Source organism: Camellia sinensis, chromosome 10, assembly GCF_055761805.1.
Source record: "Camellia sinensis isolate YWXY chromosome 10, ASM5576180v1, whole genome shotgun sequence".
NCBI lineage: Eukaryota > Viridiplantae > Streptophyta > Magnoliopsida > Ericales > Theaceae > Camellia > Camellia sinensis.
In genome coordinates, this window is record NC_138970.1 from 9,180,911 (window position 1) to 9,252,999 (window position 72,089).

A 72,089-nucleotide genomic window follows, 5' to 3' on the forward strand; every position below is an offset into this window, starting at 1 on the left:
TTAAGTCAATAATCTAGCTTAAGAGTACCAAAGGAAGAAGGGTGAATGGGACCAGCAAACAAAAAATCACATTTTAGTTCGAATATTTTTTCTTTAGTCATTTTGTCTTAAATTTGTGTCAATTTTTTTTTTTTTTTTTTTTTAAGTCCAATGTTGAAGCATTCAAAAAAGTAATTTAAAAAAAAAAAATCATTACAGACAACAACAACAACAAAAAAACTGATTTTTTTGGTTTTTTTTTCTTGGGTGAAATTATTTTCTTTCTTTTTAAAAACTTTTTTGATCCGTGTAGTCGAAATAGAACGTAAAATTTGAAAGGTTATAGAAAAAAATTAAATTAAAAACAATACACTAAAATAAAAATTTATTAAAAAAATCAATTCCAGACACAACCTACATAGTGGAGTCCGTCTGGGCGATTATATATAAACACCATTGTCCTAAGTAAAGAACTTAGAAGACACAGATATTGGCTAACTTTGTTTGGAAACCCACAATGGAGTGTCCATCACAGTTACACTAGTAATTTCAGCACACAATTCTGTATACAAATGGCAAACCAAGTTCTACTTAGACAAATGGACAAGGGTTCAAATTTTGTGTTATCTCCTTTGTCTTTCCATTTTATGCTGAGCTTGATCGCCTCAGGATCAACAGGACGTACTTTGAAACAACTTCTTTCGTATTTGGGATCAAAAAGTATTGGCGATCTCAATTTTATGTCTTCACAGTTTATCCCTCTTACATCGATGATGTCCAATGTAAAAGGTGGCAAGAACAAGAACAACCAAATTTTAAGTCCATCTATATCGTTTGCCAATGGTTTGTGGATTGATCGACGTTTCAGTTTGAGTCCTTCTTATGAAAGGATTTTGAAAGCTTCTTATGATGCCAAAGCCAACGAGGTTGACTTTGCAAACAAGGTACTCTATTCTTTTTTTTTTTTTTTTTGTCCTAGCGGAAACTAAATATATTGTTAGGATTTAAAACAAATTGAAACCGAGTAGTAAGTTGTTCATATTTGATTTAATAATTTAACCAGTCTAAAATTTTATTTAAATAACGAGTCGATCTGTAACGAGTTTTTAATAAATCGAATACAAGTCAAGTTTGAGTAACTTAATTTTTCTTAGTGCAAATAAGCTTATAGAGCTAAATACTATTTGTTCAAACTTGTCTTGAAAACTTAATGAGTTGAAAATTATGTAATAATGTTAGGGGTCATGAAAGATTTATCAGGAAAGGTTTCATGAATGAGTTGACATTAACCAACTCATCTTGGTGGAGCCCCCAACATATTATTAAAAAAAAAAATAAACAAAGAAGAGAAGTTAAAAAGACCATAGAGAGCAAGGTTTTAAAAAGCGGCCGCAATCGTTACGTAACGTTGTTACGTAACGGTTGTGGTGATTACCGTCACCTGTTATAGCCGCTTTTGTAGTGTGATTGAGATTCACAGGTGTGTTGGTCATAGTGATTGCCATAGCGGTCGTAACGGTGCCGTAACAGCCGTAACGGCCTGTTACGCACCGTTACGTAACGGTTTCGAATACTTCTTTCGAAAAAACACACCAAAAAAAAAAGAGGCTAAAAATAGGGGAAGAGGGATAGAGAGAAGAGGGAAGATAAAGAATGAAGATGAAGGAGCAAGAGATAGAGAAAGAGAGAAGAGGGAAGATGAAGAACATGTTATTGATTTGTTGAAGGTGTAAGACCTATACTATTCTATTCAACTGCTATCACTCAACCATTTTATTTGTGTGTATCTATCTATAATAATAATAACAATCAGTGTGATCTTTATCTATTTGGCTTGATTAAAATATGTATATAAATATATATTTACACTTTTATTTATTTTCTTACTTTTGTTATTGTTATTTTATATATAATAGTTAGTGATTGATTTTTTGTATAATATAAAGTCATTAATTATTAAAATAAAATGTAAAAAATTCAGTTTATAGTGATTTAAAAATATGAAATATATTGGATCATACTTAAAAATTTATAAAAATTGATCAATATTTATTTTAAAACCCAATAAATATGATCATGGAAAAAAAATATGTGTATTGGTAAATTGTTTTTTAAATTGTGCAAAAAATAAAAAAATTTATGGTTCCGGTTACCGCAACCGTTACGCTACGACCTTTACACCCCGCAACCACAATCGCACCACTGCCACCGTTACGGCAACCGCAATCGCTTTTCAGAACCTTGATAGAGAGAGAAAGTTGAATACCTTCTTCTTAGAACGAATTGGGGAGAGAGAGAAAGATAAGCATCGTCCGAAGAGCGACCTACCTTCTTCGTCTTTGCTGTCATTGACTGGTACTCCTCTCTTTCACTTAAACATATTGCTGAATTTTTTATTACTGAAAATCTTTGTTACATACAGTCTTGCTGAATTTTTTATCTTTGTTACTCTTCTTGAATTTTTTATTACTGAATATTTTGCTTGAATTTTTACAAATTTTCAACAGAAAAGTTAATAAAATAATTTAATTTTCTACTTACTTAAGGTTTTTGTGGCCTTTGTTATGAATAATTTTTTTTTTAATTTGTTATTTACATTGTAGAGGTATGGATAAAGAAATATCGAGTGGATCAAATGAGGACTGTGACGAAATTGATATTGAGACTGAAATAGAAGACACAAAAAATGTAGAAGTTGAAAGTTGAATTTATAAAACTACGAATCAGAAAAGATTGATTCTTATAAATTTATAAAAGTTGAAAAATACTAGACGAATGATTCTCATGGAGCATGACCTCATAATGTTCATAATTGTTATGAGATAACAATATGGTTTAATTTGATTATGAATTTTCTGCTTGAATTTTTTTTTTCTTCAGATGTTCAACATCAACATCTATTGGTACTGGTGGAGATAGGGGATGAAACCATTGAGATTAGATTTAGAAGCAAAAAATGTAATTGTGGTGTTATTGCAGTACTTTGTATGACAGAGTCCGAGACGTCAAACAAATGAAGACCTTATTAGGCATGGTGTAATTCCATAACAATCAAACATAGAGATTTATGGCTACCAACACTCATGAAGTAAAGAACAATCCATTGAGTTTGAATATTGAAGGAATTAAATGTAATATTAATATCGTAAAAATGTTGATTTAGCACACTCTTGTATTTTGTGTAGCAATGCCAATAAAATGAGTATTGGAGAATATGACTAATGCCATTTCATATTTGCGTTTGTATTGTAATAAAATGTCATGTATTTTGAATTGTAATGATCATTGAAGAATATGAAATTCTTTATTTTTGTCATGCTCTTATTGATATTGTTACTAACAACTCTTTATTGACTTTTTATTTATTTTTAATGACAAACATAACCTGTTAATGGGCTTGGTTGAGATCACAAATTAAAGAACAAATGAAATTTATTCATAATAAAGAAAAAAATTCCTAATGGTAATTTACTCATAATGTGAAAAAAATTTCATATTTCATGATGAAAAAAAACCTCAACGTTTCATAATAAACTCTAATAATTGATAATGCTTCAATGTAATAGTTCAATTGTATAATCCAACACAAAAATCATTCTTTAGCTACTCATTCTATGTCATTAATCTTTTGTTGTCCTTCATGGCTGATAAAGTGATTGATGAAGTAAATTCATGGGTTGAAAATGAAACCAAGGGACTCATCAAGGACCTCTTTCGTCCTGGATCTACAAATGGTGACACTGCACTCCTCTTTGCAAATGCCCTCTACTTCAAAGGAAAATGGGATCGAAAATTCGATAAAAAACTAACAAGAAACATGAAATTTCATCTTCTCAATGGAAAGACTGTTCGCGTTCCCTTAATGACAAGAGAAAAATTTAAACACCATCATCTATATGGATCATTCGATGGATACAAAATCCTCAGTATTCCTTACCAAAGTGGTCAATTCTATATGTACTTTTTTCTTCCAGATGATACAAATGGCTTGCCTACACTAGTAAAGAGACTCAATTCCAACCCTGGATTCATGAATCAAGAATTTAAGTTGTGGGAAGAGGAAGTTCTTGAATTATGGATCCCAAGATTCAAATTCTCATTCGAGTTTGAAGCTTCAGAGACAATTAAGGAAATGGGGTTGGAACTACCTTTCATGGATGTTGGTAAATTGACTGAGATGGTGGTAGACGGGGGCGAAGGCGATGAACTTGGTGGTGGTCTTTATCTATCCAAAGTTTTTCATAAGTCATGTATTGAAGTGAATGAGGAAGGCACAGAAGCAGGGCCAGCCTAACTTATTAGGGGCTTAAGGCGAATTTTTTAAATTGGACCCTTTATATATCATTATAAAAAAAAAAAAAAAAAATTTGTTTGGATAAAACAAAAACGATAAAAATTTATTTCTATTACATTACAATTTAACAAAATTTAGATAACAAATATATATATATATATATATAATAGTTAAACTTCAATTAGTTGAATTGAATCTTTATTTTTTAGCTTACCAATGTTATAAGAACTAAAATTAATTGGGCATAAGGATGACAATTTTTGACACAGCTCAAGCAATATATAAAATTAGCAAGTTAAGGTTGACTATTTTTCAACATGAATCTAAGTATGACACGACTCAATAACATGAATTATTAGTTATATATTTGAATATTCACTAAGGGATGCCATGACATTTTTTAATCTTTTATTTAATTCCATCTAACTGAATAAAAAAATATGTAAAATAATAATTAAGGCTAATATCTTTTTTTCATTTAAGATATATATTTTTTTGTTACCTATTTTAGAGTCAATCTAATAAAAAATATACAGTAAGAAGGTAAAATTTTTTTAATTAGAAAAATGCAATTGAATTAAAATCAAACATTCTATGAATAATTTCATTTAGTTGAAATAAATTTTATAAAATTCAACTTATGAGAAAAAATTTAATCTCTCGATACACTTGCTAAGTTATTTTTAACTATAAGTAAAAATTTTCACATTAAATATCAATCGAACACGAATCAAACTAACACCACACGACAATATAAAAATAAATAAATTGAGCTAATATTGAAATGATTATGAAACACTACAACAAAATGCGTCTTTGGCGACCAAAATTGGCGACCAAAAAAAACTTAGTCGCCAAAAGTTGTAGAAATGGCGACTAAAAATTTTTTTAGTTGGCAAAAGTAAAATATTTAGTTACTAATTTTTTTAGTCGGGGTACATTGTTTATTGGCGACTAAAAAAAAATTTAGTTGCCAAAAATGCCAGAAATTGGCGACAAAAAAAATTTTTAGTCGCCGTAGGTAGAGATTTGGCTACTAAAACGCTTTAGTCGCCGATTGGAAAATAAAAAATTATTTTTTACCTTTGAAAAGTTGATTTTCAGCGACGAAAAATAATTTTAGTCGCCGTAGGTAGAGATTTGGCTACTAAAAAGCTTTAGTTGCCAAATGTAAAATAAAAAATTATTTTTTATCTTTGGCGACCAAAAGTTTGGTTCCCAAAAACATATTTTTAGCGACAAAAAGAAATTTTAGTCGCCAAAAAACTAAAATATTTGGAGGGAAACATTTTAAATTTTGGAGGGATTTATAAAATTAATTGTCGACTAAAATATTTAGTTTCCAAATACTACTTTTCGCGACTAAACAAATATTTGGTCGCTGGTTGGTAAGGTTTTGGCTACTAAAAAACATTTAGTCGCCGTTTGTTATTTTCTTTTATTTATTTTCTCCTTTTCCTTATATTTGCCCTAGCCCTTTACAGATGTTCTCTCTCTCTCTCTCTTTCTCGCGGTCTGAATCTCTCAATCTCGTTTTTTTTTCTCCCTCATGTTCTTCTCAATCCCAATCTGGTGATTCCGGCGGACTTTGCAAATGGAGTCTCACGGCGCCGGACTACGGCATGTTCTGGTGCTCGCCTTTTGCGTCGCCGGCATTTGGTCTGCTTGTATTTACCAAGGGGTCCTTCAAGAGACCGTGTAAGTCCTCTCTCTCTCTCTCTCTCTCTCTCTCTCTCTCAGCTCTAATTTGATCTCTGGTCTCGCAGATCAAAGTGTAGTTTTCGAATTGTTCTAATTTCGATTCCCTAGATATCAATTTCAATTGAGGGGCCATTGCTTGCTCTGCAATGGTGAAAGTTTAGGTTGTCAAGTGTGAGGACATGGGCTGAATTTCAGTTTGGTTGCTTTGTATCTCAGATTTTAGGCGACTAAGAATTTAGTAGCTAAAAAAAAATAAAATAAAAAAAATAAAAAGATAAAAAAACTCGTTGGCGACTAAAACTTTGGTCGCCATAGATACTTCAAGTTTTGGCGACCAAAGTTTTAGTAGCAGAAAATAAGATTTTTGGCGACTAAAAAATTAGTAGCTATTTATAGGACTTTTGGCGACTAAAAAATATTTAGTCGCCAATACCTTCCCCGACAAGCTTCCCGCGACCAATCCAGCGACCAAAATATTTAGTTGGGCAAAATATTTGAAGACTAAAAATTGTACTTTTGGCGACTAAAAATTTAGTCGCCAAAGGTGCATTTTGTTGTAGTGAAATAACACGACATGATACACTCCCCTAATTGGGAGCCCTAAATTTTGTTCAAAATTGGGGGCCTGAGGCGACCACCTTGGTCGCCTCACCCCAGGGCCGGCCCTGCACAGAAGCTGCAGCTAGTACTGCAGACATAATCTGGTTTTTCAGTAAAAGGATTCCAACTCCAAGGTTTGTAGCAGATCACCCTTTCATGTTCATGATAAGGGAGGAGACTTTTGGAACTGTGTTGTTCACTGGTGCAGTGCTCAATCCACTCTTGGTTGCTTGATCTCTTCTCAAGCTAGGTTATATTATTATAACTTATATTATACAAAGATTTTGCATTAAAATTACTACACTGCTGTGTTGATAATTTCATTTGGGACTCCCTTGGGTACAACTTATGTGCTTGGTAAAGCTGAGACTAGCTATGATTGGGGGGCACAGTCACATTAGTCGTTAAAAAATATCCATGTGGGACCTTTTCTTGTGTCTAATTTGTTTACGATTTACTAGCTTGTTGTACTCGTATCCTGTCCTTGTCTTGTGATAGGCTTTATGCCACTTTATATAATGCACAATTTGACGCAAGCCCATGACTAAAGCCTTTTCAATGTACATGTCCATGAGGTGAGCTTATCCAAGAATTAGGGACCAATCTAAGAGCTCAATTGTTTTAAAATATATCTAACAAAACCACTACCACATGTACGAAGTTTCACTGAATTAGGTATTTAACCTAATGGTTATATAACATTTTTTGTGGTGTGAGATTTCAAATTTTACTCCTATGAAGAGGAGTTTGATACGTTTTATGGGATGGTCTTTATTTCTCCCTCATTATGGGAGTTGTTAGTTTGACTTGGTGGGCTTAGTAATTGGTTCTTAAGTGACTTTCTAATTATTGTGTTTAGTAGTCTGTTTCATATTGTATTAATTTTCATATTTATAATCACTTTCTTATCGATTGACAAAAAAAAAAAAAAAAATTATGAACTTTCATTGGTGCAACAAACTTTGTATGCATAGTTCATTTAGATGAAATCAATGCGCATATCCTAATTTTGTATCTTAATGACCAATAAAATTAAATTAATAAACTCCTTTTTAAATTTTTTTTTTTTATATTCTTAATGCCCTTTGAGCTTAAAAGCCAAAGTTGATTTGGCAAACTCTAGTTCCAGTCAAAAAATTAACTTTTTTTAAGTAAAAAAATCATTACAAAAATTAAAATTATGTTAAATAAATTTTTTTTAAGTACTAGTTTATTTGTGATCACTAAATACAAAAATTCGGAATATATAGTCAAGTAGAATATAATTTTTTTAATCTTTTAATTCTTTTAAAATAATTCACTAAATATGATAAAAGAGTTCTTAAAAGCCAACGCTAGACACCCTTATATAGGGGTAGCCATCGGCTCAATGGCCCACTTACTGCAGCCCAACCTAATATTTTTAAGGTTTGAGAAAATTATCTTACCCATATAGGGCCGGGTTGGGTTGAAATTTTGTGCCCATTTAATATTTGGGCTGAGCTTGGGATAAAGAGTTCTAGCCGAGCTCAGCCTAACTCACCCAATTTTAATATATTAATTATAATTTTATATTATTTCAATTATAAAACAATAATATAAAAAATATAGAAGAAAAAAAAAGTATATGTACTTCTTTCTAGAATTTAAATTAAAATATTTATTAAAAATCATATTTATTTTATCATTGAATTTTGTTAGTGTTTCAAATTCAAATAATAAATAAAAGGATCCAAATAATTTAATATTATTCAAGACAAAAATAACAAATAAAAAAATTTATAACTTATAATAAATGGGTTAAGTTGGCAGATTTAAGATTTAAAATTTTTTAAGACTAGAGTTGGGATAATTAGATTAAACCCAATATTGATCCGGACCGACTTAAACTGACACATATTTTTACTATATAGTAAGCTCATCCCAGCCAAAGGTTGTCCAACCCTACCCTCTTCTAGTGGAGTCGATCTACACAACTGTATATATACTAGTGGAAGGCTAAGATTGTTGCAACTTTGTTTGGAAAACTATAATGGAGTCTTGTGGTGGCCGAATAAATGAAACTGAGTCCTGGGCTGACATAGTACGAGTTAGCGGAACACGCCGAATCCATGGTCACAGAAAAGTCGGCCATATCAGGTCCAGTAGAGGGCCAAAGCCGAGTAAAACCAGGCTTAAAGGGCTATCGGAGCCGATTATCCCATCGGCTATATAGAGGGTCCATGAATAAGGTCAAAGCCCAAAAGGAAGCAGTGGGCCCTTGGAGGGTCGCTAGGGAAACAATATAAAAGAAAGGAGAGGAGGACAGAGAAGGGGATTTTGCTCTTGGACAATAGAGTATTCCTAAACCCATTACACCACAAGTCTCAATCACAAATACACACCAGCCAATTCTATATTCAAATGGCAAACAAAGTTCTACTCAAAGAAATCAAAAAGGGTTCAAATTTTGTGTTGTCTCCTTTATCTCCATTTTATGCTAAGCTTGATTGCCGCGTGATCAAAAGGACGTACTTTGAAACAACTTCTTTCTTATTTGGGATCGAAAAGTATTGATGATCTGAATATTCTATTTTCACATGTTTTCACTACGACTCCCAATGAAGAAAGCAAGAAAAAGAAAAACCAAAGTCCTTGTTTATCATGTGCAAACAGTGTGCGGATTGATCGATGTTTTAGTTTGAATCCTTCTTATGAAAAGATTTCGAAAGCTTCTTATAAAGCCAAAGCTAAATAGATTTTAAACACAAGGTACTTTTTTTTTTTTCTTTTTTCTTTTTATCTTAGAGAAGAAACTAAATATATTGTTAGGGTTGAAAACGAACCGAGTAATAGGTTGTTCAGTCCCAATAATATATTTAGTTTCTTCGAAAGAGGTTGATTTTCAAAACAAGGTATTTTTTTTTTTAATTTTTATTTGTCTTATAGAAGAAACTAAATCTATAGTTAGAGCTCAAAGCGAGCCAATTAGTAGTTTGTTTAGGTTTAGTTTAACAACTTAATGAGTTTAAAATTATATTTAAATATTTTTTTTTCCACATAACGAGTCAATCTTGAATGGCTTTTTAATAATTTGAGTCGTATATAAATTTATCGAATTGAGTAATAGGTTGTTAATTTTGAATTGAAAACTTAATGAAGAATTTAAAATTATGTTCATACCTGGTTTGAGTCAATCTTGAATAAGTTTTGGGTAAAGGAAAATGAGTGAGAACACTAATTAGTGCTATCACTAATGATGTGGCAGTGGGTCCCACCCACTGCCACAGTATGTGCTGTGTCTTGTTTTTTTTTTTTCACCTCACTAGTGGTGGATTTAGAGCACAATATTTAGAGCTCTAAATCATTACTGTTGGGTAAATTATGCAAATGGTCCCGGTAGTTTACACGATGTGTTAATTTGGTTATTGTTGTTTCAATTTTCTCGATTTTGTCGCTTAATTTAATGAATTGTATCCTTTTAGTTCAATAAATAATGGTTGTTAAGTTTGGTGGATGGAAAGTCTACAGAATCTGTCAATTTGATTTATGTAGTTTACACAATGTGTCCATTTGGTCACTATTGTTTTAATTTGCTCGATTTTGATAAGGACCAAATTGACACATAGTTTGACTTTCCGTCTTCTAAATTTAACCACCGTTATTTATTGAACTAAAATGACACAATCTATTAAATTAAGAGGCAAAATTGAGCAAATTGAAACAATAGAAACCAAATTGACATATCAAATAAACTATAAGAACTATTTGTATAATTCACCCTAGTGAGCCAAATATGAGTGGGGCTTAAATAATTTAGTTCATTTAATAGTCCTATATATTGTGCATTAATGAAGAAATTAATTGAAGTAGTAGACGAATATGGAAAATGGTATGGATCCCAAATGATTTATCAAAATTTCTACTAAATCTCTTACATGGGTGTGAGACCCATACAAACTCACAAGTGTGTGAGTCCCATAGCCATGTGAGAGATTTGGTAGAAATTTTGATAAATCATTTGGGTTCCCTAGTATAACCCGACAAAAAATCCTAAATATATTGAAAAGAAAAACTTTAAATTTAAAAAAAAAAAAACTTTGGAAGGTAAATTAACTATATTGATCAAAAGTCCTCTTGCCCTAAAGGGTACATGATTATGTATAATATAAGAAACCCTAATCCTACAAGGAAACAATAAATAACATAGTGTTAGTAAAAATTTGGTTTGGATCAAATTGATAGGGAAAAGTCAACAGAGAAATCAATTTTCACAAACAAATAAACTGATTAAGTAATGTGGTTGGTGTCATATGCCTTAATAGATTTAAAGACTTCTTTAAAAGTTGTAATGTGAAGAAATAAATACAACATATTAAAATTGGTAATAAAAATGAAACTTGTTACTCAATTAAGGTAATCTACTCCTATGTTAAGATATACTACTTCTAGATAAAGAACTCTCATGAGTTTAATGTTTTGTTGATGCCACGCTTATTCCTCCTTCAGCCTATTTATAAGCTTAACATTGCCACAAACTGCTCCACCATGATAGCATGTTGCTGCCACATAACCATGTTGCCCCACTTTCTTGGTAAGTTGGTACCATAATCTTGCACCAAACGAATAATAATAATATATGTGGTCATAATTTTATGTTAAAAATAATTTATGGTTGATAGATCAAAATTGATTAGTCACAACTAATGGAATTAAATTTGGCCATAGTCGACAAGTCACAATCAATTAAACGAGACTTGATTATAATCAACAAGCCATAATCGATAGAAAATTATTTTTTGGTGTCAACAATACCCCCCTCATTGAAGGTAAAAATAAAATTTTCCTTAAATGATATAAAGGACAAAATCTGGACCAATCCATAATTACTAAAATTCATATACTATTTTGGTCATAATCGACATGCCACAATCGATAGAAACTAATTTATAATGCAAACAATACCCTTCAACTATTTAAGAATGAGATCACTTGAATTGTTAAAGAGTTATATTAAAATAAGTGTGCTAATCACTCATCTTAGTCTAAAATGCAATATTAGTGAAAATTGCTTTTACAGTTAAATAGCATCTTTGAAGCCATTGACTCTTCGACTAATCTTTAGCATCCTCTCATTTCTAGACTTTTGAACACGTGTACCTTTAAACCAACGAATAGAACACAACCTTTCTTTTTCGTTTCAACCGTGCTAGGGAGCTCGAAAACGATCTCCCTCGAATCCCCCTAATTTCTCCTTCTTCTTCTTTTTTTTATATTTTTATTTTTATTTTTTAGCAGAAAGAAGAAGAAGACGGAGGGGGAGGGGAAGGGAGAGGGGGAGGAGGAGGAGGAGGGGGGGAGGGGGAGGAAGGAGGGAACTGGAGGGGGCCTTTCAGAAGCAGAGAAGGAGAAGAGGAGGAGGAAGGAGGGAGGAGGAGGAGGAGGAAGGAGGCGACTACGACGGCGGGGCTGGGCTGCGACGACGACCGGCGGCTGGGCATCGGCGATCGATGATCGTCTTCTCTCTCTCTCTCTCTTTCTCTCTTCCCCTCTGCCTCTGCTTCTCTCACTCTCCCTCTCCCCTGTTTCAGATCGAAAATGGAGAAAAAAAAAAAAAAAAATCCCCAAAACGACGTCGTTTTGGGGATTAGGGGGATTAGGGGGGGCCAAATTCGAGCTCTCAAACATTATTCTTTTCGTTTTTCCTTTTTTATTTCAAATTTAGCATGACAATCGACAGAATGCATATGGTGAGGCCAATTTTTGGCCAATTTTCTTTCGCTCAAACCAATGAATAATTCAAAAGAGAACACAATTAATTATTTTTCCAAAGCCACTTATTGTCTTGGCATGATATTTGATAGGATGCAAACAAAGAGAGCCAATTTTTAGCTAATTTTCTTTCACTCAAAAATATGTGTAAAACAATCGATATACTATCTAAATTTTGTTTTTTTGATTGCCACTCCATCAAATTTATATTTTGGTGTGACCCACAAATCCGAAATAAATTTTGAATAACAAAAACCATAGTATAAATTGGTTTTAAAAACTCGTATATTTTATTATTTTGAATGATAACAAAAATGTTGAATTCCCAAATAATTTTTATCATCTTTTGTCAAAAGGGGTTGTTGTTCATCATTTTTTTGTCTTTTTTTTTTTCTGATAATTTTCAGCCATATTTGGCTTAAAATTATGCCCCCAACGCTCATAATTTTTAGCCATCTTTGACTTAAAATTATGCCCCCCAAGTAAATCTTCACAATCATTTTGTGATGGATTTTTAACATCTTTCGGGAGAATGTGTTGTTTTTTTAATTTTAGCCATTGACGGCTTATGAAAACTCTCCAAAATCATGTTATCTTCATGACTTAGTGTGTTGATCCCTTGAGCCATATTAGTTTCATACCTTGGCTCTTTATGAATAACAGTTTGCATTTTATGAGCCAACTTAAAATTAAATATGTCATTCAGTTCTTCAAACAATTCTTGCTTTTCATGTGGAAACATGATTTCCAATAATTGCTCTATTTGAATAAGACGGGCATTTTTGATTTTTATGAATGAGCCACTAGTTTGGCCCAAGTCTGAATCTTCATATATATCTGTTTGCTCCTTCTTTGCTATCACTACAAATTAGACAAGCCCCATGGGGCGTGCTAAAATATGTTAGTAAAAATCTAGTTTGGATCAAATTGACAGGGAAAAGTCAACAGAGAAACCAATTTTCGCAGATAAACTAACTGATCAAGCAATGTGGTTAGTGTCCTGTGCCTTGACAGATTCAAGAATTTCTTTGGAGATTGTAATGTGAAGAAATAAGTACAAACATACCAAAGTTGGTAATAAAATTAAAACTTGCTACTCAATTGTATTAATCAAATAACAAGCACAATCTTTGTTACACAATCAACAAGAGTAAGAAAGGTTACAAGAACCGAAACTAACCGCTAAAAGCTACTCCTAAATTAAGGTAATCTATTCCTAAATTAAGATAAAATGCTTTTGAAAAAAGAACTCTCATGAATTTGATATGCCACGCTTATTCATCCTTCAGCCTATTTATAGGCTTAACATTGCTACAAACTGCTGCTAAATCACGTTGCCACAAACTGCTCCACCATGATAGCACTTTCCTGCCACATAACCATGTTGCCCCACTTGGTAAGTTGGTACCATGGTCTTACACCAAACGAATAATAATAATAATAATAATAATAATAATAATAATAATAATATATGTGTTCGTAACTTTATACTAAAAATAATTTATGGTAGATAGATCAAAATTGACTAGTCACAACCAATAGAATTAAATTTGGCCATAGTCGACAAGTCTCAATCAATTAAATAAGACTTGGTCATAATTAATAAGCCATAATTGATAATAAAAAAAAATATTTTTTTACATAGCAAATTATCAAATTTGGCAATATTTGAGTTGAATAATGCTTAATGTCCCAAATATTCTACACACACTTTATTCTTAGTGTCTACAAATATTTAGGATCCTTAGTATTGTTGATTTGAGTTATGCCTAAATTTAGATACTAGAGAATATTAGAAATATGCCAAAACGACATCTCTAAAAACAGACATTTCAAAATAAAAATATTATTAAAATGAGTCAAACACCAGTTGAGTTCTAGCAGCTTCATTTATTTAACAACTCTATATATCGTGCATAATAAAGAAATAAATTGATGTAGGAGACTAAAAATTTCTGAATATATGGAAAAAAAAAATACTAAATATATTGTTCAAAAGTCCTCGTCCTAAAGGGTGTATGATTATGTATAATATACTAATCCCAATCTCAAAAGGAAACACTAATTAGGCAAGAAAATAAATAAAATAGAAAATTGAAAAAAATGGCAATATGTGAGTTTAATGGTGCTTAGTGTATAATATTTAATATCCATAGCATTGGTGATTTGAGTTATTTCTAAATTTAGATATTAGAAAATATTAGAAACATATCATAACAATATTGCTAAAAAGGGACATCCAAATAAAATTATTGCTAAATGATAGAATCATTGATTCGAGAGCCTAAATAAAGAAATCGGGTCAAAATTTACTGTTCATCATCACCATTTTAATACTAAGAACACTAACTAGTGTATCGATACCAACTAAGTTGTGGTTTGGCAATTGACTTTTTTAGTTAATTTTTTGACTATTTTAGTTTGAGATTAAAATTTTGTTTGGTTTGGCTTTTTTTGTGAGAGAAAAAAAAAATAATTCTAATTTAGATGTGACATTTTGTCTTATTAACTTATTTTCTATTTTATCTTTTGTGTTTTTTCTAGTCAAAAAGCTCTAACGAAACAAAGCCTAAGTAGAATGTTAAGTGAAACCTATGTTAAGTGGTACACTAGCTAGTATTATTAACATTCACTGCAAGAAAAGTGGGTATAAAACACGGAATTTTTTGCGACGGCATGTATACCGTCGCAAAAAGTGGTCTTTTGCGACGACATGTGAAGCCATCTCAAATAATGTTTTCTGCGACGACAGTTTTCCCGTCGCTAATAAGCACACAACAAAAAGTCACTTAAATACGGAAGTATTAGCGACGACACTGTTTACCATCGCAAAAACTTTTTTTTTGAGATGGGTGAAATTTACCATCGCAAATAGTGGACATTTGTGATGGGATATCTTTGTCGCAAAAAAAACCCTTATTAAAACGGCGTCATTTTATAAATGGATTTGATCATTTGTGACGGTTTTTCCATGTCGTCGCAAATAGTACTGAAAAATTTCATCTCCCTTCTTCAGCCGAAATGGCACTCGATCAAATTCCCTAAAATCCCCAAAATCCCTAACACCATTCTCCCTCAAAACCCCCCAAATTTTTAAATCGAGTTCATGTATCACAATCACAGAGACGAGTTCAACGACGATCTCTCTCCGTCTCTCGACGAGCGACGACGGTGACGGCTGGCGGTGTTCGAGTTCACCGATGATCACAGTGACGAAGGCGAGTGTTCACCGACGATCTTTCTCTCGACGAGTGATGACGGCTAGCGGTGGTGCGGTGATGGCGTATTACGATCTCTCTCTCTCTCGCGCGAGCTCAGTCAGTATGCTCTCTCTCTCTCTCTCTCTCTCTTCCTCGCTCGCGCGCGCGAGCTTGGTCAGGTAGATGATGGATCTGTGTTTTGTTGAATTCAATCTCTAGTTAAGATCGGAGCATTATATGAATTTTGAGCAATTTCAAAATTCCTTCTATAGCTTTTAACTACTTTTCTGGACTTCTGTGGGTGATCTTCACAGTAAGAATTAATATTAGCATTTCATGCAATGCATTTTTTTTATTTATTTCTAATTAAACTTCATTTTTTTTAATCTTTTTAATTTATAAATATGTAGAAACTGTTTCCAATAAATGACTTAAAATTATCAGTATCGTAGGGAAAACAGATGAGAAATATTTTTTTTCCCCCTAAATTATGTAATGCATTGTAAAGCGAAGTTCATCTTATATTTTTGAACTATAGAATATGTATATGTTTCGTCACCATCAGGTTTGGACATCTATTCCGTTGATATTTGTTGTCTTGATTTGCCAATGAATTCAATTCGTTAGTATTTTCCATTTTTCAGTAAACATGGAAGTCAAGTAGTCAAAAATTTTTCAAGAAATTGATAACTCTTGTCTTTAACTGATTAGCACAGATTAAAACAAAAAAAATGTAAATAAAAAATAAAGATCAATTTGGGATATTTATATTCACTTATTTCAAATTGTTCTGGACTTGACTGCTGTGGTTTGATATGTAAGGCTGCAGAGGGACTCACAGTTGAGGGAATATTGGAGAACTGGTCAAAGATAAAACCTGTTATTCTGGAAGCATGGGCTGAGAATAGGGATGCTTTAATAGAACTTATTGGAAGGGTGAGGGATGAATGGATGGACAACGACTTAGCTACTTGGATTGGTGCAAATAGGTAACTTTCCTTAATTATTTGCATTGACATTGAGATGCTATCAAAATTTACAATAGTTCTAAGAAATCCGTTTGAAACTTTTTTTTCTTGAATGTTAATTTCTGAAACTCTTGCAAATGAATGATTTTTGTAGATAAAATGAAAGGGATAATAGAACTAGCAAGTCTTGGACCGAAGAGTCCTAAGTACCATAGGATTTGGCGATTTATTGCTTTCCCTTCTAACATGCTAAATATGAATCATAAGAGACAAACAATTCTTCAAGGGATATTCTATAAGGCCAAGCTTTATCTAGAAATATTCTTAACCCAGTTTCAACAAAGATTGGTGCCACATATAATGGCTAATAATTTAGATTTAAACAATTTAGCTGGGAGCTAATGCATCAATATATTCCTTAATATAGATTTTTGTACCAGAATTGAAGTAAACATGTGATTTGGCTTTTAGCAGTAATTATTTCGGGCTAAAGAGACCAAAATGATAATGATAGTTTGTGAATCTGCAAAATTGTCTCGTCTTTTTACTTTATGCTATATACCAAACCTGAAATATGTGTGTCACACATGGTAGTGAAGAAAGAAATGATGTGCACATTGCATGCTTGTTGCTATGAAGTAACAAACAGCTGAATTAGCATACTTGAAAATTCATCTTTGAGTCAAGCAAGAGTGTTGAATGGAGAAGTATATTATCATGTGCAATAGCATATTAGCTCAAAATAAGTGAGGACTTCAAAGATTCTGACAGACTAATGTACCCTTAACTTATTACTGTGACCTGTCCAACATTGGTTAGTTTCAAATTGATGAACATATTGTAAACCAACTACGAACTATTTGAGAATAGCATTTGGCCCAATAGCTCAGGTCCTTGGTTGTTTCCTCACTAATTGGGATTCGAAGCCCACCAATCCCCTCTTCCCTTAGGATAATTAATATGTGATACTATGTCTTGTAATTATATTTTGACCTTTACATCTCATTATGACCCTTACATTTGTTGTAATTATATTTTTTTTCTAGGGCATATTTGTTTTACATGTGAGCTATATATCTCCCAGTAAGTTTGCCTGAAGCAAATTAATAGTGGGAAACACATATGCATGTGGAAAATGACTAGCATTTAAATATATTTATATATATTGTTGAGAAGATTACAAAAGAAGTGAAGTGTGCATTTGAGGGAAGTACAGATAATGGATAAGAGTTGGATTGATTTTCCAAATAGGATGTCGAGGGAATATATTAATGGGATTGATCAATTCCTTGTGTTTGCCTACACCAATAGGGTTGAAGGTTCGATGATTAGTTGTCCGTGTAGAAAATGTGAGAATCGATACCATCTTGTATGAGAGGGTGTATGGGAGCATCTGATTTTGAATGGTTTTTTAAAAAAGTACAAACATTGGATTAATCATGGAGAATCTTACGTATCTCTGCATGGTAATCGAGAGAATGAAACATTGGCTAATTTAGACATTGGGGACGATATGGTTAGAATGATACAAGGGGCTATGGGAAATCCACATGCCGGTACAAATGTTGAGGGTAATGAACCACAGGGGCCTGATCCCCATGCATCTGAACCCCAGCTCGGTCCAAATGCAGAGACTGTAAAGTATTTCAAACTTCTTCAAGATGCACAAAGTGAATTGTATCCGGGTTGTCAGAAGTTCACATCTTTGTCATTCATTGTTTAACTTTTACATCTGAATGTGCTTAATCAGAGGATAGACAAGTCTGTTGACATGTTGCTTGAGTTATTGAATGAGGCGTTCCCATTGGGTGTGAAACTCCCGGACTCATATTATAAAGTTCAAAAGGTCACAATAGATTTGGGCTTCACGTATGAGACGTGGGATGCATGTCCCAACAGTTGCATGTTGTTTCAAAATGAGGACGCCAATCTTGATAAATGTGTCATACGCAACAGTTCAAGATAGAAATCAAATGGTGATGGTGGTTCAAATGGTCCTAACAACGGTGGCAAACGAATAGTTGCAAAACAAATGAGGTATTTTCCTTTAAAGCCAAGGCTGTAGAGGTTGTTTATGTCATCCAGGACAGCTAAGTTAATGAGATGGCATGTAGAGAAACGAACTGATGACGGTGTCTTTAGGCATCCTATAGACTCCCTTGCATAGAAAGATTTTGACCGTCGGAATATTGACTTTAGTAATGATTGCCGGAAGTGTAAGGCTTGGCTTAGCATCTGATGGTTTAGCATCTGATGGTTTTAACCTATTCAGGACGATGAACATAGTTCATAGCACTTGGCCTGCTATACTCATTCCATACAACTTGCCGCCATGGATGTGCATGAAGCAACCATTTCTAATTTTATCTGTGCTTATCGACGGCTCGAAAGGACCCGGTGACAAGATTGATGAGTATATGCAACCGTTGATTGAGGAGTTGAAAGAACTATGGAATGGCGGTGTCTCCACATTTGATGCATCAACAAATCAAATGTTTCAAATACATGCAGCTTTACTATGGACAATTAGTGATTTTCCTGCATATGCAAACTTGTCAGGATGGAGCACTAAAGGTGAATATGCATGTCCTTGTTGCAATAGGGAAATTACATCGTGTTGGTGGAAGCATAGTAGGAAACAATAATACTTGGGTTATCGCAGATTTTTACCTAGTGGCCATAAATTCCAAAAGGATAAAGTATCGTTTGATGGTAGTCGGGAAGTCAGATTCAAACCAAAATTGTTGTCTGGAACTAAGATGCTGCTACAATTAGAATCTGAGGGTATTTTAACCCAATACAGGAGGGATGACCTTAAGGAGAGGCATAGGAGACAAGTAGAGAAGGAGAAAGCTAGACATCGCACCCATAACTGGAAGAAAAAGAGTATCTTTTATGAACTGCCATATTGGGAGCACAATCTAATAAGACACAACCTCGATGTGATGCATATAGAGAAGAATGTTTGTGACAATGTGTTGTGGACAATATTAGGGGTTGCAGGAAAATCGAAGGATGGTGTTAATGCTCAGTGTGATTTACAAGAAATGAATATTAGAAAGCCCCTACATTTGCAGTTAAGAGGGTCAAATAAAGCTTATTTACCACCGGCACAATTCACGATGACCAAGGATGAGAAAGATTTGTTCTTCAAAGTATTGAAGGAAGTTAGAGTTCCCGACGGGTATTCATCCAATATATCGCGTCGCGTGCGCTTACATCATAGAAGTATTGGGGGTCTTAAAAGCCACGATAGTCATATTTTGATGCAACAACTACTTCCATTGGCTATTCGAAGATCGTTACCGAAGAATGTAATTGAACCTTTGATTGAATTGAGCAATTTCTTAGACAATTGTGTTCCAAAGTGAATCGTGCGATGGATTTGCAATTATTCAAGATCGTATCGCCATAACACTTTGTCATCTAGAGAAAATATTTCCTCCTACTTTTTTTGATATAATGGAGCACTTGCCTGTACATCTAGCTGACGAAGCATTATTGGGTGGAGCGATTCAGTTTCGATGGATGTATCCAATTGAGAGGTATCTTCTTACTTTGAAGCAATATGTGCGTAATAAAGCTCATCCAAAAGGTTCAATTGCTAAAGGATATCTTATGGAAGAATGCATGAATTTTTGTGCACAATATCTCAATGATGTGGAAACCAAATCTAATCGACCCATGAGGAACTACAGTGGTGATGATAATCTGGGTCGTGCTGTTGGTGAAAGCACAAGCTTTTATCTTGATAATATTTCTTGGGTACAAATTCATCGGTATGTCTTATTCAATACAAGCGCGGTTCAACCATTCATAAAGTAAGTTTCACTAACTCAATATTTTATTATGTTTCATTGAATTTTGAACCATTTTTTTTGGGATAAAATTTCAATCTACACAGCAAACACCTTGAAGAACTTAAGGTTAAAATGCCTCGTGTTGACGATCATCAGTTTCGGCGTGAACATTTTGAAACTTTTCACATTTGGTTCAAGGAACATGTATGTATTTAAATCTATAGATTCTATTTACCTAAGTTGAACTACATTTTAAATTTTACAATTTTTTTTTTTTTAAATAGGTTCAAACTTTGCGAAGGACTAGTGATGTCACATTTTCTGAAGAGATTATTGTATTGGCAAATGGTCCTCATAACCTGGCAAGGAGGTTCAACGGGTATATAATGAATGGGTTTCGGTATTGAGTAAAGGCCATGGATGACCGTCGAGCCACACAAAATTGTGGTGTAGCTTTGAAGGCAGATACCATAAGTTACGCTAGTCAGAAAGACAAGAATCCTCGTGTGGGGTCTGTGTACTATTATGGACAATTGACAGATATTGTTGAGATTCGATATTCCAATGAGAAGAAGAATGTGTTGTTTAAGTGTGATTGGATTGACAACATTCACGGGAAGATACAAGATGTCTTCAATTTCACGTTGGTCAACTTCAATCATTTGTCGTACCGAGATGATCGAATTACCAATGAACCTTTCATCCTGGCATCCCAAGTAGAGCAAGTTTGGTATGTCACAGACCCGTTAGAACCAGACTGGCAAGTAGTGGTGAAGATGTCTCAAAGAGGTTTATTTGATATGAATTCGACTGATCCAGAAATCGAGCCATATATGAGCCAACAATTAGAAGAAAACATAATGCTCCGTGATGAAAAAGTTGGTTGGGTGAAGGAGAAACACTTGATGTGGAAATAGATTGATATTTAATAAACATCAGTAATTGAATTCAGGCCAAGGTTGTAGTTAATGTTCAGTTTCTTAATTTACTTTGTCTTTGTAATTGTATTAGTTCAATTAATGTCATATTATAGTTGATTCAAAACCATTCTCTACGTTTCTAATGTCAATTAATGTCACGACACTTGTAGATTATTATGGCAAGGAAGAGGAAGCCTGATCATCCCCTACGCATGATGTCCGATGTGGTACGTAAGAGGACATCAGCGGCACCGCCATCAGAGGAGGCATCACATCGACCACCATCAGAGGGGTTATTAGTGCCACCATTATCTGACCAGCCATCGTAGCGACCACTATTAGTGGCACCACCATTAGAGGAGGCATCATAGCAAGCGCCATTAGTGCCACCGCATCGACCACCATCAGTGGCACCACAGCAGCTATCATTTACTCAGCCTCCACGCCTACCATTGGTGCGTCCACCATCAGTGGCACCACCATTAGAGGAGGCATCACAGCGAGCACCATCAGAGGGGCCATTAGTGTCACCGCATCGACCACCATCATTGGCACCACAGCAGCTATCATCTACTCAGCCTCCACGCCTACCATCGGTGCGTCCACCATCAGTGGCACCGTAGCAGCTATCATCCCGACTAGAGTCATCGGCTTATGTGCCATCCACAGGTATATAAATTTGCTTTGATTTGTATGAAAATTATTTAAATATATATTTATTTGTTCTCATTACATATAACTTGTTTATTCTCATTGTATTTTTCAGACCCTTCGACTTCTTCACAGCCCACCTCAGGTATAAGAAATTGATTTGTGCTGACATTATTTAAATTGATTTGTGTTGACATTATTTAACTTTGCATTTGTTTATTATCATTGCATATTGTTTATTGTTATTGTATCTCGCAGGTCATGTTGGTTCTTCATCAAACTCGAGTAGGTGTGGTAGAGGATGTGCCAAGGGCATTAGGGAGTGGGGTACTGGTACAAAGTTGGATATACAATTTGATGAAAATTACTGTCCAATAGGGGATAACGTGTCTATGTTAACTACTCAACTTGGTATTATTGTGCGGAATGGTAACATTGTTCCTCTTACTTTTCTTGACTGGAACACTGTGCCTGATGATATTCTTGATGCTATCTGGAAGCATGTGAAGGTAAAAGTATATTTTTGTCCAAAAATTTAAATTCCAAAATTGTGTTATTATTATTTAAACTTTGAAATTGTGTTTTATAGGACAATTTGAATATATGTCTAGAGGAGTACAAGCCAATCTGCATGAAAAACTGTAACAACATATGGAAGGATCACAAGAATAAGATTAAGTCTAAGTATTTCAAGCCTAGAAGTTCTGAGCCTAATCTGAAGGATGATGTTCTTTTGCACATTGTGCCAAGCCAGTGGGAAGAACTTGTGGAGTATTGGCATACTTCCAATGCTGAGGTATACAAATAAGTTATATGTATGATATGTAAACATACAAATCATATTTATATACTTACATTTGTTGAACCTGTTATAGAAAATTGTAACTAGGAACACTAAAAATCGGCGAGCTCACGGCATAGCTCATACCACAAGGCGTATTACTTTTGCTCATATACAGCATGATGTTTATATTTTATTGTTTTATTTTTGTATATAAATAAACATTGTATATTTGCAAATTATATGGATTCTAATTTTCATATTTCTAAAATAATATAGATGACCAATAAGGGGGAGTTTACTGATAAGATGAATGTTTGGCTTGTGACATGTAGAGCAGATGACCCAGAGGTTATCCAGACCTTGGTAGTTTCCAAACACCTTTGATTGTATTTAAAGTTTATTTTTTATTTTTCGTGTGTCAACCATCTTAATTTGGCATATACTTGTATGTCTTATTCAATACAGGATGAGTTTAATGGTTAACTCTCTATGCTACTTGAGGATTGTCGGACTTTGGAGGCTAGGAATGCCATTTTCCATGAGTTGATAGGTCATGACAGACATGGATATTGTTGCACATACGGGAGAACTGTGCCTCGGAGAGCAGTGTATAAAGATGGTGCTGGGCCATCACAGTCAACACCCCAGTCATCGACTATTGTTTAGATCACCCAACAGGTTCGTGCGGAGCTAAGGGATTAGTTGAGGGAGGAGCTGAGGGAGGAGATGTGAGCAGAGTTCTCTACACATTTACAGTAGATGAGAGCTAAGATGATGGCCTTTGTGTCACATGGGGCGAGTGTGGATCCCAACAGACAGGTTCGATATAAATTAAATTGTTTGATAGTTAAATTTTCACATAACATTATGTATAAAATTCGAATATGATTAACACATTATGCATTGACTATCATAGGTTCCTGATGCATCGAGTGGCCACCGGGCATATAGGAAATCTGCAGAAGACCAGAATCCATATACACTACCACCAGAAGATCGGGTATAAAATATATCTTTACATTCTAAGCTAAAGTGTATCTTTGCATTCTTTGCATTCTAAGCTAAGAGACTTGTGGGAGAAGACGGGACTCAAATCAGGTTCCCAGATTGGGAGTTAGAGCCCGACTTCACTTTAGGCAAACTAGTTCCTTAAGAAACTTGAATTCGAGGTGTTGACGCCTCAAAATCACCAAACGGGGTTAGATTGGCACGAAACTTGGTACAAACGACCGCCTAGGCACAAGAGACTTGTGGGAGAAGATGGGAATCGAATCGGGTTCCCGGTTTTGGAGTTAGAGCCGGATATCACTTTAGGCAAACTAGTTCTTTAAGAAACTTGAATTCGAGGTGTTGACGCCCCCAAATCACCAAACGGGGTTGGATTGGCACGAAACTTGGCACACACGACCGCCTGGGCACGAGAGACTTGTGGGAGAATACGGGGCTCAAATTGGGTTCACGGTTTGGGAGTTAGAGTCGGATATCACTCTAGGCAAACTAGTTCCTTAAGAAACTCGAATTCAAGGTGTTGACGCCCCAAAATCACCAAACGAGGTCGGATTGGCACGAAACTTGGCACACACGACCGCCTAGGCACGAGAGACTTGTGGAAGAAGACGGGACTCCAATTGGGTTCTCGGTTTGGGAGTTAGAGCCGTATTTCGGTCTAGGCAAACTAGTTCCTTAAGAAACTTGAATTCGAGGTGTTGACGCCCTAAAATCACCAAACGGGGTCGGATTGGCACGAAACTTGGCACACACGACCGCCTAGGCACGAGAGACTTGTGGGAGAAGACAGGGCTCGAATCGGGTTCCCAGTTTGGGAGTTAGAGTCGGATATCACTCTAGGTAAACTAGTTCCTTAAGAAACTTGAATTCGAGGTGTTGACGTCCCAAAATACCAAACGACATTGATTTAGCACGAAACTTGGCACACACGACCGCCTAGGCACGAGAGACTTGTGGGAGAAGATGGGACTCCAATCCGGTTCCCGGTTTGAGAGTTAGAGCCGTATTTCGGTCTAGGCAAACTAGTTCCTTGAGAAATTTGAATTCGAGATGTTGACGCCCTAAAATCTCCAAACGATGTCGGTTTAGCACGAAACTTGGCACACATGATCGCCTAGGCACGAGAGACTTGTGGGAGAAGACGGGACTGCAATTGGGTTTCCAATTTGTGAGTTAGAGCCGTATTTCGGTCTAGGCAAACTAGTTTCTTAAGAAACTTGAATTCGAGGTGTTGATACCCCAAAATCACCAAACGACGTCGGTTTAGCACGAAAGTAGGCACACACGACTGTCTGGACACGAGAGACTTGTGGGAGAAGACAGGGCTTGAATCGGGTTCTCGGTATGGGAGTTAGGGCCGGATTTCTGTCTAGCCAAAATTATTTACTTAACTATCTTTGTAATTATATAGTAGTTAATTTTTTATTTTTCTGTAATTAAAATATTAACACATAATTATATTGTCATTAATTATTTTTATTTTTTATTTTCAGATATTTCTTGAGTAGCAGTTTGCTTCTTGTGGAATGCAAGCGTGTGAAGATTGCGACTAACTTTTGTTTTTGTAACCCACGAAAGAATCATGACGAAAACTTTTATTTTTGATTTACGTTATTTAGATTTGTAAACAACATTATGTATGTATTATGCAATATTATGTGGTAGGATAATTTTGCTGATGTGTTGTTATGAATGGAATAATATTTTAATTATGGATGAATTTTTATTTATATACTAGAATTTTTTTATTATTATGTAATTATCGGTTTCTTTTTTAGTTATTTTTCATTTAATACAGGTAATTTTCATATTTTTAATAATTTTATTGCAGTTTTTTTTTCTTTTTTTTTTGAGACGGCACCACATCGTCTCAAAAAAAAATTAGAACCAGGTTTTTTGCGACGGTAGTATAGTCGTCGCAAAAGATATTGGCATTGATTAGTTGAAACAAAAGACCTTTAGTGACGGTATTCTTTACCGTCACAAATAATATTTTTAGAGACGACATGTTTGTGGTCTCAAATAACCATTTAGTGACGGTATTTTTGCCGTCGCAAATAACCCTTTTAGCAACGGCACCACAGTGTTGTCTCAGAAAATTCAAATTTCCACGCATTAATGCCGACAGCATTTTTGCCGTCGCAAAAAGGCATTTTTGCCATCGCAAAAAAGAGGCGATGGCATTATACCGTCGCTAAAACCCTTTAGCAACCCCCTTTGTTGCGACCCCCCTCTTGTCGTCGCTAAAAGCCAGTTGCCATCGCAAAAAAGCAAATTTTTTGTAGTGATTATTGTTATTGCAAAGAATAACAATGCGTTTGATTTAAAACGTGTTATCCAATTAGACTATAAAATTGTAAGGGATTCTAAGCTAATCAGAAAATAAATAAAGAAATTTGCGTCTCTACTCTTAATTTGATTTCTTTTTTGTCTTTTATTGATTTAATTATTTTAAAAATTCTTCAGCTACTTATTGTAGGTTATTAATATTTTGTTTTTTGTCCTTCAAGGCTGATCAAGTGATAGATGAAGTCAATTCATGGGTCGAAAATGAAACGAAGGGACACATCAAGAACATCCTTGCTCCTGGATCTTTACATGATGAAACTGCACTTCTCCTTGCAAATGCACTCTACTTCAAAGGAATATGGAATCGAAAATTCGATAAAACACAAACAAGAAACATGAAATTTCATCTTCTCAATGGATAGAATGTTCACATTCCCTTTATGACAAGCAAAAATGCGAGTTCTGAATCTTGTGACCCTTGAAGCAATGGGAAGGTCGTCGTCGTCGTCTGAATCTGAGGAAATTCCGACGGCCATAGAAAAACCTCGGGGGCTTGAAGGTGGCATGGCCGACGGGCCCTGAAAAGGAAAAAGATCATGTGATTGCTAAAGTACAAATAAAAAGCCCAAAGAAGTATGAAAAAATACAAAATATTTTCGAAGTATGGATACCTTCTGGAGTCTCTTCCTACTTGGTAAGGCACGGGCCTTAGCGATAGATGCTACTGCCTCTTGGATTGCCTTCAAGCGGGAACGATCATGCGCACTGATGTACCGATTTGGGAAGGAGCAACTTGCAGAGGCTGGATGGACATTGCCCTAGACGGATGAGGCTCCTCTACTACAGGCGAGGACAAATGCTTGAAACGACAAAATACATTGGTCTGCTTCCCCCTACCAAAGGGCAGACAAAGGGATAGTTCAGGTTACGAAATGGGTTCCATTGCAGGAATAACTGGATCACTGTTGCAAAAATTGAAGAAGGAGTTGAGGTTGCAATGCTAGAATAATCTGTTACTAGGAGTAAAGGCGCATTCTCTTCCGAATGAAGGCAGCTTTATGAGGCCTAAATCCTCCACAAGTAAAGCGGTATAATCACGAGCAAACTGCTAGAAGCTCCAATGGAAATCTGCCTGAGGCGGAGGAGCATGTGGGATACCCTGATCCATGCCAAACTGTCTAAAGACCTTGTCCGGTAGATAGACGACACTGGACATGCCCTTCTCGTTCCATATGGGTAGAAATCTGAGACGTATCACAGTAGCAATAATGAGAGAGTTGGCCTAGACACTGTCGAGAGAGAAATCAACATGACGGGCCTCATAGAAATAAAATGGAACGACAAAAATGCTTAGAAGATGTTAGGTAAAGGGGCAGAAAATGCACTCCTCTATACGGTCAATGTAGTCCGCAAAGGGTCTGTTAGTGCCAACACTAGACCACCTGGAGATGCGAGGGAGGGAATGACGCACTTGTCTCGTGACGGGCCGTCCTTCTGCATCTATGACATGACGACCCTCTGCATCAAGGACTTCGTTGGTAAAAAAGGGCTCGTTCTCTTTGGGGATTGGGCCCATAGCAGGGAACCACTCATAGAAAAAGGCGGTTAAGAACTGAGTGTAAACGAAGCTCCATACATCATAGCGGCCCATGGATCTCTCCATGTTCAAATGAATGAGGTCCATACGAAAGTATAAATTCCCCAAGAAGAGAGGAGCCAAGGGGATCTGACTGCCTTGCAAAGTTTGACAGCAAGGGGGAACACCAGAGGATTGATGCTCTCAGCAAGGTTGCTGGGGAGAACAAAAAAGGAGATAAAATAGTTAACAAAAGCGGCCAGGTAAAAGTTGCTGCGGCAGCCTGGCCCAACTATTGACTCGGGACTGTCTTCAGCAATGTCGCCCACAATCGGTTGTATGTCCTTGAAAAAATGCTTCAACCAAGAGAGGTAGGTGGTCTTGTCCTCTTGGGCCTCTCTTGAAGCAATTCCCCAGTCCTCAGATCGTACCAAGAGCCATGTTTTCGTGCCTCTTGAAAGGCACCTTGAAGAAGTCGTTATCGTGCATATCTTTATCCGGTCTGTCGATTACTAGACATTCACGACCCGACCTTATTTCTTGGTAATAATTAAACCTGTTGGCCGTGCGACCGAGCTTGTATTGGCGCAAGATCTCAGCCAGGCCTAGATTCAGACCAAGCTAGTGGTTCTACTCGGCTACTCTGTTTATGATTTGGTATGTATTGGTGGACACTTGTGTTGGAGCCAACCCGGTGTATCTCAAGAATTCACAGATTAAGGGCTGTATTGGAAAGCGTAGCCCTCCTTCTATTATGCTTAGCACGGTGAAGGGGCAAGACTTTAACCTGTCCCATGGATTTTATATCCTCTTCATCGAGCTCTAAATGTACGTTGGCTGAGACGCCATAATCCTCTCGAAACGCGGCAAGTGCAATTGGCGTGTTAACAAGGAAACGATAGGGCCCCATGGGAGGCCGGTTTTAGTTAGCTCGGCAGAATGGAGTTGGCAAAGTTGTGCACGGTGGCTACTTGACCTTTGAGAGCCCTAGTGTTAGTGTGCCTGGCCCCCTAAGATTCTACAGTTAAAAACCAAGTGTGAGTGGCAACGCGGTCACGCATGTGAGCTTGATGTTAGCTCGGTCATTTTGGTAAGTCTTATCTCGGTCGCGCAAGTGGACCAGATATTAGCCCGATCGTGTGATCTCATATACTGGGTAGCCCGATTTTCTGCCCTATCCCACAAACAACGAATTTTCTCGGTCGCCTAGGGTTTTCAGATCAAAAAAGCACTTTAAGCCCGGCTAAGCCCAGATCCGCCCTTGTTCATCACTGGAGATGACGAACAGTGGAGAACTAGGGGCATGAGATCTTTTCAATATCAAAAGCAATGCTAAACCCTAACCCTATTCAATTTTATGCGATGTTCGGGATGCTTTAATCTTACTTAATGTATGAATATATGTGGTAAAGTTCAAAGAACACGAAGGAAAGGAAAATGCCATAGAAGAATGCGAAGAACTCACCTGGTCAGAACTTTGATCGATGTTGCAATTAGAGAAACGCACCCCAACAACAACAGCAACGAAGAGCGAATGCGATAGGTGCCTTGATTCGAGCATTGTAGATCGAGGACGGTGACGCTAATTTTGGAAAAAATAGCTGGACGAGAAATGAAGAAGATGAACAGTGAGGTGTGAGAATGAAGTGAAAAGGTTAGGTGTATTGAATGGGAGGCGCTAGATTTTGAATTTGGAAAGACGGTGTGGGACGGCTGGATAGGCAATACGGGCCAATCAGTGAGCGACACGTGTCTGTAATGAGACCGGTGTCGGTCTTGAAAAGACAAGTTGAAAAGCCAAATCGACGACTGGACAGATCATGGGATCGAGTGCATGGATTAGCGCGATTGAAGGCAATGAACTGATTAAGGAGCGTGGATGACCGAGTGGTAGACCGAGCAAATCACGATCGCATAAAGAAATGAGCTCAATCGGTGAATGTAATCCTATCACGTTAGCGCAGACGAAATTAAGGGGCAATTGAGAGGGAGATTTATGACCTAGCAATGGGCTGAGCTAGTTTGGACCGGAGTTGGGGCGTCTACACGGTCGGACGTTGGGTTGGCATTGGACCGAAGTCATAGTCTGGTCAATATGGGGGAATTTTAGGCCATTAGCCCGGTGAAAATGAGCATTCGGTTGAATGAGATGAAATTTGTCCTCAGGAGACCAGATTTAGCCGAGCAGAAGCTCGGTCGTGACTATTGAACTAGGTTGAGTCCACATCTTGTGTTTGACCGACGATGCTAGACCGGTAGTGCAACCCTTACGGAAGGAGGAGCCAACGTGGTGAGTATAGCTCGGTAGGATGAGATATGCGACGCGATGAAACCGCGAGAAAAAGATTCCACTTTCCGTATGCATCGATACCGTTTGGCGGTTTCATTATTTGGTGTTTGGTTGTATTTGCGTTGACATGTGGGAGAACATAAAAGAAGAGCAAGTCCACGCTTCTAGAGGGGAATGGACATAGAGGTGCGTGCAGAAACTATATAAACGGTGCCCCGCCTCCATACACAAGTTTGGGAAATCTTGTGATTAGAGCTCACCTACCACTTTGTCTCTCTCTCTCTCTCTCTCTCTCTCTCTTCTACAAGAGTGCTAACTTGACCGTTGGAGGGGTTTTCCGGCAGCACACCCACCGGGTAGCTCACCGTCGTTGTATTCTCAGGTAACTCAAAATGAAGCGAAGCTAGGACACAAGGAGTACGGACAACGACAAATATTTGCTCCTCGTACACTAACCAAACGAGGCCTTGGGAGTATGGATGGAGTCCCCTTTACAAACTCCAATAAAAAAAAACGAATAGAATAAAGAAGAAAACAATTTCAATTAGTTTGTTGAGAGAACATGATATTGTGGTCTAGTTTGGAATGAAAGTTGCATTGGCTCATTTCAAAACATATTATTTTAATAATTTTTTAAATTGCTATAAAAAAATAAAATAAATAATGTGATAATTTATAATAATTTTTTAGTTAAAATATGTAATTCTTAAATAAGAGTCACAAAAAGAAAAAATAAATTAAAAAGTCAATAAAATAAAATATCACATTTAAATCATAATTATTTCATTTTTTCTTTTATAAGTGAAAATGATCCAATAAAAAAGTCAATCCAAATGATCGTTTAACTGGGATTAAAATAGTCAAAATAAATAAATAAATAAATAAATAAAATAAAATAAATCCAACTTCCCAGACGAAGCATGTTAGAGTTGGAATTGGAATTGGAAGCTTGACTCAGCAAGTGACCATGGTCACCACCACCACTAAATCCACTCTCTCTAACGCTCTCTCTTTTCCCACTCCCTACAGTCTCATCTTATTTAGAGCCTCCGGGTCGACTCTCCGACACCCCGTTCGCTTCGCCGACTCGGTCTTCCCAATTCATTGCGCCTTGACTCGTTCCAAGTTGATTCGCGTAAGAGCCTCCTCTTCAAATGAGCTCCCTATCTCTCCAGGTCTCTCTCTCTCTCTCTCTGTTTGTTCGTTGGCTTCTATGTAATGTTTATTGGGAATTTGTAGTTAAATATCAATTCAATTTTACGTTTCTCTCAAGAATTCTCTTGCAAAAATGCTTGGAAGCACTAAATATGGAGCTCTAGGGAGCTCTAAACCTTAATTTAATTTCAATGTCTGGTATTTGATTTGAGGGTTTGGAAGCAATGTCCTATATTGTTAGATTACCACTTTCTGTAGAAAGTAATAGAAGAAAATTCAATGAAAACTTTGGGGGCTGTTTGGTTGTTCTGAATTGAGACATTTTATAATGAGTGCTGTTATTAGCATCCTATTAATAATTTTGAATCTTTCATTTTTTTTAATTACAGTAATAACCTCAAGTAACAAGGAGGGCTTCTCAAAGGCTAAAGGAGCTGCAAATTGGTCCAAGAAGCAACAAAAGACTTGTCTCCAAGGGTGAGTTACCATTTTCTCTTTTTTGAGCTTTTCTTTGCAATATTTCTTAGCCTCTCCTTCTTATACATTTGAGCTCCGACCAAAACTGAAAGTATCTTTTTTTTGAGCTCATTTTCATGTCTCATTAAGGGCTCAACCTTGTTTGAGTCCTCCATCTTGCACTTGCTTCATTATCCCTCTAAAAGGTAATTTTCTTGCATGATATTTTTAGCTTGTGTGTGATTTATTTTGGAGCATGTTGTAAACTGATAATAGGCTTATTTTGAGCCCCTCTTAAACATTGAAGAAGGGCTCAACACTGTTTGAGACTTCCATGTTATACTTCCCTTTATATTCCTTTTTTGGTCCCATTTTTGCATGCTATGGAAGCCTACCATGCTTTTGTTTTTGGCCATTTTATAGTTCTGGAAATAGTCTTATTTTGGTCCATTCTTCATGTTTCATTTAGGGCCTTTCATGGTTTGGGACCTCCATATGCCACTTCATGTTATATCTCTCTTTTATTCCCCATTCTTGCATGTTTAGTTAGCCTATCATGCTTTTGTTTTTGGCCATTTTACAGTTCTGGAAATAGTCTTATTTTGGCCTATACTTTATGTTTCATTAACATTTTTTTCCTGTTTGGTGATTATTTTGTATACTTCATGTTATAGCACCTTTTGAGCCTCAATCTTGTGCCTTTTTTTTTAGCATGTTTGTATATTGATTTGAGGCTTACCATATACTATAAACATTCATATTTTTGGTCCCTCTTCAATGTTGTAGAAGGAAATTTTTCAGTTTGGATTTTTCTTATATCACTTGCTTCATTACCCCTCTCTTGGCCCCTATTCTTGCATGCCATTTTTGCCCTACCTATGCTTGCTGTTTGGCCATGTTTATAACTGTGAAAGTGCCTTTTTTGGGACTGCCTAGCTTCTGTCTTTGCATTACATGTCCATATTGTGCATGTTTGGCATAGCTATAGGCCATTTCGGGTGCCTAAATTCGTATTTCGGGACAATTCCATGCATTTGGTGTCATTTCGCCTCATTTCGGGACTGTTTTCCCCCATATTTTAGTTCTGAAATTCTATTAGAATGATTGCTTTCCATTTCTATGTCATTGCATCGTATTTTGCCATCGCCTCGGTTTGCGTGCCCGTGTGCACGCATTTCGAGGCACTTCATTTTCATTCATCGGCATCCAATGTGAGTGTGGCTGAGGCTCACTCATGTTGGTATAAGCCCATATCACATTTTCATGTCATTGCATCGCATTCTATCATCGCCTCGATTTGCGTGCCCGTGTGCACGCATTTCGAGGCGCCTCATTTTCATCCATCGGCATCCTATATGAGTGTGGCTGAGGCTCACTCATGTTGGTATAAGCCCATATCATGTTTTCATGTCATTTGCATTGCGTATGCCATCGCCTCGGTTTGCGTGCCCGTGTGCACGCATTTCGAGGCGCCTCATTTCCATCCATCGGCATCCTATATGAGTGTGGCTGAGGCTCACTCATGTTGGTATAAGCCCATATCATATTTCCATGTCATTTGCATTGCGTATGCCATTGCCTCAGTTTGCGTGCTCGGGTGCACGCATTTCGAGGCGCCTCATTTTCATCCACTGGCCTCTTATGTGAGTGTGGCTGAGGCTCTCTCATGTTAGTATAAGTCCATGTTGCATTCTATATGCCATTTTTGCCATATTGCATTGCATATGCCATTGCCTCGGTTTGCGTGCCCGTGTGCACGCACTTCGAGGCACTTCATTTTCATCTACCGGCCTCTTATGTGAGTGTGGCTGAGGCTCTCTCATGTTAGTATAAGTCCATGTTACATTTTCCATGCCATTTTAGTCACTTGCCTTGCATATATCATTTTCTCGGTTTGCGTGCCCGTGTGCACGCATTTCGAGGCATCTCATTTCATAGCATAGTGCATACTAGGTTGTATCTTAGATTGCATTCTGTCATTTTCTCGGTTTGCGTGCCCGTGTGCACGCATTTCGAGGCATCTCATTTCATAGCATAGTGCATACTAGGTTGTATCTTAGATTGCATTCTGCCATTGTCTCGGTTTGCGTGCCCGTGTGCACGCATTTCGAGGCATCTCATTTCATAGCATAGTGCATACTAGGTTGTATCTTAGATTACATTCTGTCATTTTCTCGGTTTGCGTGCCCGTGTGCACGCATTTCGAGGCATCTCATTTCATAGCATAGTGCATACTAGGTTGTATCTTAGATTGCATTCTGTCATTTTCTCGGTTTGCGTGCCCGTGTGTACGCATTTCGAAGCATCTCATGTCATAGCATTGTGTATGTTAGGATTGTATCTTAGTCGCATTTCATGCATATCATGCATATTGCATCGTGTTCGGGATAGGAGTTAGCCCGGGCACGGGAAACGAGGTGCATTTCGTCCTCCGAGTAACGGAATGTGTCTCAATTTCCCAGTCACTGACACTCCGGATCATCCATGATGGAGTTAGGTTTTGTTGTGTTTTCATGTGCATTCATCCTACATTAAATTGTGCAATTCGACTCCTCGGCCATCATGCCTCGGTATGCGTGATTGGTGGCACGAGGATCGAGGCATGCATATATTTGTGAAGATGCACTGCTATGCCCCTTTCCTGCTCTCTGTTGCAGCAAAATCAGGAATCAGCAACTTTCCGGGACTTGGCACGCTTTTCAAGAATAATTGTAAAACAGAGGCTAATCGGGGCATCTCGGTGGATTTCCGCGCAAAGCAGCCTAACATACATCATCCATCAGAAGCAAGGCAGTCCCTGGCTTGCATGCCAGTTTTATTTATTTTCTTAGTTAATTTGATTAAGTAGGAATTTGTATATTATTTGGACTGTAATATTCGGACTGTAATATTCTTTTATTTGGGACTGTACTATTTATTCGGACCCTCTGCGCGAGGGCACAACTGTAATAAGTGTGCGTGTGTGTGTTGTATGTCTTCCAACCCCACGTCTTTCTCCCTTTTATTTATCTGCTTATGATGGTTAGATTAGGGCATGTTTCAATTAACATACAGTATGATAGCATGTTTGCATTCATTCATCTGTATTGCATGCACCGGGCTCGGCGCATCATACTAATTGTATTGTACTTTCAATTCCAAATTGAATACATGATAGTTGTAGCATTTCATATGCCATCTTAGAATAGCCGAGCCTGCTATAGTTTGCATTTTTGCATGTGTTGCATTAGGCATTTCTGTATACTTAGGATCATGCATGATTTCTAATGCAGTCTCTTTTTTGGCTTGGAGTACTCGGTAAGTTTTATGCTTTAGCATCCTTGCATGCGTGTGAGTGACTGCCATGATAGCATGCTTACCATGAGGCAATATGCTTATGTGATATAACTGCCTGAATGCCTGTGGGTGAAGGTTGGGTTATCTGAATTGGAATAAATCATCAAATGTTTCAAGCCTACCTGCGGGTAGCAAACCATTTTCAAAAAGCGAACATGAAATGTTTTGTTCCAATTCAGGCGATCCAGTCTATACTTGTATGCTGTGCGCATCACATAGTAACCTAGGCTAATAACCGGAATAAGAACTCACATTGTTTTCAAAAATAGATATCATGGTTAGTAGAGGCCGATCTTCGATCGGGCGAGCGGGGGTGCTCACGAAGTGACCTTCCCCAATCGTACCCAAGTTCCCGAGCCGAGGCAACTTTGGTGATGATGGACACATGGCCTTTTGGCACCGAGTCAGGGTTTCCTAAATTTCCCAAAATAAAATATTTAGGTGGCGACTCTGTATCTGGCAAAGCAGTCCATGTTTGGCACTTCTTTCAAAAATCTGTTTTCTCAAAACGATTTGCCGGATTTGGACTCTTTGGTTCAGACTTAGAACCGTGACTAGAAGTCGAGTCCGAGCTGTAGCGAGGTCCCCCGTGGGCTTGTTACAATGGTGTTCTTAGCTCAGAGGAGATTGGCCTTGTAAGGTAAGTTTCAAAAATAATAAAAACTGTTTATCATTTTTTCGTGACTAAACTCCCGAACATATGATTGAAATTTGGGAATACAAGTTCGAACAATGTTCATTTGTTTGGAATAGGCAACCGAACATTTCTTATTTATTTGGAAACAGATAATTGAAACTCGTGGAAATTGTAAAACCCACAAAAAAGGAATTTTAAATTAACAACAAAAAAAAACCTATATTTATTTTCTCAGATCATGAACAAGTATGTGGAGATAAAGTAATAATCACGTTCGTGGGTTTCATTAGGGTTTTTGGGATAGGCTTTTTGGGGTGTTGGGGTGTGCATTTAATTGAATGGGTGGAATGTTTTCACAAGGATAATTTTGGTATTATTTGAGAGAGAAAATAAATTTTAAGTGTTTTAAAATTTGTAAGTGGGGTTCAAAAAAATGAGAGGTCTAAAATAATTGATGAGGTGCTAATAGCAGCACACTTTATAATTAGGGTCATGCTAACAAGTGCCTCGGGGGCGAGTATGTGTTACAGGAAAAATCATGCAATAGTCTTGGAGTACCACGTGACTATATCCTTCACCAATCACCATTGATTATGCCTTCATGTTTTTCAATCACCCAACACAAATAATAGAAATGCCTTGTAGCTTGAAAATGAGGGGCTCGAATGGCCCGAATGGGTGGTCACCGGACGATCGGCCGAATGACTGGCTGGATGACCACCCGGACAACCGAGTGAAACACTTGTCTGCCGCGGTTGTCACCTTGTCGACTGTGGCTATCAGCCTTCTTCCTGGACGACCGGCAAGATGAATTTTGAGCTATTCAGGCCAAACTCAAATTCGAGCTACACAGTAGTGCTCCACAAATAATTAAGGGCGAATTACACTAATAGTTCCTATAGTTTGGGGCTCGTATCATTTTGGTCCCTGACTTTTCAATTGTGACGCATTTGACCTTCAATTTTGAATCTTGTTCCAAATAAGGACAATTGAAGATACCATTACTCAATTTGAAGGGCAAAATCGTCAATTTGATAAAATATAAACTAATTTGACAAAAATAAATGTCAAAAAAATATTTAAAAATTTTTGAAAATTATATTTACCCACCAAAGATAAAATTATATAAAATTGATAAATATTTACATATTTATTTTTTGGGAAAATTATTGGAAACTCCTATTTGGGAGAGTTTTAGTCCAACAAGTCTTTTTAAATTAATACACGCGGTAGTCCTTTTGTTTTGATAATCTATTTTGTAGGATCCCATTCATTTTTGTGAATTGAATTTCTTGACTTTTGTACCCTTTTACGTAATGTGTGAAAATGTTTTGGAAATGATTTGTTTGATTTCCGTTGATTACGTTGGTCTAGCGTGGCTGGTGTGGAAAGATTATGTGTGGGCAGATTTTTAGGGATGGCAAGGCTCGTTAGTATTTGAACGTTTTTGTGGGCTACCTCATGATTCAGTGTTTACGTCACCCAAGATCCTCGGGTACAATAATTTCAAAATGGAAAACTTCGATTGGATCATATCGATGTTTGTGTAGAAGTTCATGGTGAAGCTCAAGGGATCAAATGTGGCGAGAGTCTAAATGATGGACACAAAGACACAGTTGGTGATGGGGGGAAATGGTAGCATATAATGATGATGAGGCTAATTTGTTCCCTAATTTTTGTCAATACACTGGGAATGTGTTGTTGGCGAATTGGACAAATGTCATAACTAATATCAGCCAATGTTTGAAGGGTGGGGCAACAGAATTTCGCAAGGTCTTCAGCACATCCATTGTATGTAACCCAAGCGTAGCACCCACAGAATGTCGACGACAACGAACCAATTGCCTTACAAAATGATTTTGGTTAATTCGATTCATGTTGGGAGTAATGTATGAAACTGGGGGAACATATTAAATTTCTTGATTTGTCTTATCATTTGCAACAAACTATGTCATTTTCGGATCAAACTTGCTGTTCCAAACAATCTGATGTTCCTACACCTTCTGCAATACAAAAACAAGGAGCAATCACATTTCTAATCACAATGAACATAACCGCATTACTAATTTCACACCTAATGAAAACACTTACGTAAACATACGCTATACGCCTTACCACACACGACACAATACACATTCACGCATGTCAACACTTGATAAATTCATCACAGATTGAATCAACTACCACACACATCACACTGTCACACCACATACACCATAACTAAGCTGCCCACACACAATCACACACATACACACATACCCACATTCAAAAGCACAACAGTTCCTACCCCTTCATACCCTTCTTCCACAAATCTCCACCACTACACCAACACCCACATCAAACCAGAACTCCCAAATTTGGGACACATGCACACCAAACATAGCATGTTACACCATAATCACATGATATCAAAATGAGAAACAAACATAAAAACCCAACAACGTACTCACAAGTTAATGGACACAATTGATACATAACAAGTCTGTAATCAAGTAAAAACCCTATATTACACAACACCATGGTCACATATAACAAAGATTTCACAATCAAATGTACAAACATGGAATTTACTCTTTCACGATGTCGTCATCGAAGTCAGCTTTGTTAACATCTAACTTACCGTTGAACAATCGTATGTGCCTCCCCAATAATAACAACCCATGCCGCTACAATTTGGGGATACGCTTCTTGTTGCAAAGTTAATGGGGTTGGACGGGATTTTTGATGTGCATCAATGACGCATTAGCGGTTCAATTCCATATTTACATCGACAAATTTGGGATCCGATTATGCCAAACACTCGACACATAACAACTTTGGAAACCCCCTATAAACATACGTCTCAAATTTTAGAAACTAGAATATGACAGATAATTTCCTACAAAATGAAGGTAACAACGACAGCACATTACTGACCACAACCCCCAGGCGCCAGACTAACCCAATGAAGACCATCGGCCGATAGCCACAGTACTAGATGTGTGCACTTTCTGAGCAAAACTTCAAACGTGGGGGCTTCGTAAATGTGGCCAACCAAATCGACATGCTAACTTCCAAAACCCTACTCGCTATAATTACCAAATCAGGGTAGTCAGTCGGAATCCCTAAACGAAAACGAGGGGTTGCTCATGGTCAACAACTTTGGACTCGTCAACAAGCTAGAATGTGGGTCTCCTTAAAAATGTAGGGGGCCTAAGATACACTACCAAAACCCAAAAACCCTGTAGTATGCTCTTTCAAAACATGACACATGCGTAAAACACGGAACTCAACACACATGGGCAAAAACATATTTTCACACCTAATAGGACCTCTGCGTGTACAAAATTAAATACAGGACTGATCAAATTACAATTCCACATTATGGGATTTATGGGTCAATTCCCTTTATTTTTTTCGTACCAAATTATTTTTTATTATGTGTTTGGACAATAATCATGTAAAAGTGGTTGTTTTTGTTGATGCTTTTCGATGGTTATCATTTAATAGATGGTTATATTTGTTGTTAATAGATATTTTTGGATTATTATCATGTAATGGATGATTATTATGCTTTTAATGTGTAATCGATATATTTAATATATGAAATGTTTTTAATTTTAAATTTTTTGATTTAATAGATTGGTTTAATAATGATATCAAAGTTGTCGCTATATTTGACTTTTGAAAAAATAGAAACTAATTTAATGAAAATAAAAATAGCCACCCATTACATGATCATCATCCAAACATATGCTAAAAATTAATTTGGTAAAAAAAAAAAAAAAAATAAAAATGTAAAAGGTTTATCAATTTTACATAATTTTATCTTTGCTAGGTACAAATAATTTTTAAAACTTTAAAAATATTTTTTTGACATTTATTTTTGTCAAATCAGTTTATATTTTATCAACGACTTTGTCATTGAAATTGAGCAATGGTATCTTCAATTGTCCTTATTTGGGACATGATTCAAAATTCAGGATCAAATGGGTTACAATTGAAAGTCAAGGATCAAAGGGACACGAGTCATAAACTATATGGATCGTTAGTGTAGTTTGCCCTATAATTAATACTTTACTTTCTCCATCAATCATACTATCACGGAGTACTACGTGACCATATTTCAAGACTACCGAATAATCAGGGCTAGCCTTGGGCATAGGCCCACGAGGCCATGGCCTAGGGCTCCTCAAAATAAACCCAAAAAAGGGGCCCCTTTCTATTATAATTTAGTGTAATATATTAGGTATGTTTTTAGTCCAAAAAAAATTGAAAAAGGCCCAAACTAACTTAAAATAAATTAACCCATTCAAAAATTGAAAGTCATATTAAAAAAAATTAGCATTGTTATCCATTGAGGCCCCCTCCTATTATAGTTTAGTGTAATATATTAGGTATATTTTAAGTCTAAAAAAAATTAAGGAAGGCCCAAACTAATTTAAAATAAATTGAATCATTAAAAAAATTGAAAGGCCCATTAAAAATAATTAGTATTGTTATCCATTGAAAATGATTTTTCAAAAAAACTAGATTATGCAAGTATAATTGATTTATTTGCTTCTAAAAATGCAAGAAGAGCAAGAATTAAGCGATATTTATTAGTTGTTGTAATGTAATGCTAAGTATTTTTTGTGATTTTGACAGAAATATTTTGTCCTTTATCTTCAATTTTTTTTTTTCATTTAATGAAAAAAAAATGTGAAGGATCCTAGAAATTTATCTGTTGATTATCGGCTTTGGGCCCCGAAAATCTCAGGGCTGGGCCTACAAATAATCACCTATGTTAAACGTAATAAATGATGTTTTACTACATTTAGGGTTCGTTTGGGAATTAGTTATTTTTAGGTTGTGTTTGATTGAGGGATTCACAAAGGGAAAGAGAAAATGAAAGGGAAAATGTGGGTGGAATGTAAATGAAACTAGATGGAATGCAAATATATTTTATTCACATTCCACCTACATTTTTCCTTTCGTTTTTCTTTTTTAAATCTCTTCTCAAATCTCTCAATCAAACACAATGTTAGTTATTTTTCTATTTTTTCCCAAAAAATGTGTAAAAAAATATAGAACGTGATGTGATAATTTATAATAATTTTTTTATTAAAATAATCTGTTGACAAACGAGGCTTTATGTGTCTTGGTATTTATAGAGTTCTAAATAATTATTATTTTTATGCATACATAATTTTAAAGTAGCTACTATATACAAACTCAAAAGTCATTGAAATATTCAAATAATAAATACATTGACACACAACAGTTAAATTTTTCCAATTTATATTTCAGCTATATGTACCAATGCAGCACTGATTTTTGATTCTGAGTTTGATAATGTTTGACTATCAATCATGTATCTACATAAAAGTGAGGATGATATTGAATGTAAAAAAATTGGTAATTATTTAGTATTTTCGGAGTATAGATACATGGTGTTTTATAAGATTTTGATTAGTAGAGAGAGGTAGGAGCCCACAATTTATGTTAGGGATGAGAGAACAACATGGAGGTTATGTAATTGGTGATTGACTTTGAGTATGGCCATGTGATGTTCCGTAATTATTAAATAATTTTTCGTAAAAAATCTACAAAAAAAAAAAAAAATTGTAGAAAGTTATTCGTGAAGCCACTACAAGAAATAACAGTTTTGTCGACCAAAATATCAGTCGCCAAAGGTCACTTTTTTAGTCGCTGATACAATTAGCGATCGTGACTAAATTTTTTTGTCGCCAAGTTAGTCGCCTGAACCCTGTCGGCGAATGTTTTAGCGACTAAACGTGTGTTTAGTTGCTGAAAGTAAAACATTTTGCTACTATTTTATTTAGTCGGCAAAACCTACCTTTTAGCTACTAAATTTGAGTTGGTGGGCAAAGGGCCAATGTTTCGCTACTAAATTATTGGTCGCCAATTGTCAATTATATTTTTTTAAGTTATACATTTACCAACCCAATGTTTTAGTCGCCAATACTCAAGGAATCGGCGACCAAACCTTTTAGTCGCTAAAAGCTCATTTGTGAAAAAAAAAATTACTCTACTTTCGTGGAGATTTGAACCATCAACCTCCCACACCATAAATCTTATACAACACCCTCTTTCCACTCCACCTCCATAGCACCATATGATTATAGATGCAACATATATTATTTATATAGTACATAGACCTGTATTAATATAAAAGTATATATATAAAGATAATTATTTTTTATTCAACATAATTTATGTAAAAATAAATTATTTATTAGAAAAAAAGAGACCACTTTTGGCGACTAATGGCGACTAAAAACTAAACATAATTTTAGTAGCCAATTCTATACTTTTGGCTACTAATAATTTTTTAGTGGTTAAAAATAAAATTCCCGCGCTAAAATTACTACTTTTGGCGACTAAACTTCTTTTTAGTCGCCGAATGCCTCACTTTTGGCTACTAAATTATTGTTAGTTGCCAAAAACCCTCTCTTTTGGCTACTAAAATTTTTTTGTCAGTAAAGGCCTCACTTTTGGCTACTAAATTTTTTTTAGTTGCCAAAGGGCCTAACTTTTGGCTACTAAAATTTTTTTAGTCTGTAAAAGGCTCACTTTTGGCGACCAAACATCGTTTTGGCAGCCGAATGCCTCACTTTTGGTTACTAATTTTTTTTAGTCGCCAAAGGGCCTTACTTTTAGCTGCTAAAATTTTTTAGTCAGTAAAAGCCATATATCGGCGACTAAACAGATTTTTAGTTGCCAAAACCTATACTTTTGGCTACTAAATTTTTTTAGTCGCCAAAAATCTTTACTTTTGGCTACTAATACTTTTTTAGTCGCTAAAAGCTATAATTTTAGTGACCAAATTTTTTTTAGTCGGGAAATTTGGTCGCCAAATGTGCTTTTTCCTGTTGTGAGCTAGACAACTTATATAAGAAATTAATTTGACGTAGTACACAAATTTTTTTTGAATATAGGAGAAAAAAAATATTGAATTCACGGAGAAAAATATATTAAATATATTGTTTAAAAGTCGGGATGAGGGATGTTGCTATGCTCAAAGCACAACAGCTCTTGTTGTGCAGTTTTACGGTGCCGTTTTGGGCCAACAAAGTTTTGATTTACTGCTTGGCTGCATTATTAAAATAAATAAAAAAATTTGTCTTTTTAAAAATAAAAAATAAAAAATTGTATCTCTTAGAAATTGCTTTACATTTTCACTTTAACACATTTTTTATACAATTTTTCAATACTAACAAAGGTCTTTAGGACTGCTTTTAGCAATTTTTTAATAAAAGATAATTTTTGAAACAATACTACAAACTCATCTTTATCAATCCGGAATTTACTCAGAAAACTGAATTATTGGTTCAAATTCATTTTACTTATGGGTCCCACATTTCATTAATTTAATCTCCACTATATAAATACATTTTGGGTAAATTATGGATTGATAATGGTAGGTTCATAGCATTTTTGTTTTTGAAATTTAGAAATGAAATTGAGTTAGCAAGTGACTATTTTGTTTAAAAAGTCAAAAAAAAAAAAAAAATAAAAAGTCAAGATTCATATTTTAGTAAAAACAAATCATAAAAAAATCACTTCCCAAACAAGGCCTAATTTTTATGAGTAATTTCATCCATATTTACCATGGGCCATTTGGCGGTGGTTAATATTTGTATGTGCATAAAAATTATATTAAAATATGTAAAAGGTGTATAAAATATGTGAAATATGAATTTTTAATAAAGTAAATACTAAATTTATTTTTTATTTATTAAAAGACTCATTCAAATAGAAAGCAAAAGAATTATATTGAGCTTAAAATTCTATTTTACATACTTTCTTATTTAACTAAATAAAATTATATAAGAAATTGAAATTTTATAGAAAGGGAATCCCACACTCTTCAAATGATGTGTATTATAACTATCTTATGTATTTTTATAGTAATTATACATATTTTATGGTTAAAAAATGCTATTAAAAGATATATAACATTATCACAAAATACTAATCTTATTTCTAAATTATAAATTATCATAACTTTGGCAAAATTTTATATAATATTTATTAAAAAAGCGTAACTTATAAAAGTGAAAATGTAAAGGAATTTCTTAGAAATACTAATTAAAAATAAAAAACAAAGGGACAATTTATTTATTTATTTTTATAATGCAGCCAATAAATAAATCAAAGCTTTGTTAGCCCAAAACAACATGTAAAACTGCTTTGCTAGAGCTACTGTGCTTTGAGCAGAGCATCATCCCCCATCTCAAAAGTCCTCTTGTCCTAATGGGTGTATGATTATTTGTAATATACGAAATCCTAATCTTAAAAAGAAACAACTAATTAGGCAAGAAAATAATAAAATAGGATATTGTGATATTTGAGTTTAATAGTGCTTAGTGTAGAATATTGTGATAGATATTGTGCAGAATATTTGATATCTCTAGTGTATCAATATTTTATATCCATAGTGCATCATCCCCACTTTGTTCGTTTTGGTAAAAAATAATTTTCAATAAAAAACATTTTCTACAAAAAAAAATTTCAGAAAATATTTTCCATAGAAAACGTTTTTCTATATTTGATTGCATTCTCGAAACTAATGCATTAATAGTTGCATTAGTTGTTGTAGTAGTGATAGCAGCGGGGTGGAAGAGGAGGCAGTAATAGTAGTTGTGGAAGCGGAGGTGTTGGGGATGGCGGCGGTGGCAGTGGCAGTAGTGGTGGTGGTGGTAGTGATAAGGTAGAGGTGGTGGTGGTGTGGTGGTGATAGAGGTGATGGTGGCAATGATAGTGATGATGGTAGTGGTAGTGGTAGTGGTAGTGGTGGTGTGGTGGAGGTGATGGTGGTAGTGGCAATGTAGTGGCATTTGTAAAAGTTTAGTTCATAAAACATTTTTTGTCTTTTAAAAAATGAAAAATATTTTCCGTGTAAATAAGTTTGTTTTTCATCAACTTCTAGTGACTTCAAGAACACTCCAGCAAGAAATGTCTAGAATATTGTCGGAGTGTTCAGTGACATCAAGAATACTCTGGAAATTCCAATGACTTCTAATGGCGTTAACCCTATATATTGTGCATTAAGTAAGAAATTAATTGATGTAGTATATCAAAAACCTTGAATATATCCCCCCCCCAAAAAAGAACTTTGAATCCACAAAGGAAAAAAACTCTGATTAAATAAGAAACCCTAATCCTACGAGGAAACAATTTAGTTAGGCATAAATCAATTAGGAAATTATAAAATTTGGCAATATATGAGTTGAATAAAATTTAGTGTCCTACATATTGTACAGAATATTTAGTATTGTTGATTTTAATTATGCCCAAATTTTAGAAACATGCCAAAACGATAACACTAAAATAGGACATTTCAAAATAAAGTTATTGTTAAAATAATTTTTTTTTATAAATGCCAAAATTATTAATTTGAGGACCTAAAACAAAAAAGAAAAAAGAAAAAAGAAGGGCCCAAAGTCTACCATGCTTCATCACTACAGTAATGCAAGAAACATTGGCCCCGTTTGGTGTAGCTGTTAAAACAGCTTATAGATTATAGCTTAACAGATTATAGATTATGACTTTAATCAGAAGTTGTTAATCTGTTTGGTGTAACTGTTGGATTATAGATTTAAGTTGCTGAGTAGTGTTTGTTAAATAAACTGTGAAATAGCTTTTTCAATTAATTTTTATTTTTTGTTTGTCTATATTTCTCATAAAAAAAAATCATAGTAATCTATAGTCCATTTGAGTCTTTTTCTATTTTTTAAAAAATAAAAAATAAAAAAATTTAACAGTATAACCATAAATTAACATGTCCACAGCAGAATCTGATAATCAGAAGCAAGGGGTGAGCAGCTTCTTAGAATTAGCTTTTTTGAGTTAAAATAAACTGTTAGAATCAGAAGCTGTTTGAAATAAGTTTAACCAAACAGTCCAAAATAACTTTTTCAAAGCTAAAAGCCATAAGTTGGCTCTAGAAAGCTGAAACAAACACCCCCATTCACTAGTGTACCGACTACACTAATTAGGCATTGTTTGGAATTAATTAATAAAGATAAAAAGTCAAAAAATTACTATAAAAGCTAAAATTCTATACTATTCAAGGGTAGCATGTGGGGGAAGCGACTAGAGCAAAATTATTATTTTGCTTTTTGAATTCAACTACCCAAAAAATCAAAGAGTTAAAAGTCAAAAAGATGAAATGATCATTTTGATTATATTATAATATTTTATTAAGCATTTTTTCATAAAATGTCAAAAAATTATTCCAAACATACATATTTTTTTCTCTACTTTTTTAACTAAAAATTTAAAAGTGCACTTATATAGCATATCCCAAACAACCATCTAGTATTTCCAACACTATTGCCATCACCAAGAACATCGATCTAAAAGGTGTCTTTCATTTAGATTACCAAATTTTAGGGATTCAAAGCTTATAAATAAAAAAATTTAAAACAAAATAAAACGAAACATTTTTACTACTCATTCTATATCATCTTTTGTTGTTGTCTTTCAAGGCTGATCAAGTGATAGATGAAGTAAATTCATGGGTCAAAAATGAAACCAAGGGACTCATCAAGAATCTCCCTCCTCCTGGATCTTTATATGGTGACACTGCACTCCTCTTTGCCAATGCATTATACTGCAAAGGACAATGGGATCAAAAATTCGATAAAACATGTACAAGAAACATGAATTTTCATCTTCTCGATGAAGAGATCGCTCAAGTTCCTTTCATGACAAGCAAAAGAGATAGTCGTCAACTTTACGGATTATTCGGTGGATATAAAATCCTCAGTATTCCATACCAAGGTAGCAACTTCTCCATGTACTTTTTTCTTCCAAATAAAACAGATGCTTGCCAAAACTAGTCAAGAAACTCAAGTCCAACCCTGGATTCATGCATCAGGAATTTGGGTTGAGAAAAGAGGATGTTTCTAAATTATGGATCCCAAGATTCAAATTCTCATTCGAGTTTGAAGCTTCGGAGACCATTAAGCAAATGGGGTTGAAACTACCTTTCATGAATGTTGGTGAATTGACAGAGATAGTGGTAGGTGGTGGCGTTGAACGCGGTGGTCTTTTTCTCTCCAAGGTGTTCCATAAGTCATGTATTGAAGTGAATGAGGAAGGCACAGAAGCTGTTGCTAGTACTACATCCACGTACAGGCTTGTCAGTTTGAGAATTCCAACTCCAATTTTTGTAGCTGATCACCCTTTTATGTTCATGGTAAGGGAGGAAACTTCAGGGGCTGTTTTGTTCACTGGTGCTGTGCTCAATCCTCTTCTTGAGCAAGGTGCTTAATCCTCTCTTATGCAAAGTTTTTGGACACTAACTCCCTTTGGTACAACTTATGGTTTTTTTTTTTTTTATATATATATTTTTAAATTGCAAGTCTATATAAGGATATATTTGATGTTGTGTCTATTTTCAATTTTTTTTATGCTACGCATTATGATATTAATAAATTAGTAGTATTAGATTATTATAACTGGTCATTGACTCGAACCTAAACTATTATACAAAGTTTTCGGACACTATAAGCTCCTTTGGTACAACTTATGGGGTGTTTATAAATATATTTTTTAAATTGGAAGTCTATATAAGGATATTTGATGTTGTTTTCTACTTTCAAATATATATATATATATATTTTGACTACACGCTTTGATGTTAATAAGTTTGTAGTGTTGGATTATTATAACTAGATGTAGAGAGTCAGAAATTAAATCCCAAATTAAGTATGGGTCTAAGTGATAAGGTCGCCCTTCTAAGACATCTAGGAATGAAAAGAGAGCATGGGCTAACAGTGGGCCGAAACAGGTTCGACACGCCAAGGGTCCAAACGGACTCCACGAAGGAAAATACCAAAGTCAAAGTTGCAAAGGCAACACTTGCGGCGGTCAAGTTGTTGAGGCACTTTGCCTCAGCGCCGCCATTCCCCAATAATGTCGGTTCAGCCGCCACCTAAAGTTGCTGAGGGAAAGAGAAAGCCGAAGCAACTAAGTTGCAGAGGCGACATGTGCGACGGCCAAGTTGTAGAGGTATTTTGTCTCAGTGCCGCCATTCCAAGTATTGTTGGTTTCGCTGCCATCTAGAGTTACTGAGGGAAGGAGAGAACTGAAGCAACTAAGTTGCTGAAGCATTACTTGCAGCGCCCAAGTTGCGGAGGCACTTTGTCGGGGTTGCAGGAAATGACTGCCGCAACAAGCAACTTGCGGAGGGAACATCCCGCCAAGGTGATAGTAGCCTTTGGGAAAAGCTTCCCTTCTGCAAGTAGAGGCTAATGCTTGGCACTGATAGCAGGCCCCAAAGTTCATTACCTTGGCGTTGATAGCAGGCCCCGAGACATACTGGTTGGAGTTGATAGCAGGCCTAGAGATAGTAGTTTACTGTGGCAACCCCGCGAAAATGGGAGCAGGGCAGCCTGAGCACAAGGGACTCCCTTTCCATTTATCCAGGTCACGAACCTGTCTTAGTCGCATAGGCAGGAGTAACGAAGCCCCTTTGGGCTTGGTACTCAGGCACAGCATGACTGATAGCAGGTTCGGTTGTGGCCTTTGCCCTGGAAAGCTGGGGAGTTTATGGTTAGGTGGCTAAGGGTGGAGGTTTTGCTGAGGTGAGCATGAACATAGTCGATAGCAGACTAATGGAGGCTTGAGAATGCATGTACTGGCGAAGTAGAACTGAGAAGGCAATTGCAGCAGAAAGGTTTACCGTTGCAAGTGCACTTACTGAGGTTCGAGTTGAGAAGGCAAGTGCAGCGACAAACACTTCTGCCGTAACTGCACTTGCTGAGGTGCAAAAAAGGTAGTTGTGGAGGCAAACATATGGTACATGCAGAGGGACACGTGGCACCTTCAGTCTGGTGGCTCAAGGCAGAATATTCCATGTGATCCTTTGGGACACATGTCCTCTCTTTATTTGGCCACTTGATGTCCTCTTGGTACCAAGGAAAAGCCTATAAATAGGACCATTTCCCAAGGTTCAAAAGGAGGAATTTTGGGGATTTAGGGGAGATGCTGCCCGTTTGTGGACTGCCATACTTTTCTTCTTGAGCTACCTGCTTCACCCTTACCTAGCTACATACTCTCCAAGACCCAGACAGTTGCTATTGCTCATTTTTCAGCCATTCTACCATTGTTGGACCATTAGTATAGTTTGGCTTCTCTAATCACCTTCCTAACCCTGAACCCCCTTACATTTTGGTGACTCTGCTGGGGACGCTGCTTTGTTGCTGATTCACACCCGCAGTGGTTTACACATTTCATTAGAAAAAATGGCAGAGGATGAAGTTCAGTAACCCCCACGGCAGCAAGGCTCTTCCAATGGCGGAGTAGCATATGCGGAGAATCGTGACCATAGTGTTGTGGTTGAGGTAGTCCAGTCACTCTAGGATATACAGAGAGAGATCCTGGCAGCTTTGCAAACCCTTACTGATGGTGTCCAGACCAGCTCCAGCGCAGGCACCTCCGCCTGTAACAGTCCCAAACCTAGTGCCTAACCTGTTCCTTGGGAATCAGGCTCCGATCCAGGTGCCTCCGGTGGTACCCCAGGTGAACAATATGGCTGCTGGTTCAGTTACCCAAGAGCAGACTGGACCATTCGAGCCCACTCACTTTGTTACTCAAGTCGATGTACAAGCTATGTTCGAGCAAGAGCGTAGCAAGAAACAACTACCATCTCTCCCCGACCCAGATGTGAAGCCTCCATACTCTCAGGAGATATTGGTTATGCCATACACAACTAGGTATACAGTACCCAAGTTTTCCAAGTTTGATGGGATGCAAGGCAATGCCAGAGAACATGTGGCGAGAGGTTCATCAAAACACTTGGTGTCCAAGGTAGTGACCACTCTCTGTGCCTCTAGGAGTTCTCCAAATCACTTACCGAAAGAGCTTATAGCAGGTATGTGAACTTGGCCCCCAACTCGATCAAGAGTTGGGAGGAGATGGTGAACAAGTTCCATACGAAGTTCTTCCAAGTTCAAGAGAAAGTTACAACTTTCACGATCAGACGAAATGTCCAAAAGGAAGGTGAAGATATACTGGACTATGTCAAGCAATTCCAAGATAAGGCTATTGACTATTATGAGCCAGTGGATGAGGCCCACTTAGTTAGCATATGTGTGGAGGGTGCCATACGCGACTATAAATTTTCTTGGTGAACCATAATTTGCCTACCTTTTTAGCCTTGGTTGAGGCAACTAGGAACCTCAGTATCACTGGCCCTCTGCATAGATGTCGCGACAGTCACTGTTACTCCCGTAGTAGCAGAGTTGATGCGGTAACCTCTGCAGGAGGGAGCTGCTCGCAAGGGGAGGTGTCATCCTCTAGGAAGAGGAAGAGTTATGAGGACAGAAATAAATTTCCATGCAACCTTGAGAATGTTAAGGCCTTGGTTGAAGAATGGGTAGCCGATGGTGAACTTACTTTGCCTCCGGTTGATGTCCCCACAACCAAGAAGGACAAAGAAATCCTAGATTATTGTATCTATCACAGAGCCACCAGACACCCTACTGGGAACTATTGGACTTTGAAAAGTATCTTCAAGAAGAAAGTTGATGTGAATGAGTTGAAGTTCAAAGATACCAGTAACCGTGATGTAAGGAAGGACCCTTATCCTAACCACAAGGAGAAGGGGAAGAATGTACATATGATTGGCTATCTTGGGCCTGTATGCGATCAAGTGCACATGGCGTCCTACTATGATGAGTTAGAAGAAATTACAATTGGCCAGCTCCTCGAAACAGTACCTGCAGAGGCAAAACTCGTAGAGGATACTCATGCTCAAGCCTTAGAATGACGTCTTTGCTTGGACATATGACGAAATGCCTGGTATTGACCCATCCCTTATCACTCTTCATCTAGACACTTTTCCCAACTCTAAGCCAATCAAGCAGTATGCTTGAAAATATCACCCTGATCTTGAGGCAAAGATTAAGGAAGCAATAGAAAAGTTGCAGAGGGCCAAGTTTGTTGAGCCTATACAGTACCCAACATGGCTAGCAAATATTGTGCCTGTGAAGAAGAAGAATGGCCAAATCAAGGTCTGCGTAGACTTTCGCGACCTGAACAAGGCCTGCCTAAAAGATGAGTTTCCACTGCCCCATCTTGACACACTTGTCGATTCTACCGCAGGCCATCAGATGTACTCTTTCATGGACGGGTTCAGTGGTTATAACTAGATCAAAATGGCACTAGAAGATGTAGAAAAGACAGCTTTCAGAACACCCTTGGGAAATTTTTTCTATACGGTAATGCTTCTCGGTTTTGTGGAGGCCGAGTAAAATCAATTAGGAAGAGGCCAAGGCATTTGATCAACATCAGGCCAAAGGCAATTCAGCCCTGACCAGGGGCTCATGAAGCTGAATAAACGAATCGGCTATATAAGGAGCCGAATAAGAGCCAACACTCAATTGGAAGGCCGACTAAGTAACTACGTGTGAGATCAAGAATGGGCTCGACCCTTGGGCCCAGAGGTAATATAAAATGGAAGGAATGTTAGCTAAAGGAGGTATGTGAGAATTTACAAGATAACTTGAGATAGAAATAAATTTGAGAGGGTACTAACTTGTCCGTCGGAGTGCTAATTCTAGTACCCCCGACTGGAGTGTTCATCCCCTTTTCAGGTAGCTATTAGAGTATCAAGAGCGTCTAACTGGATCCAAGAGTATTTCCAAACCACTTTACCACAATTGGCGTCGTCTGTGGAAATACTCAAGTGCGTCCATGGCAGGCGTGACAGATTATCCTTCGATAGTTGCTGACGATGTTACACCAAGAGATGGCATTACTCCAAGAAACATGCTTGTACTGGAGAATATCACCGCGCAATGGGCTTTTAACTTCGACCCAGTAGCTCAAACTACACCCTTAACTTTAGTACAGGAGACTGTGCAGACGATCATGGATCAAGCAAAACGCAATGAACAGTGTCTAGAAGATATAATGGCTGAGAACGAGTGTTTGCGTAAGGAATTGGCCCTGGAGTTAGCCAAATCCCAACAGGTCGCATGCCATGATCGGGGTCGATCCCCAGAAAAGAAGAAGGATGATCGATGACGTCAACCTCAGAAACATGATAATGGCAGCGGTTCTGACTCACCATCTTAGGAACATAGAAAGAAGGGACAAGTTGATGCATCCAGCTCATCTGAAGGAAGTCCATATGTATAGCATAGGTGAGGGAAAGGAAGTGATGATTCAGATGAAGAGGACAGGCACGACCCTTTCGTACGACACATTGCAAGGGTTGTGTTGCCTAAAAAGTTCAAAGCACCAACATTCACCTTATACGACGAAAAATCAGATCTCATTGACCGCTTTCGTCATTTCAAACAAGCGATGACGTAGCATGCTGATGATGAAGCCCTCATATGTTGAATGTTTCCAAGTAGCCTAGGATCGTTGGCCGTCAGATGGTACTGTAAACTGGAGCTAGCGTCAATAAGAAGCTTTCATCAACTCCAAAAATCCTTCAGGACAAAATTCATCACCAACGAAGTTCAGCCAAAGCAAGCTGACTCTCTCTAGGTAATGCAAATTAAACCAGAAGAGACCCTCCGTGAGTATTCGGAGCGCTATTGGGAATGTTTCAACTTGGTGGATGATGCCTGCTATGATTCCATGGTCATTACCGCCTTTAAGATGGGATTACACCCTGATAGTCCTCTCCGTAGTTAATTGACCAGACGGCCTCCCAAGACAGTCTGGGCGCTAATGAAGAAAGTTGAAGAATACTATAAGATGGAAGACGATACCCTACGCGTCAAGGCCAGACATAAAGTTGTTAAATCAGCACCATCTGGTCTGGTTCAGTCGATAAGCGCCGTGTCATCAAGGAGCCCCAAACCTCGGGCTTGGGCTAAACGAGACAACCAACGTGATTTGTGCCATTCAAGCGGCCAATGTTTGCACCATTCAAACGAACAATATCAAGTGGATAGCAGGCACACAAGACGTTCGGACAAGAAGTACACAGAATTAGCGGAGCCGATTAGTAAGATCCTGCCCAAAGTTTAACATCTTCCATTCTTTAAATGGCCGTCCAAGATGATGGGACCTCCTGATACAAGGAGAAGGGATAAGTGGTGCGAATATCACAAGGACCATGGCCACGATACTGATAGTTGTTATGCACTGAAGGACTATCTGGAAGAGTTAGTACAAGACGGCCGGCTGGCGCAACATGTCCGAAGGAATAATCCATCGAACATGGTAACCCTACAGCTGAATTCACCTCCACTTGGTGTAATTCATATGATATATAGCCTACCGTCGTTGGCCAAGGTACATACAATTCAGTTGCAAACTAGCCTATCCAAGCCAATCACACCAGCCAAACGGCCCCACAAAACTGGCAGGATTATTTTCGATGACACCGACCTAGATGGAGTAACTCTCCCCCACGCTGATCCCCTCGTCGTCAAGCTCCGCGTGAACAGATTCACAATTGAACGTGTTCTCATCGATCAGGGAAGCACCTCAGAAATAATGTATTACAAGACATTTGTTAAACTCGGTTTCACTAATTCGAATTTGTTATTGGCCAATTACCTATTATTCGGCTTCAATGCCAACCCTGAGTATCCCTTGGGTAAGATCACACTACCAGTACGAGCGGATACTAGATCAATAAACGTGGAATTTTTGGCCGTCAAGCTCCCGTCACCATACAATCTTATCATGGAGAGGACTTGGTTGCATACTATGCAGGCTGTGCTAAGCACCTACCATAAACTACTCCGCTTTCCAACTGAGTATGGCATTGAGCAAATTTGGGGTTCTCAGAAATCGGCACAGGCATGCTATCTTATCACTGCAGTAAAGAGGCCAAAAGAACTGGAAGTGAACTCGATTGAAATACCGGACCAAGAGAGCCTCGAGGACATTTGGAAAATCCCCAGCAAAAAGGCAACTAAAGATCTTGATCAGATTGAAATCAATGGGAGAACAGACAGATTCTTCATGATCGACACTTCCCCGAATGAAGCTAATAAAAGCGAGCTGGTATCTTTTTTACTCAGCAACCTTGACGTGTTTGCGTGGACATCATATGAGATGCTGGGGGTGGATCTAGTCATGGCCTAGCATCGTTTAAACATCGATTTAAAAGTCAAACCAATTATTCAGAAAAGTCGGTGGTTAGCCGCAAAGCATGCATCGGCTGTTGTTGATGAAGTTGACAGATTGCTTGATGCCGGGGCAATTCGTGAAGTCACTTATCCCACATGGCTATCCAATACCGTGGCTGTAAATAAGAAAAATGGATCTTGGCGCGTTTGTGTCGATTTCATAGACTTGAACAGGTCCTGTCCGAAGGATTGTTTTCCTCTTGCCAGAATCGTCCAACTTGTGGACGCAACGGCACATTATCAGCGTATGAGTTTCTTGGATGCCTACAGGGGTTATCATCAAGAAAAGACCGCATTTCTCACTACAAAGGAAACCTATTGGTACAAGGCCATGCCCTTCGGACTGAAGAATCCGGGGGCAACTTACCAGAGACTGGTTACCACTATGTTCAAGGAACAACTCGGCCGCACCATGGAAGTATACATTGATGACATGGTGGTGAAATCCAAGGAAAAGTGCACCCATCTAGTTGATTTAGTAGAGACCTTCGGCATTCTCCGAAAGTACAAGATGAAACTGAACACCTCAAAATGTGCATTCGGCATCGGATCTGGAAAATTTCCCAGCTATATTGTCAACCATCACGGAATAGAGGCTAACTTGAGGCAAATCATAGTAATTCTAGAACTCGGCTCCCCTCAGTCGGTCAAAGAAGTTCAGTAGTTGATAGGGATGGCTGCCGCCCTCAATAGGTTTATGAGCCGTTTCTCAAATCGCTGTCGACAATTCTTTCACGCACTTCGGCAAGGCAAAGCCTTTGAATGAACTCCCGAGTGCTAGGCTACCCCATCGGCAGACGATCCACTCATCTTGTATCTGGCGGTATCCGATCGGGCAGTCAGCACCGTGCTACTAAAGGAAGAACTCGGGGAGTAGCGACTAATTTACTATGTAAGCAAGGCAATGGTTGACGCTGAAACACGATATCTACCACTAGAAAAGCTTATCCTTGCTCTTATGGTGGCTGCAGGAAAGTTGATGCACTATTTTCAGGCTCACACCATAGGGGGATTAATGGACTATCCTCTCCGGTCAGCGCTCCATAGCGAGGAAGCATCAGAGCGAGTCTCGAAATGGGCTTTAGAACTCGGCCAATATGATATCCAGTTTTTTCCTAGAACTGCCATCAAGGGGCAAGTGCTCACTGACTTTGTAGCCGAGTTCACGGGATGCCAGGCCGATTTCAAGTCCGATCAAGTACAACCTAAACCCGATTAGCGAATATATGTTGGAGACATTTGGCAGATGTACTGTGACGGATCATCCAATCAACATGGTGGGGCAAGCGTAGTAATCATGACCTCTGAAGGGGCAATAATCGAGCAGGCGGTCAAACTGGACTTTGATGCATCAAATAACGAGGCCGAATTTCGTAACACACTTTACCTTGGTGTACGACGGTTATTTGTTTTTTATGACTTGAAATTAGTCATCAACCAGTTGAAAGGGGAGTATGTAGCTAAAAATGACCGCATGGCCGCCTACATGAAAATGGCAAATTCCTTGCTCACAAAATTCAACCACCACGAGTTGAATCAGATAACCCGGGATCAGAACACGCATGCTAATGCCCTTGCTTGCCTAGCCTCTACCATTAACTCAGAAATCAAACGAACAATCGTGGTAGGGTTCATCCTAGAGTCGAGCATCACCTTTTCTGAACCAGTTCAGATTAACATCATTGAACGAGGACCAAGTTGGATGGACCCTATCACAACATTTCTTTTTTTAGAACAACTCCCAACGGACAAGAAAGAAGCCCACAAGCTGCGAAATAAAGCCCTGCGATACTATCTGGATCTGCAGTGAAAGCTTCACAAAAATTCTCTCTCTGGGCCGTACCTGGAATGTGTCCACCCAGATAAAGCTGAGCAACTCTTGGCTGAAATACATGAAGGTAGCTGTGGTGCCCATTCTGGAGTGCGCTCATTGGCCCACCGAGCCGTAACGCAGGGGTGTAGACACCCCATTTTTGACCGACCTTAAGACTCAGACGTCACCGATTGAGCGCTTGGTGATGTTGCATAATGTGCTTGTTCAGAAGTTTCAGAGTCGCGGCCGTGAGCCCTGCCTCCGGACTTCCGAACCTTCTTCTGTGCCTTGTCTCGGTTTGCGAACCAGACTCGGTTTTCTCTATTTCTTTTCCTGAGGGGAGGGAGAGGTCCCGTAGACCATCTCTCAATGCCCGTAGGCTACATTTGGTGGCCGTAGGCCATTTTTCCCATTTCGGAGTCCGGTTCCCGGTTTTCGGAGCCGTCAGACAGTGTGCCTCGGTTCGGGACCGCTTGACCATCTCCTTTTACTCCGGTTTTTGGCATACATCTTATTTAATCCCTTTTGAGGGACACTGGGGTCTGAGAAACCCACTTCGTGGCCGAATACCACTTTCGGTGCTTAACAGCCCATTTTCGGGACCCCGAACTGCGTGTTTTGGCTCCCGAACATTCGTTTTGCAACGGTTTTCGTTCATTTTTGGCAGGTACCTCTGTTTTATCACTGGAAAGGTCACTGAAGGGTGGGAGGCCAGCAATTGTTGCAGCAGCCAGTTATCTCTCCTCCGGAGCCTCCCAGCACCCGTTTTTCCGACTTCCGGGCTAATGTTGAACACCCTAGGGTTAGTGTTGCCAACTTTCAACCACATATCTGTGATCTACACACATGGGAGGCCCCTAAAAGTTGGTGGCCGTCCATTAAGGTTACCTGACCCTTTTGACCCCTTTCTTCCGGGCTAATGTTGAACCCCTTGGGCCCACATTCTTGAACTTTCAACCACATATCTGTGATCTACACACATGAGAGGCCCCTAAAAGTTCATGGCCGGCCAGTAATTCAACTTGACCCTTTTGACCCCCTCTTTCCGAGCCAATGTTGAACCCCTTGGACCCACTTTCTTGAAATTTTAACCACATGGTTGTGTTGTACACACATAGGAGTACCTCCCCAGTTGTTGGCCGGCCAGAAAATATGATTGAACCTTTTGACCCCTAGCCGGCCGGCTAGGGGGTGTGGCCGGCCGGCCACCTGCAACAAAAGTGATAGGCCGGCCGTGTTCCTTGCACTGTGCACTTTACAGCTGTGGGGCAATATCCTCCAGACAAGATATTTATCCGGGGGATATTTTGTGGGGGAATTTTGCTCTCCTTCTCCCCCACCTTTACACCCCCTTTTGAACCCTTTTAACCAGCTGGTGGCTTCACTTACAAGGGTTAGAAAAATTGTTCTTCAAGTCTCCATAGCAAACTCCATTTCCATAGCTCTCATTTCTTGAAAAACCCTAAGTCCCCTAACCATCATTCCTTCTACACCACCAAGTTCTACCACCACCACCTCATTTCCAGCAACAAGGAAGGTTTCTCCAAGGCCAAAGAAGCTGCAAATTCATCCAAGAAGCAACAAAAGTTTGAGCCTTCAAGGGTAAGTAATACTTTTACCCTTTTGACCCTTTTTCTTGATCTATTTCTAAGCCCCACTTGCTTTTTGTTTCAAGCTCCGGCCCTAACTGAAAAGGGCCCTCTTTTGAGCTCATCTTCACCTTTCATTAAGGGCTCAACCCTGTTTGAGCCCTCCATGACACACTTGCTTCATTGACCCTCTTGTATGTCATAGTTTTGCATGCTATTTTTGGCCCATGAGAAATTTATTTTCGAGCATGTTGTAAACTGATATCAGGCTTATTTTGAGCCCCTCTTAAACATTGAAGAAGGGCTCAACACCATTTGGGGTTTCCATGTTGTACCTCCCTTTATACTCCTCTTTTCTTCCCCATTCTTGCATGCAATGGCAGCCTACCATGCTTTTGTTTTTGGCCATTTTATAGTTCTGAAAAAGTGCTTATTTTGGTCCATTATTCATGTTTCATTTAGGTCTTTTCATGGTTTGAGACCTCCATAGGTCACTTCATGTTATATCCCTCTTTTATTCCCCATTCTTGCATGTTTAGTTAGCCTACCATGATTTTGTTTTTGGCCATTTTACAGTTCTAGAAAAGTGCTTATTTTGGTCCATTCTACATGTTTTATTAAGGGTCTTTGGCTTTTTGGCGATTATTTTGTATACTTCATGTTGTAGCCACTTTTAAGCCTAATTTTGTATCACATTTTTAGCATGTTTTTATACTGATTTGAGGTCTGCCATATACTGTAAATATTCATATTTTTGGTCCCTCTTCAGTGTTGTAGAAGGAAATTTTTCAGTTTCGGTTTTGCTTATATCACTTGCTTCATTACCCCTCTTTTGGCCCCTATTCTTGCATGCTATTTTTCCCTTGCCTATACTTGCTGTTTGGCCATGTTTATAACTGTGAAAGTGCATCTTTTGGGACTTTCTAGCTTCTGTCTTTGCATCGCATGTCCATATTGTGCATGTTTAGCATAGCTATAGGCCATTTCGGGTGCCTAGTGTTGCATTTCGGGACATTTCCTTGCATTTCATGTCATTTCGCTTCATTTCGGGACTGTTTTCCCCCATATTTTAATTCTGAAATTCCATTAGTATGCTTGCATATCATTTCCATGTCATTTCATAACATTTTGTCACCGCCTCGGTTTGCGTGCCCGTGTGCACGCATTTCGAGGCACTTCATTTTTATCCGCCGGCATCCTATGTGAGTGTGGCTGAGGCTCACTCATGTTGGTATAAGCCCATTTTGTCATTTCCATGTCATTTCATAACATTTTGTCACCGCCTCGGTTTGCGTGCCCGTGTGCACGCATTTCGAGGCACTTCATTTTTATCCGCCGGCATCCTATGTGAGTGTGGCTGAGGCTCACTCATGTTGGTATAAGCCCATTTTGTCATTTCCATATCATTTCATAACATTCTGCCATTTTCTCGGTTTGCGTACCCGTGTGCATGCATTTCGAGACACATATCATCGTCTCGGTTTGCGTGCCTGTGTGCACGCATTTCGAGACACATATCATCGCCTCGGTTTGCGTGCTTGTGTGCACGCATTTTGAGACACATGTCATTGTCTCGGTTTGCGTGCCCGTGTGCACACATTTCGAAGCACCTCATTTTCATAGCATTTTACCATCGCCTCGGTTTGCGTGCCCGTGTGCACGCATTTCGAAGCACCTCATTTTCATAGCATTTTACCATCGCCTCGATTTGCATGCTCGTGTGCACGCATTTTGAGGCACCTCATTTTCATAGCATTTTACCATCGCCTCAGTTTGCGTGCCTGTGTGCACGCATTTCGAGGCACCTCATTTTCATAACTTTCTGTCATTTTCTCGGTTTGCGTGCCCGTATGCACGTATTTTGAGGCATGTCATTTCCATAACATTGAGTATGTTAGGATTATATCTTAGTTGCATTTCATGCATATCATGCATATTGCATCGTGTTCGGAATAGGAGTTAGCCCGGGCACGGAAAACGAGGTACATTTCGTACTCCGAGTGACGGAATGTGTCTCAATTCCCCAGTCACCGACACTCCGGATTATCCATGATGGAGTTAGGTTTTAGCTGTAGCTTCATGTGCATTCATCCTATATTGAGTTGTGCATTTCGACTCCTCGGCCATCATGCCTCGGTATGCGTGATTGGTGGCACGAGGATTGAGACATGCATATATCTGTGCAAATACATTGCTATGCCCCTTTCCTGCTCTCTGTTGCAGCAAAACGAAGAATCAGCAACTTTTTGGGGCTTGGCACGCATTTCGAGAACAGGTGTAAATAGAGGCTAATTGTGGCATTCCGGTGGATTTCCGCGCAAGACAATCCGGACATGCATCATCCATCAGAAGCAAGGCAGTCCCTGGCTCGCACGCCAGTTTTATTTGCTTTCTTAGTTAATTTGTTAATTAATTAGGATTCTGTAATATTTTGGACTGTAACATTCTTTTATTCGGGGCTGTAATATTGGGACTGTATATTTATTCGGATCCTCTGCGCGAGGGCACAACTGTAATAAGTGTGTGTGAGTGTGATGTATGTCTTCCAACCCCACGTCTTTCTCCCTTTTATTTATCCGCTTATGATGGTTAGATTAGGGCATATTTAAATTAGCATACAGTATGACAGCATGTTTGCATTCATTCATCTGTATTACATGCACCGGGCTCGGCGCATCATACTAACTGCACTGTATTTTCGATTTCAAAGTTGAATACATGATAGTTGTAACATTTCATATGCCATCTTAGAATAGCCGAGCCTGCTATAATTGCATTTTGCATGTGTTGCATTAGGCATTTCTGTATAGTTAGGATCATACATAATTTCTAATCAATTTCTATTTTGGCTTGGAGTACTCGGTGAGTTTTATGCTTTAGCATCCTTGCATGCGTGTGAGTGAATGCCATGATAGCATGCTTACCATGAGGCTATGTGCTTATCTGATATATCTGCCTGAATGCCTGTGGGTGAAGGTTGGGTTATCTGAATTGGAATGAATCATCAAATGTTTCAAGCCTACCTGCGAGTAGCAAACCATTTTCAAAAACAAGCATGAAATGTTTTGTTCCAATTCAGGCGATCCAGTCTATACTTGTATGCTGTGAGCATCACATAGTAACCTAGGCTAATAACCGGAATAAGAACTCACAATGTTTTTCAAAAATTGATATCATGGTTAGTAGAGGCCGGTCTATGACCGGGCGAGCGGGGGTGCTCACGAAGTGACCTTCCCCAATCGTACCCAAGTTCCCGAGCCGAGGCAACTTTGGTGATGACGGACACGTGGCCTTTTGGCACCGAGTCAGGGTTTCCTAAATTTCCCAAAATAAAATATTTAGGTGGCGACTCTATATCTGGCAAAGCAGTCCATGTTTGGCACTACTTTTTCAAAAATCAGTTTCTCAAAATGATTTGCCGGATTTGGACTCTTTGGTTCAGATTAGGAACCGCGACATTCAAGAGTCCGAGCTGTAGTGACCCCAAATGAACAGAACGGGAGCTAACCCTCCCGGGGCGTTCGGGGGACGTCTACAAGGGGTATTATTGGCCCACCATGCGAACAGATGCCGAGAACTACGTAAAGAAGTGCGAACAGTGCCAAAAGTTTTCCCCTTTAACTCATCTACCAGTCAAAAAATTAAACTCCATTACTAGTCCTTGGCCGTTCGCTCAATGGGGACTTGATATCGTCGGACCATTACCGCAGGCTCTAGGGAACAAACGATTCTTGATAGTCGCAACAGATTATTTTACAAAATGAGTTGAAGTAGGGGCATTAACACATATTTGAGATGTCAATGTTTAACATTTTGTACGGAAAAACATCATAACACGATTCGGCATACTGAGAGCACTTGTCTCTGACAATGGCACCCAATTCGATTGCGGCATCTATCGGGAGTTATGCAACACATATGGTATTTGGCCCTACTTTTCCTCGTTGGCATACCTACAAAGCAACGGTCAGGTTGAGGCCTCCAATAAAGTGATCATGGACAGCATCAAGAAAAGATTGGAAAAACCCAAAGGCAGGTTGGTTGAAGAATTGCCCAGTGTATTGTGGGCTTATCGCACTACTCCGAGGCGATCTACTAGAGAAACGCCATTCGCTTTGTGCTTTGGGACACAGGCAATCATCATTCTTGAAATCGACCTGCCCACACTGAAATCCAAGGTTTTTGACGTGGGCCGTAATGACATGATGTTGGCCCTAGATCTGACTTTGATTGAAGAACATCGAGATCGTGCTCTTGCGTACATGGCGCGGTATCAGCAGCAGCTCGCCAAGTCATATAACCAGCGTGTGCGGCTGCGTCGTTATACACCTGGTGAACTGGTCCTAAAGAAAGTGCTTCTTGCTACTAAGAATCTAGTAGACGGTAAATTAGGCCCCAATTGGGACGGTCCTTATCAGATTGATTCAATTGCAGGAACAGGGGCGTATCGACTTTCAGACATGGCCGGCGAAAGTTTGCCATGCCCCTGGAATTCCACACATTTGCGTAAATTTTGTCATTAAGTCAACTTGTACGGTGTGCCAATTTGTTTCTAATTTTTACTGTTATGCTAACATGTACACATCTACGAATTCCGCAATGCAATGCCCTTTTTATCGCCGTCTCATTAATAATGATTGAATAATGAAAAAAGCCTCCGAATCTGGAGTGCCGTTCGTGGATATCACGATTGGCCAACACAAAGACTCCGAATTTGGAGCGCCCTTCGTAGATATCACGTTTGGGCTGAATAAGCCTCTGAATTTGGAGCACCCATCGTGGATGTCACGATTGGCCAACACAAAGACTTTGAATTTGGAGCGCCCTTCGTGGATATCACGTTTGGGCCGACTAAGCCTCCGAATTCGGAGCGCCCTTCATGTATGTCACGATTGGCCAACAAAAAGACTCCGAATTCAGAGCGCCCTTCGTGGATATCACGTTTGGGACGAATAAACCTCCAAATTCGGAGCACTCTTCATAGATATCACGAATTCGGAGCACCCTTCGTGGATGTCACGATTGGACAACACAAAGACTTCGAATTCAGAGCGCTCTTCGTGGATGTCACGTTTGGGTCGATTAATTCTCATAATTCAGAGCACCCTTCATGCATGACCACGAACGACCGAGTAATCTAAATTTGGAATGCCCTTTGTATTTGGAAATACAACGGTGTGGGCCTACAAATATGAAATTATCACACAAGTTGATACAAATATTAAACAAAGCAATGTAAGAAATATTAATTTATTTCACCAAAGAGGTACAAATACATGGCTTTCGACAATTTCAAAAGTACAATAACATGTTTCTTGATATCTAAGTCTTCTCCGGGTCGGCATCCTCTTCGTCGTTGATTTTTTCAGCGTCGTAAGCTTTGAAGGGAAACTTGTAATTATGAAATAGTGGTGACGCCGAATCGACGCTCGCGGCTCGTAAAGCCCTAATCCAACTGTGCCTGAAGCCGCAGTTCTCGCATCGACAGACGTCTTTTGTCAATTTTTCCTTAGTCTTTTCAATGCCGATTTTTTGGCCATCAAAAAAGCTATCTTCATAGGCCTGAGTTCTTATAGCCTCTTTGGCAAACATGTTTGCCGTTTCTCTATCAGCCATAGCATGATCTAGCAGGCACTGGTTGATTCTGTCCGTGACAACCGGTTTGCGTCACACGCCGACTGCGTCTCTGCCGCCATGGCCTTTTTTAGCTCACCCTTGGCTTTTTCCGCGTGGCGCTCGAAATCTCGAATGCCCCCCTCTCTTTGCTCGAGCTCTCTTTTCACCGCACGCAGGCGCATGCCGACTTCATACGCGTTGTAAAGTCCTCGGATTGACCTATGTATACCTTGCTTGAAAATTTCATAATCACCTCGACTGACAAGCGACTGCTGCACATCTGGCGGAAATATTTCCCGCGTGAATTCCACTGCCACATTAGGATCACAGACTATTGACTCCGCTTCAGTTATTGGTTTGTTCACAATAAAGAACGAAAAGCTCAGCAGGCGCAACGGTCTGCTCAGCTCACTTTGCGTGGCGGTATGCCCACTCGTGGCCTTTGAGCCCCCTCGTTGCTACGTCCCATCATTGGGGGACTTCGCTACTTCACCTCTTTTTGGAGACCTACTCCGACGTCTGGGCGACTGATGTCTCTCTCTTTCCTCTACTGTCACATTCCTTGTTTTTGAGCTTCGCCCCCTGTAGCGCGATGCATTTCAGCATCCAGCTTTGCCAAACTCCTCCATTCTCCTTTACTGTTGAAGAATAATCTCTAAGACATTTATGGCGCCGCTCACGACCACCGTCGACACTCAAGTTTCTGCTCGTTCTCAAATTATTGACTGCCCCTTTCGTCGTCTGTGCTAGATCTGTTCCACGACATTTGGGACCTCTTAAATACTAGATACCTCGTTAATTAATTACGAATGGAGCATTTCTAATGCGCCCCACAGCTAACCCCGTGCTTGTAGTCGGGATTGGAATAACATGTCCAAATGGGGCAAGGGCAAATATACGATTCTACTCGACATCTGATGTTATAACCAAATCACAATACATTGCCCCACTTGGCCAGACGAGCTTACCATTGAGCCGTATATTTTATTTAGCAGATTATGTTACACGTTGCAATCCGTATTGTATTCGACTCTAGAACGACATCCAAATTGGCATAAGCCATATGTTTTATTTTGGCTCTGGAACGACTTGTCCAAATGGGGCAAGGGCAAATATACGATTCTACTCGGTATCTGATATTATAGTCGAATCACGATATACTGCCCCACTTGGCCAGACGAGCTTAGTATCGAGCCGTATATTTCATTCGGTAGATTATGTTATAGCCAAATGTTGTAAGGGTAGATTTAATGCTGAATTATGCTATGTTGTCTTAGCCATTAATTTAAATTATTTAATGCCGAATTATGCTACATTGTTTTGGCCACTAATTTAAATTATTTAATGCCGAATTATGCTACATTGTTTTGGCCACTAATTTAAATTATTTAATGCCGAAGTATGCTACATTGTCTTAGCTATTAATTTAAATTATTTAATGTTGAATTATGCTACATTTTCTTGGCCATTAATTTAAATTATTTAATGCCAAATTATGCCGCATTGTCCTACTTAGCTATTAACTTAAATTAGCAAATACAGAAGAGAGACAAAAAGGCTATTTTCATTAATAAATTAAGTACAAACAACCGCCATTTTACACATGAAACTGCCCTATAAATGACTTCTAAACAAAATGAGCAAAAACCTATAAAAACTACATACAGAAGATACCTAACATAAAGCAAAATTACACTAGCACTATTTATTCTTCGGGGTCAGACTCTAATGACTCAACCTCCAGCTGCTCGTATGGAATTGGCTGCTCCAATGTCACATTAGCGGCTGCTAGGGCTTTAAGCCAGCCGTGTTTGAAGCCCTAGTTTTCAAACTTAGGTACCTCCTCCACATACTTCTCTAAGGTCGCGTTCTCTCTGGTATCAGACGCCATGAAAATCTCTGAGTCAGCAATTTCTTTCGCCTTCTTCGATTCTTCCAAATCGGCCTCTAGCTTCGCAATCGCCTCCTTGGCCAACTTGAGTACATCATCATTCGTGTTTGCCCTCTTCTCAGTGGCCACCTTGAGTAGATCAGGGTGTTTGGCCTTTTTTTCCTCAACATTGGCCCTTGTTCTCTCTTCTTCCGCTTTCCTCACCTCAGACTTGGCTTTAAGAGACGCCACCACCAAGTCGGCTAACGCCTCTTTAGCCTTCCCTTTTTTAGTTTCAATCTTGGCTTTAAGTAAGCCGATTTGCTCGATGACCTCATAGTGACAGTGGTCGATTTCTGTGATCCTGTCCACTGCCTGTAACAAAACATGGGTAAGGTAGTCGGCATACAAAAGAAATGAAGTATTAATTTTGCCAATTACGTACCAATATCACCGACTGAGCAGCTAGTGCTATCGAAACCACGTCTAATTCTGCACGGAACGCGGCCTTGTCCATCGGTAAAGGAATCGATGAGGCCATGCATAGGGCCATGACGGGGTCCTTCAGAGCCGACGCATCGGCAGAAACCGACGCGTTTTTCATTCAGTGTTGGATAATTAACAGCGCCGCCAAGTCTCGGGACTCTTCTATGCGAGGCCATTTATCGGTTAAGTCTTTAGAAGAGTCGGCCTCAATCTTGGCGGGGCATTTTTCCCTCCTTTGTTCGGCAACTAAGTTGCCCGGTTGTTCAATAACCGTTTTGGCCACAACAGTTTGCTCCATTTCCTCAACAGCAGTAGGTGGTGGGGGTTCAAACTTGGTGGCTTCAACCCCTCCTTCAGGCTATCATTTTTTTGACATTTTTTCTTCTCGCAATCTGTGCGAGTGATTCCCCAGCCATGTTTTCAGGATCTGTGCCGGGTAGGTCTCCTAGATCGGTGAAAATATCATCTTCTAAAGATGTGTCAATTCGGCCTGAGGTGGATGGAAGGTCGAAGCTGACTTCTTCAAAATCCAAATTAAGAGCCGCGTCAACTTCCTCTCCCAAACGACCCTCAGACTCGTCCGAGTTGGATTGGCTCAGCTGCTTAGTGACCTGATCACCGACATCATTGCCTAGGTTTGAATTTGAACCTTCAAGGCCTATGTCCCTAAGGCTCTTGAAGTTTAGGAAGATGAGTGCCGTAAGATGCTGCTCACCCCTTGGAATTGGGATGTGATCTGCAGCCAGAAAATTCGAATACGTTGGATCGTATCGCAGTAGCACGTGGGTGGCCTGCCCTTGCTTTTGAAGGTTTGAACGGCCAAAGAATTTGAGCGCAATTTTGACTTGCTCAAGTACAGCGTCGTCGGCTGAAGTGAGTGCTTTCCTCAGATTGTTACCTGCACAAACGAAACAATAAGTTCATGGAATCGAAGCCGAGTAAACATATAAGAAATGTGCAAAAAAAATGAAAAAAAAGAAAAAAAAAAGGGTTTGTACGACTACCTGGTTTTGTCTAGGCACAGGATCTAGGCGATCTTTGCCTTGGCCGAATTCCCAGTTACCTCAGACAACGACCATGATGTTGTCAACATGCTTACCAGAGCTAGCAAGCATAGTCACTAAGTAGTGATCAGTGTCCTTGGCTCTGCGGAAGTAGCGTCCCTGCTGACCAAAAGATTTCGCCAAGGCATAACAACGCCGAACAGTAGGGATTCCTAGATTAATCCTAAGTCAGTGATTTAATTCTACCATGCCCATTATGATTCGGTAAAGATTTATGTTTGGCTATGAAGGGAGTAGACCCCAATAGCGAAGAACGGCCCTCAGAAACAGATGAAGGAGGAAACGGACTCCGCTTTCAGCGATTGACAGGAGGGAAAAGATGATCGTACTTGCATCAGTCCTCTCCATATCAACTACACTGTCTGCCACGAGTGGCAGATGGACGTCATCTAGAATTGAGAAATGACGTCGAAATGCAAAAATATGAGCTACAGAATGGAGAGCTTTCAGATGTTTCGCCATTCAAATTGGAATAGAAAATATGCTAACTAAAAATGAACATAAAAATGGGAGTTGGAATAAGGAAGAAATACCAAGAAGAGAAAAACTTACATGTTAGAGAGAGAAGGACAATGGGGAGCAAGCAAAAGTCGCAAAGGTCGTGAAGGAGTGATACTGTGAGATAACCAAAAAGCCTTGCATATTCAAAAAATATTCGAAGGGACAGCGCGGTTTTGTATCGCATTAAATAAGAAATGTGTACGAAGGGGCAAGAAGTTATAATGATTTCTAAAACCGTATTCATTGTGACGCTTTAGTATTGGAAGAAGTGCGAGCGCCGTGTTATTGACTTTCCATACGTAAAACCAAACATGCCAGCTAATTGGTATTAGTTGGATGTTCGGGGGCAATTGTGGAGGCCAAATAAAATCAATTAGGAAAAGGCCAAGGAATTTGATTGACATCAGGCCAAAGGCAATTCGACCCTGACCAGGGGCTCATGAAGCCGAATTAACGAATCGACCATATAAGGAACTGAATAGGAGCCAACACTCAACTAGAAGGCCGACTAAGTAACTACATACGAGATCAAGAGTGGCCCGACCCTTGAGCCCAAAGGTAATATGAAAAAGAAGAAATGTTTGCCAAAGGAGGTATATGAGAATTTACAAGATAACTTGTGATAGAAGTAAATTTGAGAGGATACTGACTTGTACGTCGGAATGCTAATTCCGGCACACGCGACCAGAGTGTTCATCCATTTTTTAGGTAGCAATTAGAGGATCAAGAGCATCTAACTGGATCCAAGAGTATTTCCAAACCACTTTACCATAGGTTTGAAAAATGCGGAGGCAACCTACCAACGGGCTATGAATTCAGTGTTCTATGACATGTTGCATCATGAAGTGGAAGTATATGTGGATGATCTGGTGGTCAAGTCTACTGAGACAAACTAACACCTCTACGACTTGGAAAAGTTTTTCAGCGTTGCTGCAAATTCTTCTTAAAGATGAACCCTCTCAAGTGTGCCTTCGGAGTTACCGCCGACAAGTTCCTTGGTTTTCTTGTACAACAACAAGGGATCAAGGTAGATGGGGATAAGATCAAGTCAATCATGGAGATGCCACCACCACACTCTCAAAAGGCTTGGAAGAAATTCCTAAGAAAGGTGTCATACCTCAGGAAGTTCATTCCAACCCTTGTTGAGATAACATTTTCCTTTGGGACACTACTGAAAGGGAATCACGAGTTTGAATGGTTGCAAGAACACTAACAGGCATTCGATTTGGTGAAGAAAGCACTTACCGCTCCACTTACAATGATTGCCCCACAACTTGCAAAGCCTCTGCTACTGTACCTGACCTCTACACCCCGGTGTATTGGAGCTCTACTTGTCCAGGACATAGATGGTGTTGAGAAACAAGTTTGCTACATCCGTCGCAAAGTCAATGGAGCTGAATCACGATTGAGAGGCATTGTTTATCCTTAATCTTCACAACGTAGAAGTTGTGCCACTATTTTTTGGCACACCCGATCCAGGTTGTGACCCGGAGTGATCCAGTCCGCTACTTGTTGAGCAAGGCAGCTCTGACTAGAAGAATGGCAAGAGGGATTTTGGCTCTAGCAGAATGTGACATCACTTGTGTTACTGCCAAGGCTATTAAGAGTCAAGCACTTGCAGACTTACTAGCCCAATTCCCATCTGGTGAACATGAACTTGTGGAGGTACATCTACCAGATGAGGTCCATGTCTCAACAGCTGCAGTTGAGACTCATTGGGACTTAAAATTTGATGGAGCTTCCGGAGCCGGGAAATGTGGAGCTAGCATAACACTAACTAGTCAAGAAGGAGAGAAGTTTCATCTATCATATAATCTTGACTTCGAATGTTCAAACAAAGAGGCTAAATATGAGGCATTGATACTAGTCTAATTGCTGCCCAAAAGAAGGGCCTTTACAAGTCGAAAATTTGGAGCGACTCCAAGTTAGTTGTCAAGCAAACAATGGGTGATTTTGCCTTGAAGGAGCCTCTGTTGGCCCCATACCACACCATTGTCCAGAAGTTGCTCCCCTAGTTTGATGATGTCTAGATTCAGCACACCCCTCGAACAAACAATCGTTTCCCCGATGCCTTGGCTACACTAGGGGCAAATGTGGATATACCAGATGATATTATAGCCATCGTCATTGAGAAAAGAACAATCAGACCAGCAGAACTTGCATCATTCCTGATCCTCAAAGGAGAGTTGTATTTTTGCGGTCCTAACAACCTGCTAGCAAGGTGCGTCGGTAGACAAAAAGTAACGTACCGACTCAAGCAGATCCATGCTAAGTCCTACGGAGATGGGGATATCAGTTTATACTGATGGATACAGAGGCAAGGGTATTACTGGCCAGAGATGGAAAAGGAAAGTATTGAGTTGCAGAGGTAATGTGCAAAAAGTCAGTCCCATCCTAAGGAAGAGGAAGCCCATTTCTTAAGCAGTGAAGAATAGAGACAGCCATATATTGACTACCTTGGAAATGGCATATTGCTTGAGAACAAAGTCGATGTAATCAGAGTTAAAGAGGTGGGCCCTTCCCTTCTTCCTTGACCAAGGCAAGTTGAACCGTAGAGGCTTTGAAGGGGAACCTTTGGCGTGTTTATCAAAAGAGGAGGCAAATGAAGTGGCAAGAGAAACCCACAAGATAGAGTATCAAGGAGGGCAGCGATTATATGGACATCTCATTCACCTCGGCTACTATTGGCCGATAATGGAAGAAGATGCCAAAACCTTTGTAAGAAGATGCCAATCCTGCCAGAAGTTTGGGAACTTGATACATGCACCAACGGTTGAGCTGCACAACATCAAGACTCCTTACCCGTTTCATACTTGGGCATTTGACTTGGTAGGTCCTATAGCGCAGCAATCTAAAGGCCACAGATGGATACTTGCAGTGACAGAAGTTAACACCAAGTGGATAGAGGCTATACCAATAAGAAAAATAGATGGGGCAGGAGTGGCCAACTTTATCAAGGAAAACATAATCTGTAGGTTTGGCATACCTAAAGTAATTTTGTCTGACAATGGAACTACCTTTGTGAATCGCCATGTGGGAAGATTGTTGGGCACTTATCAGATCAAGCACCACAAGTTTACCCTGTACTACCCGGCAAGGGAACAGACGAGTTGAGGTAACCAACAAAACCCTCATCCGAATACTGAGTAAAATGATGGATGAAGCAGGGGGCTCATGGTCCGAACAACTCCCCATAGCACTCTTGCCATATAGAACGTCAAAAGGAAGCCAACTCAGGCAACCCCAATTTTCCTAGTATATGGGTCCGAAGTTGTGTTACCAGTTGAGTTAGCAGTACCCTCAGCAAGAACAGTTATGTCAGCACACTTAGTTCTAGATAGTAGAAAGAACAACAAAGAGGCAGCTGAAGAAAGAAGGGATCGAGCCTTGCGGGCAATGGAAAAGTATCATCAGTCCATAGCTCGTGCCTACAATTAGTCTGTTCAACATAGGGAGTTCATGGAGGGGGACTTGGTATGGAAGGCAGTGGACACAATCATGCAGGGTCAACCAGTCCCCATGTTCTCACCCAGATGGGAAGGCCCCTACAAAGTTGTTGAGGCATGCAACAGCGGGTATTACAAGTTGACAAGAGTAGATGATGGGTTTAGAATTGGCCCTATTAGCGCTAATTATGTAAATGGGTATTTTCCCTAATTTCTTTTGTTCAGAAAAAGAGTTGTAAGTTTCTTTGTTAATACTTTCAAAGCAAAGTGTAAATAAAGTGTCATACACTTAGTAAACCTGTTACTCTTGTAAACACTTAGTGCGAGGAAAGTTTTCCATACTTGGTGAAATTTTAGCCTTGTAAAAACTTAGTCATGGTGAAATTCTATTCATAGCAAGAGTATTGCCCATCCTTAGAAGCTATGTAAAGACAATTGTGGGGAAGTGGTTTGGAAATACTCTTTAGATCCTGGGAGACACTAGTGATCCTCAGCTAGTCACCTAAAAAGATACAAACACTCCGGTCAGGGGTGCCGGAATTAACACTCCGACGGACAAGTCAGTTCAGACACTCAGGATAGCTTCTTTACTAAGTTAAGTGAAGTGATTCTTACATACCTTTCTAAATCTGTGGTTCTTGTATTTATACTTGCTTTTTGGACCTTGGGGCTTGAGCCTACTTTTATCCCATTCCCCTTTTATTTATTCGGAGCTACTGATCTTCGGCTATTCGGCCTTCCTAATATATTCAACATCCTAGTCACGCAATATGGAGCCGAATAATATCTGATTTCTGGGGTACACACCTTCCGACTCTTCTATTTATTCGGCTCCCACAATTGTCCCCCAAGCACTTTACCAACGACAGTTGGCTGGAGTGCTTGGTTTTGAATTTTGAAAAGTCAGAGCGAAAAATCGGCGGTTGGCCCCATCCTCATATGGATATCTAAGTGCACCCCTTTCGGTTGTCGTGTTGACTTCCCGCCCTCTCGTACTTGTCTGTTTATTGCGATTTAAAATTCTGATGTCCTTTCGAGTATGTATTTTATGACGCTCGTCGCTGGATTGCCTTTTGAATCGTCCCTGCAACTCTCTTCTCCGATATCCTCTTCGTCCTTTGTAAGTTCTTTTCTTCCTTGCTTCGAAGACTCTTTCTGGTTTATTCCATCCTTGGCATATTCTCATAAACTGTAGGGTATGGCGAAACATTTAAAAGACCTCCTCTCATCAGATCGAATTGCTGGCTTTAAATGTCATTTCTCCATTCCTGATGATGTCCGTCTGTCGTTTGTGGTAGATGGCACTCTTGATATGGAGAGGGAGGATAAAACCTCGACTGTCTTTCCTCTTTTGTCAATTGTAGAGGGTGGAGTCCATTTTCCCCTTCACCCGTTTCTTAGGGCTGTGCTTCGCCATTGGGGTTTAATCCCTTCCTAATTCAATGTGAATTTCTTTAGAATTATAATGGGGGTTATAGCGCTCAACCGTCGCCTAAGAATTAACCTTGGCATTCCAGCCATTTGGCATTGCAATGCCTTGGCTAAGTCTTCTGGACGGCACGGGCGTTTCTTCCTTAGGGCCAAGGATATCGACCATCAGCTAATTACTATGCTTTCCAGTTCTGGGAAACGAGTTGATGATGTTATGGTCGTTGTCCAGGGTAACTGGGAATTTGTCGAAGGAGAGGATCACGTAAACATTATTCCTAGACGGAGGGGCGAGCCAGGTGGCCGATTGCCTTATCGCTTTTATTATTTGTTCATTTTTGTTGCAAAGCCTCTTCTTTGAAATGTTACGGCTTGGCTTGTGCAGGGAACGACTTGAAGAAAGTCATGTCTTCGACTGACGACGTCGTTCTTTCGGATATCAAAGTCGCGCTCAAGTATTTCGGCCATCGAAGTCTTCAGAAACAAGGGAGGGCAGCCCACGTTCAGCTTCGTTACGAGCAGACATATACGACCTTCTCGGCGGTGGAAAATATCCCGGTTCCAGAGGGTAAAGATTCTCTTATCGCTCTTATTTTGTCCGACTTCAAAAACTTGATGCAGGTTGGATTTGAAAGGTCTGATTCGGAGCGGGATGTAGCTAATGTTACCGAATCAGATTAGTACGAAACCGAGTCTAACGAGGTATTGAATTCGGAGGATCCTCCATCCACTTTGGGCTGAGGGGATCTTTCACTTGACGGCGTTTCTCACGGCTTAGAGGATCTTCCCGCTGCAGGCCCCAAAGAC

At 38.7% G+C, this 72,089-nt stretch overlaps 4 protein-coding genes and 1 pseudogene across 4 annotated transcripts; all 5 read left to right on the top strand.

Moving 5' to 3' along the window:
• The first annotated feature begins 578 nt into the window (after nt 1–578).
• Nucleotides 579–16,630, top strand: LOC114312074 (serpin-ZX-like). Its single transcript, XM_082889765.1, has 6 exons — nt 579–923; nt 2,860–2,882; nt 3,583–4,263; nt 6,688–6,799; nt 16,327–16,493; nt 16,627–16,630. Exons 1-6 carry the CDS (start codon nt 579–581, stop codon nt 16,628–16,630), a joined length of 1,332 nt encoding a protein of 443 aa, XP_082745891.1.
• Nucleotides 16,631–37,006: 20,376 nt separating this feature from the next.
• LOC114312072 (serpin-ZXA-like) lies at nt 37,007–46,637 on the top strand (annotated as a pseudogene).
• A 5,753-nt stretch (nt 46,638–52,390) lies between these two features.
• Nucleotides 52,391–53,425, top strand: LOC145800125 (uncharacterized). Its single transcript, XM_082889766.1, has one exon. It carries the CDS (start codon nt 52,391–52,393, stop codon nt 53,423–53,425), a length of 1,035 nt encoding a protein of 344 aa, XP_082745892.1.
• A 7,441-nt stretch (nt 53,426–60,866) lies between these two features.
• LOC145800126 (uncharacterized) lies at nt 60,867–61,394 on the top strand. Its single transcript, XM_082889767.1, has one exon. The coding sequence runs from the start codon at nt 60,867–60,869 to the stop codon at nt 61,392–61,394; it is 528 nt and encodes a 175-aa protein (XP_082745893.1).
• Nucleotides 61,395–67,357: 5,963 nt separating this feature from the next.
• On the top strand, nt 67,358–68,280 carry LOC145800127 (uncharacterized). Its single transcript, XM_082889768.1, has 3 exons — nt 67,358–67,516; nt 67,625–67,771; nt 67,888–68,280. The coding sequence occupies exons 1-3, from the start codon at nt 67,358–67,360 to the stop codon at nt 68,278–68,280; spliced, it is 699 nt and encodes a 232-aa protein (XP_082745894.1).
• The last annotated feature ends 3,809 nt before the right edge of the window (nt 68,281–72,089 follow it).

What these genes read in the sequence shown, in the direction of transcription:
- LOC145800126 (XM_082889767.1), top strand. Translation starts at nt 60,867, where the DNA reads ATGGACAGCATCAAGAAAAGATTGGAAAAACCCAAAGGCAGGTTGGTT.
- LOC145800127 (XM_082889768.1), top strand. Translation starts at nt 67,358, where the DNA reads ATGAACCCTCTCAAGTGTGCCTTCGGAGTTACCGCCGACAAGTTCCTT. An exon ending in GGAAGAAATTCCTAAGAAAG is followed by an intron (nt 67,517 to 67,624) that starts GTGTCATACCTC and finishes GAACACTAACAG; the next exon opens with GCATTCGATTTGGTGAAGAA. An exon ending in TAGATGGTGTTGAGAAACAA is followed by an intron (nt 67,772 to 67,887) that starts GTTTGCTACATC and finishes CACCCGATCCAG; the next exon opens with GTTGTGACCCGGAGTGATCC.
- LOC114312074 (XM_082889765.1), top strand. Translation starts at nt 579, where the DNA reads ATGGACAAGGGTTCAAATTTTGTGTTATCTCCTTTGTCTTTCCATTTT. An exon ending in AGGTTGACTTTGCAAACAAG is followed by an intron (nt 924 to 2,859) that starts GTACTCTATTCT and finishes TTTTTTCTTCAG; the next exon opens with ATGTTCAACATCAACATCTA. An exon ending in CAGTGCTCAATCCACTCTTG is followed by an intron (nt 6,800 to 16,326) that starts GTTGCTTGATCT and finishes TTGATATGTAAG; the next exon opens with GCTGCAGAGGGACTCACAGT.
- LOC145800125 (XM_082889766.1), top strand. Translation starts at nt 52,391, where the DNA reads ATGGGACCTCCTGATACAAGGAGAAGGGATAAGTGGTGCGAATATCAC.